This window comes from Chiroxiphia lanceolata, chromosome 3, assembly GCF_009829145.1.
Source record: "Chiroxiphia lanceolata isolate bChiLan1 chromosome 3, bChiLan1.pri, whole genome shotgun sequence".
Taxonomy (NCBI): Eukaryota; Metazoa; Chordata; class Aves; order Passeriformes; family Pipridae; genus Chiroxiphia; species Chiroxiphia lanceolata.
This window is the reverse complement of record NC_045639.1, coordinates 34,933,293-35,005,381: the sequence shown is the minus strand read 5'-3', so window position 1 is coordinate 35,005,381 and position 72,089 is coordinate 34,933,293. Positions and strand designations below refer to the sequence as shown.

The 72,089-nt window shown below is 38.0% G+C and overlaps 1 long non-coding RNA gene across 1 annotated transcript; it reads left to right on the top strand.

The window, feature by feature from the left end:
- The first annotated feature begins 22,753 nt into the window (after positions 1–22,753).
- On the top strand, positions 22,754–55,589 carry LOC116784462. The gene is made up of 3 exons (XR_004356080.1): positions 22,754–22,855; positions 54,940–55,024; positions 55,450–55,589. It is a non-coding gene; the product is annotated as an uncharacterized LOC116784462 (long non-coding RNA).
- The last annotated feature ends 16,500 nt before the right edge of the window (positions 55,590–72,089 follow it).

Sequence of the window (72,089 nt, the reverse complement as noted above, 5' to 3'; positions counted from 1 at the left end):
AAAGCAAGTTGGAAGCTAGAAAGTAGATTGATGTAGATAAGCTAGTGAAGAGATATGGAGATTGACAGCTGGAAGATGTGGCGCATGCATGCCTTGGCAAAAGGGCAGCTAAGAAAAATTCAAATAATACTAGAGAGTAAGAATGAACAGTTAAATGGTAGGCAGAGCTGTCCCATCCAGAGCAAATGTCATAGTAGTAAAACCGTGCAGCAAGGATGGAACATAAAGTGGAATCAGGACTTTGTCCCTGGTGGGATATTGCGTTCTGCTTTAGCTACTTGCTGTGCTTACCCTACAAGGTTGTAGTTTAAATCTCCTTAAAACTGTATGTTGTCTAAGCATTGGAATCCAGTGCTTGAACTCTAGCCTCTTTGGATTATTGGAATAGTTACTCAGCTGTAGGGACTTGGCATGTCATGCAGCATCTTGTGGACACAGAACTCAAGCAGCAGCTAGGGAGTTTTATCTCCTAATCATGCTTTCGTTCACAAGAAACCTGATTAAAGACACAATGATTATCATAGAATCATTAAGGTTGGGAAAGACCTCTACTATTGAGTCTAACCATTGCCCCAGCACCACTGTGTTCACTGCTAAACTGTATTGCCAAGTGCCACGCCTTTTGAAAACTTCCAGAGATGCAGATTCCACCAGCTACTGGAGAGCCTCTTCCACTGCCTGACCACCTTTTCAGTGAAGAAATTATTTCTAGCATTCAAGCTCAGTATCCCCTGACACAACATTAGGATATTTCCTCTGGTCCTATCACATGTTTCCTGAGAGAAAAGACTGACTCCCCTTCCTTTCAGGAAGTTGTGGAGAGCAATAAGTTCCCCTGAACCTCCTTCTTTCCAGGCTAAACAACCCCAGCTTCCTCAACTGCTCCTCATAATTCTTGTGCTCTAGACCCTTCACCAGCTTTGTTGCCCTTCTCTGGACTTGCTCCAGCATCTCAGTGTCCTGGTTCATTTCTCATGAGCAGGGAGACCTCATTCCTCCTGCTCCAGAACTTGAGGACAAAGTGAGTGAAAGTGTGTTCATAACTTGCTTTTTACAACAGAATTGCAGGTTAGGGTTTTTTTAAGGGCTTAAACTGAAATGATGATTCATATGTTCATGTAGTTTTGTCTTCTATTGGCAAAGGACAACTGAGAAAATTAGTTACCGGTTTACTGTGGAGGTAAGTGAAGTAAGTGAATTGTTAGCACTGGGATGTCGTCTGATGCCTGAATGGGTCTACTGCACTCTGCAGTAGAAGGTTTGGGTAGAGATTCATCATACTTGAACATCAGGCTTGAGTTCAATTGTCTGAAGCTGTGCATAGACATTGTTGTGCTACTCCATACCATTCTCTGAAGGCTGGTGCAAAATGCCTGCATGCTTATTGAATAGATGACTCAAAGTGAGGTTAAGGACAAAGAAAAGCCTGGTGAACATAAGGTATATTAATTCCTAAATATCTCCATCCAGACTTGTCTTTAAACCAAATCTGACTTTTTAACATTAAATTTGCACATTATTAAGCAATTTAGGTGAGGATAGTGGAATTCTGGTAGAAGTGACAAACTTCTAGAAAGTTTAATAATATGGCTTTCAAAAGAAGGTTTTTAAAAGCTTCAAAGGTACTTAAATATTTATGTCCCATTGAAAGTCAGTGATAGGCAGTCGCCTGTCATTAAAAGTACTATCCTGAGAAATTAACCTGACATAGCGTAGATACTTTAAAGTGAATTCAAACATTTCTGCATGATTATGGTTTCAAAATTAAAAGGTATGTCTCAGCTATTCACTGTATTTTTTCCATTGCTCTAAAGCTCCAAAGGAAAACAAAAATCCAAACAGTTTAATGAAATTAATTTCAGTTGCATCTGACTGGGTCTTCACTTCAATGTTATTTAATGACTTCTGGGGAAGGCATGAGAGGGGCTTATGTCAGCTGCATACACACTTTTAATGCGTGAACTTGTGCCCTGTGTCTGACAACTGTTCTGGAAAGAACAGACTTTCTTATGAGAGTTAATCTGAAGACGAGGAACCATTTAAGGAAGTGAAGTTAAATCTCTCTACTGTTTTTTTAAAAAAATTATAGTAATTTCAGAATTTATACTTCATAGATGCTAGTGGGAACTGCTGTACTTTCAAGCCAGTGACTTGACACTAGATATGGTCATAACCCTTGCATTTTCACAAATTATTTATTTGGTAGGGTTTTTTTTTAAACAAATCTATGTTGCTCTCTGTTTCCTGCATGCCAGTTTGATTTGCAGAGTGGTTTTAGTACTTGCTGGTCAAAGCAGTCACCCCAATGTTCCCCTCTGAGGGTACCCTATATGATCCCCTATGCTTAACTGAGAGCTTAGGTACTGAACCACTGCATAGGCTATGTTGCCCATGAGGCCCTCAAACAAGTATTGAAGAGGGGTCGTAGCACTGACTACTTTCATCTACTACTTTGTTTCTGTTGTGCTGAATTTCTCGGTAATACTGTAGACAATGAAGATTTGTATTCGGGTCCAGGTTTGCATCTCCTTCTTAGTCTAGAGCTTACACTTCAATTCTCAACCTTAATATATATAAAGCATATATCCAACAACAGGTTTATAAAGGTCCAGTATTTCAGTGCTAGATTCCAGACTGTTGGCTGAGTCTGCAGAAAATTTAGGAGACCTAGTCCAGGTCTAGGGTTTCTGCTTGTGGTGTCTATTTTTAAATGTAGGCCACTAGGGAAAACACTCACAAAAACTTAGGGATACTGAAAGTTGTCTGGTAATTGCCTTTTTAAGCTATATTCTGTTTCACTGGACTTTCTCTAACTCTGGTGCTGAGAGCTAGGCTTAGTCTTTCTAATAATTTTCTACTTCATGTAATCTACCTTTGGCATAAGATTTCCACTTGAGGGAGGTTTCTTGAGATTATATTTTGTTTGCTAGGGTGTACTACCCAGTTCCTCACCTAACTCTTGAAATCTGTGGTTCTAAGACTCATGTTAAGCAGATCAAGGAAGATCAGGAGGTTACAGCACTGTTGTCTTTAATCTTTCTGTTGATTCCTTAATTTCTTATTGACTGTTGTAATCTTTCACCTACAAAACAGACAGGAAATCCTATGATAAAAAGAGAATGTTAACATTTTGAAGTTCGTGGTCTGACTTATTGTAAGTTTGCTTTTTGAATTTTCCAGCTAATGGCGTGAAGAGGAAGAAAAAAAAACAACCCGCAAACGTTTTAGGTTTAAGTGAATAAAAGGCTGAATGATCTTTTCTATCAACTATGTAATACAAGGTATAAGATGCTGAGAAATGTCTTCATCTGATGCTTTTGTTAATTGGATGGGCGGTGCATGATTCGGTCAAGCTTGCCTTCCAGAACTAAAAAGAGCAATGCAATTCTTCAAATATCTAGGTCATTGCCGGAAGGTGTTCCAGCAAAAATATAATGGACTGTGAAACAGCCAGGGGAGCAGAGTGAAGCTTATCACAATGTCAAAAAAATGTATTATGAGAGGCCCTTATAATGAAGATGGAAGGAGATGAAGTTACAATCTTTGCTGTCTCTGCCTTCTGATACTATTTTAGAAAGGATGCCAACCCAGCTGGGAGTTTATAGTGGAACTGTAATCTGAAGTGGTGCGTGCCTCCCTTAATTTACCTAGTGCTACAGGCAATTCTGTCAGCTTGACACTTGCTCTTGAAGTGTCTGTGCCAATTAAAACAGCTCAACAGAACTCCTTGATTTGACGAATCTTCTTGCAATAAAGTCAGACTAAAATGGAGCAAAAATTAGCCCTTTTGCATTCTTGCAGTTTGGCATCAACATTTTGTAAAGGAGTGAAAAAGCAGCCCATCTGAAAGCTACATACAGCAATGGTAAAGCTGTTAGAAGCAGAAAGTCTATAGAAAACAGAAGTTTGATGGAAGTCACCTATTTAAGGTGCCTGCCCAAGTCAGGAAAAAAAAAATCTATTGTGTAGTAAAGGTGGAGACCTTTGCTGAAACTTGTCACTTCTCCCCAAAAATCATTAGTTGTTTTCGTGTATGGCTCAGTTTTTGCTTCTCTATTTACATGAACCACATAAATTGCTTGCAGGATGCATCACCTGCATCTTTCCTGTAGCTGGCCGCCTCAGCGTGGTGGGAGCTCCTGCTCTAAAAGCTTCAGTGGCACAGCATAGCATGAAGGACAGGAGGGTCTGGCTGCTTTTGAAGCAATTCAATGTCTCATCTGTCTGGAAAGATTGCCCAATGAATTTCAATTGCATTTTTAATTTAAAAAAAGGACAGATAAATGGCTGCTTGTCTTTAGAAGAAGGGAATGGATAGAAGTTGGGATGTAGGCTAATTGTGATTAAGGAGCTTCTCACCATAACTGGGGTTAGAGAGAGAGTTTGGATATTGAGCTAAATTTACTCAAGTAGAAAAGCACAATGTTTGAGTAGAGTCTATTGTAATTTCAAGACAAAATGAGATATTTTTGCTTCCTTTTCACTGCCCACCATTTGTTACATTTGTCATGTTGCACAAAATGGTATTTCAAGATACTTATAGTGGATAACATTTTTGAAAAGTGCTTACGACTCAAGCCATTTGGAAAATTACATTTTAACTACATAAATAGATGTATGGAACTTGTGTTAGGAAATTTGTTTTAATGTAATAGTATAATTCTGATATAAATGCCTAACAGAAACAAGTAAACATAATTTGCCTGATCTGAAGAACAGAACTTGCATAGTTAACACAAAAGAGTAGGAAAATGAAGAAAATAATTAAAAAAAAAATCACTGTATTGGATGTAAGTTGATACTACTTTCAGGCACATATTTATATTTGTCTTTACTCCTCAAAGAGGTCAGCAAGGTTTATAAAGGGAAATATCATAGAAATTTTTCCTGCTATTATGTGAGAAAATAAATGGAGTCTAGTTAGCTACACTAAATGTAGTTCCCTGAAAGGTGAGTATTCCATCAGATAAAAGGAAAGTTAGTAACAGCAGTGTCAAATAAGAAATGCTTATACTTCAGTAATGAAATTCTTGAAGTGAGAATATGGAATGGAAGATGCTTTTTTGTACAGTAGTATTTTTTATACTGATATTCTCTTAAAAGGGCAGATTCATCTATTTTTTTCTGAAAGAATGCAGTTAGTACCATTGGCTTGTATGTGGTATCAATACATTTATTATTTTTAGAATGACAGCTGTATTTGTCTTTCTCTCTAAATATACGAATCAGAACTAATTCAACATCTGGGATAAAAAAAAGTAGGCATAAATTGTGACTGAATGTAAAAATATTAGAAAAATTTTTAATGCAGTACAATTGTACAATGGGAAATTTGTGGCTGGCCTCAGTCAGTCCCATTGATGTCAAAGGTTGCTTGATAAGGGTTTGTTCAGCATAACTATGGGATTAGTCTTATTACATATCTAAAAGTGGCTGAAGGCCACACATCACACATCATGTATTCTGCATACGCTATTATGTGAAAAGCTGTGTTATTTTCAGTTGTGATCTGCTGTGGATTTTTAGCAGTTTTCCCATGGTGTCAGTGTAGTAGAGAGGGAAAGAATGGTAAAGAGTTTATGTGACAATGGAAATCTGGAAAATGTTAACATAGTGAGAAGAAGCATGGAGGATCCAGTGGTGAGTAGGTTACATGGTAGACTGGCTCACTGGTGATTTGAAGGACTTTAGAAAACCAGGAGTTCTCAGAAAAAAACCCGAGAATGTGGGATATTCTTCTTTGAGTTCTAGAGATAGAGTGGAATAGAAGCCTATACACTGAGGAGCTATGATTATGAAAAATATTGGCAAAAATTGTTATTAATACTAAATATTTCTTAATATTTCTTTAAAAGAAGACTTTCCAGGCAGAGAGGAAGAGAAACTCTTTTCAGTCTAGCTGTGTTCTTTGTAATTCTTCTGAAACACCAAATAAATTAATGAATCATGTTGGTAGCTACCCTGACTGACTTTCTAATGATTTAGTTTGATTCATCTCCCACAACTGCAAAATATGGAAAGGGCTAAAAATGGCTTAATTGCCTTCCTTGTCTGTGTTCACCAGGCAGAAATAGCTGCTTTAAAAAAAAAAAATCACAAAAGTGAGAAGACAGAACTGGAAACTTCTTGCAGATATGCAGTAAGAGGACAAGAAGCAACAGACTTTAGTTGCATTCCAGGAAAACCCACTTGGATACAAAGAGGTGTTTGTTGGCTTGGGATTTTTTGTATTACCGGGAGAGTGTTCAAAACAGTGGAACAAGTGCCTAAAGAAGTTGCGCAGTCTCTGTTCCTGGAAATTTTAAAACTTGCCTTGTCAAGACTGAGTGACTTGATCTCACTGGCCATTTGAATGAGGTGCTGGACCTCTAGAGGTCATATTCTGTGATAACATGCAGAAGTGCAAATCCTATCCTACCACTGCATACACTGACAGTGAGATTCACTGTCTTTCTCTAACTTAGGGCAATTTCATAAGCAAATCTGTTCTAGAGGCTAATGGAGCTACTACTGACTATCAGTGTCTCTTCACAAAAAGAACTAATATTGGCAGGCAAACTAGATTATACTCCTAGATAAAACAATGAAACAGAAAGTGAAGGGAACACGAAGATTGGTATATTGTAGCTATTAAAATATTTGGATTTTAGTGTATCACTTGATACAGTGTCTCATAAAGTGATATTTACTTGATTAATTTAAATTTGGGTGGATATCTGATGAAGATCTGAATATGCAGACCAAAATCTTCTTCAGAGACTGGAAATAAAGGTAAGGATTGATTTCTCCTCAGCTAGGCCTTTGTAATATGCATAAAGTTACTTCTGGTTTTATATAACTTCCCTATAAGGATAAAAAGAGATGACGTAATGGTCACAATTATTATCATTGTGACGAAACTTGGTCTTGGAGTGGACTTGGTCTTTTTCCTCCTCAATCACTGATATGTCTATTTTGTGTGTGTTCCTGGCGTCTTAATGTTTTCAGTAAATTATCTTTGATAATTACCTCAGAGTGGGTGTAAGCTCACACTAATGACATTAAGAGGCAATATCAAATTGAAGTGAATTGCATGCATCACTGAAAATAGGAGGAGAAGGACAAATTGAGTTAATAAAGACATAAATTAGCAATATGATATTCCACTTGGTAAAAAAAAATATGTTTGAGGAAATATAATCCAAAGCTCAGATAACCATAAGGGAGGTAAAGTGTGAGACGCTGAAAGTATTTCTGGTCTTAACAGAAAGGAAATAATTTTTGCTGTGTATTGGAGTTTTGCCTGAGACTACAAATGTGTGCTCAGGCACAAATGAATAGATGGCAGAAGGATATGCTTGTTCTGGACAGTGTGAACACTCCTGTGTTTCCAGAGAACACATGGTGTGGTTTCTGGGGTCCTGACCTCTCAATGATTTTTCTTCATCAAATGCTCGTGTTCTTAATTTTGCTTTTCCGCTTTAAATTCTTTCTTACATATTGATAATTCTGTAGCACTGAGCTGAACCTCTTATGTCTGTTACAGATGGATACCCATGATACAGACTAAAACTGGGTTTGAGAAGGGCATGTGAGAGTTTAATCAGGAATGTCCAGGCGTGCAAGTTACAAGTCAGTGTAAGAAGTGCTATGTGAAACACAGTAGACTTTGTCAGTTTAGAAGCTCTTAGGAGAGCATTGTGTTGATTTTGCTGAAGTATTAAGCAAGAGGGACATTTGAGGTGGAGACAGAGAAAAAGTGTTTGCTACATATCTTCATAGTCTAACACACCACCTGAATAGTCAGTATCTCAAACTAATTAAACAAATATTCTAATTTTGTTTTAATGAGCCCCAAGTTACTGCTCTCTGTCACAAAGCTTACTTTCTCACTGTGGTTTTGTGGGTAGACATCTTCTGACGAAGGGCTGATGTTAAGTTCTCAGAATGCCCTTGAATGCATCAGTGAAGGTCAGAGAAGAGACCTCCTTGCAAAGGATTGGCTTAGCTGTAAGTGCAGTTGTGAAAAAAATGAAGACGACATTTTCTGTGTTCATCTCATAAGAACCATTAAAAGTTCATGGAGGTTGTGATTCATGCTTCTGAGTTTCTCTGCTTGAATAGCTGGGAGACTGAAGATGTTCTCAGTGGTACTACCAATCCCTAAGACTAGGCAGCTTTGGAAAAAAGTTCATATGTGGCCTTGACTGCTGCTACCTTCCCTCTTTCTGAAGCAAATATGTTTTCTGTTTATTATGTGACAAGTTCTCTTTGGAGTTCTCAGACATGTCCAGTGAAAATGTTTGCTTTGGTAGTTAGGACGGTATGTCCCAACTTGTAGAGAAACAAGAATGTCAGTAATTACCAGAATTTTTTTTTTTTTTTAATGAAGATGGTATGCCTGATGATCAATGGATATCTGTCTTGGGGATTTCTTTCTTTCTTTTTCTCCCCCCTCTTTCCTCTTTTGTGGAGTTTTTTGGTCTTGGCTATTCAAAGAGAATTTCTTTTCTCTCTCTGTCTTAGAAACTGTTTCTATGCAGCTTGGGTGAAATACTGGCATTATTTTGCAATAAGGAACTCAAATGCTTTAGGAGAGATGGAAAAAAAAGAAACCATAAAGGTAAAAGGTGTTAGTTTCCCTTGTCAGATTACTGAGATTAAGAATGGCGAGTATTAATTGTGCTGTATTATTGAAGAGATGCTCCTTCACTCTGAAGAGATTAGTCAGCTCTGTGGTGTTTCTCCACAGAGAGCTCTTCAGTGCTTGAGAATCTTTACTCTCAGCCTTTTCAGCTTTTAGGATGATTAAACTTTGTACCTCTTGAAGAGGAAAATATGAAGTGCAATACAGAGCAAAAAAGAGCTTTTATTTTTAGGAGGCTAATTCTGTGGATATCAGCCTGACAAAGTATCATTCAGTCTGTATGTGTTTAGTGTCTATGAAGATAATATTTATCCCTCCTAATTTGTAATTTATCCCCTTAAGCCTCAGGGGCACAGCAGAATTTCTCAGAAAAGTGACATATGAAATCTCTTGTTAAGCATAGTCTCCACAGATGAGGCAGAGTTCTTAATTTTCTACATTGCAACAGAGAACATCAGCTTAACAGTTGTCAGGCTATGTGGTGATCTCCTGCCACCTGCATGCTTTTTCTCCTCTGCTAGGTGTGAGTATTCTTTATATAAAGCATCAAAAAGTTTGTGAAGTCATGAATTAGACTACCACTCTTTGGAACAGTTTGAATATGACCTGATTTTGTACCTCAAGCTCTTGTACTCTTAACATCATTAAAACTGCTGCAAGTAGCCATATTGATGACACCTGAGATAGCTGGGATATTCACCTAATAAATTCTCTGCTATTGCATGGGACTGGACTAGGGACACTAATGGTGCGTTTTTTTAATCTCTTGCCATGTTTTGCAGTTTTGGTTTTTTACTAAGAGTGAAGTTCTTCTTAGGAAGTTATGTGTTCATGGTCATTGGGATGCTCATACTCATAGGGAATGAACACTGTGTTCCCTTCAGTGCTGCAGAAGGAAATTTGGAAAATAAATTCACCATTCCTGACTGTACATTTTACCTAGGTAAATGAGTCTGCAGTTGACAATGCAACTTAATATCAGCCATTGGACTAGAATAAGGCTTGCTAAGAAGAACAGCCAATTAATATCTTTTTCCAAATTAGAATTACATCATTATGGTTATAGAACTGTAAATGGCACTGCAATCTGTGTTTATCTGGAGAGTCTAAATATCGTGAAGTGGCTTAAAGGAATACTTCAGAGTGAGAGGACAAATATTTAAGACCTGCCTGAAAAAGATTGCTTTGTGTCTCCTTGCTTTGGTGGGCTGTTCCAAGATTTTGCTAGGAAAATCAGCTAAAATGTTTTTAGAAACCATTTCAGAATGTACTTCACAGCAGACTGCATATGCAGTAGCATGAATTGCTACTGCTGAGAATTGGCTTACAATTGAATAAAAATACCTGTTTCAGTGCAGCTCTAATAAACCCTTCTTTCTTAAAAATAAATAATTAAAATGGAAGGAACTGTTAGATTCTTGCTCTGTAAATAGACTGTTGCTATGTAAATAACCTTCCTGCCTTGCCTCTGAGCTTTTAAACATACTTTTCAACACTTTCAGGAGAAACAACTATGGCTGTTCCTGCAGAGGCTGACATCTTTGCAAGACTTACCAGTCAAATGTACCGGTGTTTATCTACAGAGAGAGAGGCATTACTATTCTGCCTTTCAAAGAAGTGGGGAACATGCAGAAATTAGAAGTAATCAGCTAGCTGGAAATCTGGGTAATACCAGAATTCAGAGTGTAAATGGTATGGTGTTAAACTTACAGAAATTCAGAAATAACAGTGTAAGGAAAACTCTCTATTCAATGTACAGTAACAGAACTTGATTGTGGACTCCCCGCTAGAGATTCCCAGTGAACAACTCGGCTGCGTGGACCTCTTTAGGCAGGAGAAGAGAGAGACCAAGTTTCTTTCTCTCTGGGATCCAAGGTGAAAAGACCTTTATTTTGAAGCTCCGTGGTTTATATGGGCACAGGGGGAGGGCTAGAAGGAGGAACATGATTTGGCCAAGGTCTGGGAGAAAGGGAGTGGCTTGAGGGCTGTATTGACCAATGGGGGATACAGGAGGACCGCGTTCCAGTAACAGAACCAAGGATTGGGGAGAGGTGAGTGAGGCAGCCTATCCTGCTTGTGCAGGGGCGGAGTCCGCGATCGGGGAGGGAGACAACATGGTTCCGGATGGGACTGTGTGGGTTGGGGGAATTACGCAACTCAGGGAGGACCTGTACAAATAAAAACAGGTATACTCTTTTTTTTTTTTCTTTTTTTTTTTAAAATTACATAAGCATAGATGGAAATTAGGAGTGAGAGGGAGTACTGACACCAGAATTGTCATGAAAATCATGTGATAAGCTGTGCCTAACCTGGAAGGGAGAATTTTAAGAAGAGATGCCAAGGATATGTATCATGCAAAAAGACCAGCTGCTTCTACACATCCAGGAGTTGAGAAAAGCAAAATCAGTCTTTCTAACAGCAAATATTTTCCTGGGCCTGAGTGAAATCAATTTATTTTAAAAATATACTGCTTATTGTCAAAAGTTTCACACTTCTATTCAACTATAAAATATATCTGTCTCTCCAGGCAGTACATAGATGTCCGTATGTCCATACTAATAAAAAATTCTGTTCACTTGCAATTAAATCAGCATAGCTTTTAAAGATCTACTTTAATGTACCCTAACCACCTATTGAAAATGCTATGTAGTTTGATTTTGTTACTGTAATTATACCATATTCAAAATCAGCAATTGAATGACTTCATTTTATACTAATTAAAGCCTTAGACCTTTTTATTGTGAATTCAAATATAACAGAAAAGTACAATAATTAGTTCTTAGTTGTATAATTTTAAATTATGTAAAGTTTACAGCTACAAAACTATTTTAAGTGGAATATATGTCTAGTTTATTTTTAACTAACAGATAATGACTAGTTCATTCTGTATAAGGATATTTGAGATGTGTAATCTGGAATATCACTAAGCCTTAAAAACTCCTTTGCACTGGAATTTTCTGAATTTGAAAATAAAAGACAAATTGTTAATCTTTCAAGGAAAATCTTTTGGTACAACCGAAGTCTGACAAACAGTCCTGGGCTATCCTGTTGGTCTGCACAGCAGTCTGAAGTGGAGGAGGTTGGAGGAAGTCAGAGGAACTGGTTGTAACCCACTGAATCTTCATTGCCAGGACACCTCATGAGGGTACATTGCTGGCACGCAGATACATGAGGGCTCTCACTCTTGTTCTGCTCTGGACTTTTCTTTTGCAGACTGACTGCAGGGCAGAATGGCAGAAGTTACTCTCCCAACCTGGCACAGGAGACTTCCCACGACGTTGGGAATTCTTCACTGATCAACTTTGAACAGTTTCTCTTTTGTTCTCTTAGTAGTTCAGTTCTGATCTTATCCCAAAAGTGCTGCATATGGTATTAGCTGGTTATCATGTGTGCAGCATGACAGGACGCAAAACTGAGTATGCTCTGAAACAGCAATTTTGGAGAAAAGTCAGAAAGGTTTAAGATCTGGTTTTCTGCTCTTGTGAAATAAGTGAAACTAAGCCTTTTGTAGATCATCTTTGAGTAAACAATCTATACAACTGGACAGCTGAGCTATTGGTAGAGTAGGTAGGAGATCTAGGTTTTGGGGAAGAATTGTGAGGTTTCTTGCACTGATGGAAAATTCCATTCTGGATTCCTCAGGGTCTATCTGTGATAGAAAAGCACATGTTTGATGGAGAAAACTGCTGTTGCAGGGTTTTTGGCTAAAATTCAGCTTGCCCAAGATCATTGTAAATTCTGTGGGATATGGTCCTAATATTGTCTTTCCCAGATACATTAAGTCTGGATTAAGGGTATCTACTAAGCATCAAAACTGCAGAACCACATTATGAAAAGCACTTATGTTATTAACTTGCTCTGCCAATTCAGCTATTCAAAAATGGGGTAAGTCTGCAATATGTACCAGGACTTCTGGATTAGATATTGTCTGCGTGCATCACTTCAACTTTACTGAGTCTGTATTTTCAGCTTTTGGAAGCCCATAGTCTAATTAGTTCACCAAAACGTGGAGCTGTATGTCTTTGCTGAATCAGGATCTGCATCAAATCTGTAATGCCATCATACCAGTACATGGATTAATTCTTCTACGACTTGCAGTCTTAAACAGAGTACGTTAATTAGGAGATACATCTCTGAACCCTTCTTGCAGAGTCCTGGGTCTGCGAAGAGATGTGAGAACATGTCTCATAATGCTCAGTCCATGCACTTAGGATAATTTAGCTTCTTGTGTCAACAGACACATTTGCCAGAAAAAACATACTGCTGAGTTTCTGATTATTTAACTATTTTGCTAGGTAATAGGAAAAATGTGTTTCATTTATTCTGTGGGAAAAGTAAAAGGTCAAGTCAGCTTAAAAGTTTTAAGTAAATACAGAGGATGAAAAAGAGATAATTTTCTTTAACACCTGATTTGTCAGTAAATCTGAATTAAAACTTATACTTTAAAGTAGTGTCTGGAAAACAGGCAAAGCTTTGACTTTGACAACTTCTTCCTTATTATTCCTACTCTTTGTGTCTTTCATAATAAATTGATTTTGTTTGTATAAGTGGTGCTTTGCAATCATTTTTTTTCTGGTCATAAATTAATATTAGATTCAGGCTTACCTGTGACGTTGACATGTACAGTTTGTAACAACAAGAAAAAATACAAATATACTGGGGAATTAATAGTTCACTTTGCTTTGATCACTTGATATATAGGAAGACAATTAAATCACTGAATTTAGCCTGCAATTTTTTCTCTGTAGGGCTTATGTGCTGCAGAACAATTCAAGCTTCTCCAGCTTTGCTCTTTTCATGTCTTTCAATAGCTCGTTTTGGCATCCTTGATATCAGATACCATTGTATCAGCATTTTTATCTGTTTTTCTGTTTGTCTCTAAGAGTGAAGATTATATACATATATATATTTGGAAACTGTTTCCTGTGAAATGGCATATGATAGCTGATGAACTTTTTTATCACTGTGGTGACTAGGATTGTTTGATTAAAGCTCTGGTGACATTTTTATCATAAACCATAGTTTTTAGGAAGGAAAATTTTTCAGTAATGCTGGGACTTGTACTTCATTTAGAAGTTATCAAAAACAATTTTTCAAACTTGTGGAAATACGTTGAACTTTTAAATATTTTAAAACTTTTCAGTTTTAATTCTAAATACTTATAGTTTTAATTTATTTGCTAATATTCAGCTAGGCTTAGTCTTGAAGACCTTGAGTAGTTCTTCTTTACTATATAAACATTTTAGCTATGTTATATCTGAATTCTCTGTGAAGAGTTTTCTTTCAAAAATAAGCAAAATAATGATAGATTTTTTGATAGTGACAGGAACACAATTTTTAGTATTGTTCTTAGGTATTCTGCAGGGAAATTTTGATGCATTTTGGGGCACACAAGAAAGATTGTTTATTTAAGCATTTGCTGGAGAAAGAAAAGTGTGTGGGTCATTGCAACATTGATTATGTAAGGTTACTAGTGAATATAGTGAGCAATATCAGTTCCAAGACTGGGTCTGAGGAAAGTCCATTGCTAGTCCACTTCCAACCCTTTCCTTCTGCTTTTCAGAACAACTCTTCAAAGTCAGTCCCTGCTACACCACATTAATTTCTCTCTTCTGTATTTTAGCTGATCTTGTGTGGCACTAAATCAAATGCTTTGCTAAAGTACAGATAGGTTGAATGCACAATTTTCCCTTCTTCAAAAAATTTGTGCCAGCCAAAGGTATGTTATGCCAAATCCTGACACCTCTTCCTTGATTGCCTCCTGGACATTTTATTCTGATGTTCTGTCAGATAAGGCCAATTCCAACCCTGCAGCAGCTCAGCTTGAGCTGATTTCCGATGGTAGAGCTCCTCTAAGCAAGGGAAGGATATTTTTACCATATTTTTCTATTGCTGAGAGTCTCTAGTCTGCTTAAGGCTATCTTATGTAGTGACAAAAGCCCTTGAACTTGTCCTGTACCAGTATGTTATGACAGAGCTGATCCTGTTGTTGCAAAACCCAATTTGACCTCATCTGATGGGTAAGAGGCTGCCCCAAGGGTACTATCCCTGTTCTTCTTAGTTCTGTTTCTGCAATTCAGGTGGATGTTGATTCTAAATACATTCACCTACAGTCCTGAAGTCATACTGTTTTATCTCCTGCTGCTTGTACAAGATAGAACTTCTGGTTGAGCTTCTATGACCGTGAAAAATGGAGTCCTCAGTGCAAAGACTCTCCTTTGTGGTCATCCAGACTGCACCGTGCTCTTAGAGTAGTGTAGAGAGCTCTTTCTGCTGATGAAGAACCTCACTGGTCTCTAAGATTTTAAATCAGTATAGGGAATTAAAAAGTGGGTAGAGGGAGCAGATGAAAAGGGTCCCTTGTTCCTCTCTTTCATCATGAAATAGAAAAGTATGCCACTTCAAACCCCTGGGTAATAGCTGAAAGCTCTAATGCACTACCTTGTATATTGTTGAATCTAATAATTTTCTGGCAAGTGTCCTGTCTGAGAGTGTTGTGCAAAAATTTACTACTTTTGATACAAAATGAATCAACAGCACAGTTCTGTGACAGAGATGTCTGAACAAAACCTTTGGTCACGCTCAGTCTTGTACAGTTGCCGAGAAGAGAGACCTGGGATATTTACTAGGCTTGTCTCAGTAAGGGAGATAGGAACCTTCATCCTTCTCTCTCTGTTTGCACAATGGAGAGGAGGCATTGAAAAACATAGAGTCCCTCTAGAGTCTGGGTAATGGCTAATTACAAACTGTTTGAAAGACAAGTTGACAGGTTGCTTATTCTTCCCCATCAGCCAGTAGACTGAGTTGGGTGTGAGTGCAATTGCATGTACTGTGATCTCTCTGGTGTAAGCCTTCTATAGGTACTTTGGGATGCTTTTACTGCTAGAGGCATACTGGCTTTGTGGAAGCTGTATGGCTGAGTGCTTCTCCCCATGGAAAGACTGCTGGCTGAAGGAGATTAGTTCCTTGTGCTGTGAACTGTTTTTTTTTTTTTTTTTAGAAACTTGTCAGGATTATCCTTCAGCTGTTTCTGGGGATCTCTTTTTCTGTATGCAGTTTGTGTGTTGTACTGGGGAGAAAAAGAGGTGCATAAGGGCCAATTTGTTGCCTTTATTTACCTTGGGATGGGGTTTAGATGTGAATGAGACTTGAGCTGAGGTGCCAGATCTTCTACTACTTCTCTCCATGGCCCCAGAGTGTGATTACCTCAAACTGTTTGGGATGATGCCAGTGGCATGTGTTTCTGGTAAACAGCGTTATTGGAATAACATTTGTGCTATAATTTTAAATGCCAGCATAGTTTTGGGGTGGCAGACAATTAAGATAATTTGCTAACTTTTTGTAGGGATTGAGAGATTAGCAGTTTTTAGTGCTTTTCCAGTGTCTTGCTCACCATAAGCTGTCAACTTAGTTTAATTAGTATGTGGAAAAGAACATTCAAAGCCAGGTCAGTCCATGATGGATCAGTTTTTAAGAGCTGTGATTTAAGTGTGACTCTGGTTATTTAGCCTTCTGAATCTTGGCAAATATTTTCTATTAATTAAAAGTTCCAGAATTTTATAGCAAACTATCTGGTACCTATGTCTAGAATTCCTTTCTTGGTGTTATGTTAGATTGTTTTCAGTAAGGTTGATTGTGTGCATGTGACACACAACAGATAGGACTCAATGTAATAGTGTAGGTGTTAAAATCGTTAGTTCTTTTCTAGCTGTTAGGTGTCTCTGTAAGTCATTAGTCTCCATTATTTTAATTGGAAATGGAGTACTGTAATACATCAGGATCATAGGAAACAACCACCGAATAGGAGATTTTTTTAGATTTTGGAATCATCTTATGTATTTGCCCATGAGGAGACTAGAAGTTTGTCAACATATGATGCCCCAAACCTCGTAGTACCTCAGCTTAGATTTTACTTGCATGTATTTAGCCTGGTCTGCTTGTGTTTTCATTCTAGTTGTTTTCTGTGCAGGAAAAGCCATTGCAATACCTCTCACATGCTTACTCGTGCTTATGTTCTCATTGTTTTCATACCCGAGAAGAAATGTAAATGCTTTTGGCAAATCCACGCTGAACTTTGTAAGCAGGTATGATATAAATAAAAAGCTTGCTTTATTATTTGTTGCAATGTATTTTACAGATGAAGGAATGATACTGGGGTTTCCACACCTCTCTCACTCCAGTTCTCAAAACTTTAAACTTCATAGATCTTAGTCAACTTTTATGAATTGATGAAAATAATCTTCAGCATCTCTCAGATTACCCTACCAAGTTTCTGAAGTAATCAGGAGTAAATTTCTTCAAGAGCAGTTGATTAAACACTTAATCTTGTCTCTACCATATAGTCTTATTATAGGTGAATTATGGTAGCTCACAAAACATGTTGCAGTCAGACAGGTTCATTCTGAATGAAAATCTGGGTTTTCACTAAGGTCCTAACTCCAAATTGGTTTGTACAGAAAAGGCATCCTTACAAATTCATAAATGGAAAAGCAATGCATTGTGAAGAGATGTCCAATAGTACTATGGAGACAAATATTAAGTGCTTTTTCCTTAACATCTTTATTAATTATATGAAAAGTCAAGTAAACAGCATATTAGTTAAATATAGAGGCAATGCTAAATGCAGAAACTTTTGCAAATGTATGAGTTTGTAGTGGTTTGGACTTTGTTTTCCCCCAGAGGATAAGAAAAGTGGTAGACCCCAAGGGGTGGAAACCCCTGGAAGTTTTGAAATTCTGTCCAATGAGCGCTCCTGCAAAAATGTAAACATACCACAACCAAACGGAAGAGAAGAGTTGTAGTTTTAGGTTGGAAGGAAGCAGCCATGTTGTGAAAGGCCACGAGGAGAGGGCAGGAGCCCTCTGGGGGGGGCCTCTGCCCCCCCCCAGCCCCAGCTGGGGGCTACAGAGACTTGGAACAGTGTTAAGCTGGACTATGTGTCTGTAGCCGTGAGCTGGAGGATGTTTTCCATCGTGAGCGAGCAGAGACAGAGCAGAAGTGGTGGCAGCGTCCAGAGGTTATGGCTAAAAGCCAACTGATAAGACCTGAACCAGGGAAGCAGCAGAAACAGCATGCAGCCAAGGAAGACTCAGAGCTGCTCAAGCCGAGGTAGAGAACCGGCAGCAGAGAACAGAACTAAGTTTCTACAGAGAGAAAGCTTGGGGGTAAGGACTGCAAAACTCCCCTAAACCTCGTTGGAGATCCCTCCAAAAATGGAGGGGGTGGACTCTTACTGATTAGAAGTCCTAAATGGGTAAAGGAGCTAAGAAGCTCGGTCGTCCTGAGAGCTCAGCCAGGACGGAGTGTGGGAGGTTGGCCTTAGGGGCCCTCCCTTGCTGCAAGCTACAAAGAAGCTCGCAGCCTGAGACAGGGCACAGAGGCCCTGCAAGGAGCTTGAATCTCCTGGAGATACCAGACCGTCACGAAGACCCCCTGTGCTTCGTGATATGATGTGGTGAAACGACCTTGTCTGGGGTTACGAAGCCCACAGAAGACCCCTCGGTTGGTTGACGACGGGGCTGAGAGGAGCTTGGATACCTCCCTCGTGAGTGCTGGCAGAGATCCAGCAACAGCTGCATGCATGAGAGAGCCTGCTGCCTTAGAAGAAGCTGCTGCCCTGAGAGACTGGAAGGGATCTGTCCTTCTTTCCCTCCTGGACTTTTATTTGGAGGGGAGAAGAGATCTGATCCATTGTAAATACTTATGTCATAGTAGAGATAGCTAAGGTTGTATATAATGTATTGTAGTATTTATTTGTATAGTCATTGTAATATATTCCCTTTCCCCCATTCTGAGTCTGGTTGTGTTTTGTCTGGAAAAATCCATCTCACATTAGGTTGAGATGTGGGAGGGGGAATGGAGGTAGAGAATTGGATTTTGGGCTATCTCAAACCATGACAGTGTGGGAAAAATTCTAAGGTGTCTAGAAATCTTTGAAAATGCGTAAGAAACAAGAATTCCCCCTAATTTTCCAGATTTACTCTGCAAAAATTAGTATAGATAACATATTTGATGCAAAAAATAATTGCAAGTTTAATTATTTCATATGTCTTTTCGTACCTTCCTGAACTATTGTTGCTTACCTGGTGCTTGAGAACCATAAGCATTTTTGGTGCCTTAGTTCCAAAGCATTAGCAGTGACCACAAATCTGTGTAGACTTGAAGAAGGTTTGACATATTGATTCTGCCTGAAGGGAAAACCCTTAAAAGAATTTAGGGTTTAACTTTCTGAATTAGACTTAGAATTTGAAGATCTTGGCTTGTAATTGTAAAATATCTTGCCCTTGTGATGCTTCTTGATATCAAGCTACCTTAGATGGAACTTACACAGTATAGTCTGTTAGCAGACTAATAAATTCATGTGTCCTACATTGTTGTAATAGTGATGGCATGTTTTGTAACTTTAAACTGTTTATTTCAACCAATGTTGAATATACAATTTTTCTAAGGTTTTTGGAAGCTATTGACATCCCCCCATAATTTAGGACTGTTAATAAATACTTGCTCATATCACAGCGAGTCTAGAAGAAACAGTAACATACTAGAAACCTGATGTTCTTAGTGGAAATAAGACAAAAGTAATTCTGCTAAAGTAAATTAAACCTTTTTTAATGACAGTATTTTAAAACCCAAAGGGATGCAAATAGCTGATATGACAGATTGTGTATGTAATAGTCTAAACTAACCATGAATACACCATCCCTTTTAAGATGGAGCTGAAAAGAAGTAGTTAAAATAACAATACTTTCAAAGACCGAAAGAGAAATTTTAGTTTTTTGGTGATTATTATTCAATCACCTATTAAAACTGAATAAATATGTGGTAACGTTCCTTGAAAGTCAATAAACTTGCACAACCCCCTGAAATCTAATGTGGATTGATCTATCAGTTTGTGATCACTGTACATTATGAACTACGTGAAAATACACATGCACAGGGGCACAGTGAAAGTTTGGTTAACCTTAAATTTGGAATTCCCTTAACTCTCTGGGTTTCATCATGTAGTCTTCTTAATTTGTCAATAATTCTTTTTCTGTTTATTCACATGGGAGGAAGAAAGAGTGAAGGAAAACATGAAAGAAAGCTTCTGGAGCTTTCATGGGATGCTGGTATGCCAAAAAAAAATTAAAAAAAAAAATCAGAGGGTATCTGACAAATTCTTTAGTCTTAAAACTATTTGATTAGGCACTTCATCAATTTTACCACCAGTGTTTGTATTGGAATTTTCCTCAGACAGACTAATATTTACTCTACTTACAAATCTCAAGTATTTACCCCTTTGGAACCCAGGGTCAGGATTTCTGGACTGACACCATGGCCTTGGCCTTTGCAGCTCCAGCAAATGGAGTGGAATAATGGAGTATAGGTATTATATGGTCTGCATGAATGCCTTTTATTCCTGCAGTGTCTCTTTTGCTCTTCTGTACTGTATTACATGCCTGAAGTAATATTTCCCTATGATGGCACTGCCACTTGCCTAGAAAACTTGAGTAGCACGTAAGACCCTAGGGTTCAAAATGTAATTGCCAATTCACCTTTCTTGGCTTTCGTGTGGCCAACAGCCTGGATTTGTCCTTGGTGGAGGGGAACAAGAGTGTTCGAACTTTGGGAGAACTATGCTTACTTGATCTAGATGTGAATTTGCCCCAACTCTTCTCAATAGGTGAGTTGCTACAGAGTGTTCACAAACACAAAGTGCAGTGCCATGAGATTTGACTAGTCTAAATTTAGCCAAGCCATTAAAGCTACTAAAAAATACTGATATCATTTCTTCGTGTTTCTTGAAAGATTTTCAGTAGTTTGTATTTCTTTCATCTTTGTCATGTGTCTCTCAACTTCTGCTTTTCAATTCCTTAAGTTAACTTTGTGAAAAATTAAAATAATTTTAGAGGATTTTTTTAATTTTAAGTTTTATTCCCATGGGCCCTGTGCCAGTAAAATGCTGGCAATAGTATTTCTGATTAGGCTTTTGTTTTATTATCTAATTCTTTAATTCACCATAGTCATCTCTTGGTTGCTAAGAAGGATAGACTGCCTTCAGAGAACTTTCTGGGAGATGGTCCAGTTCCTTGCTTGCCTATTTGAATCTCAAGTTTGCTGTTAGAATTATGCAGTGTTATAGGATAACATAAGTCAGATGCAAAAACCCCGCTTCGTTGGTTGGAAGACAACTGAGCACACATGCTCTCTGCAGAATAATATCAAATAATATGCTCAGTGCTTTGTATCTCACTTGTGCTTCATTACGTGATCATGTGGATTTCTGTTTTGCTCACTAAGACAAAGCAGTATAATAGTGTTTTGCTATGCTGGGTGTTGTGTGAAGATGATTAATTTGTTAATCAGGTTATTGGATTTGATATAGGGGAGCTTGATGAGACTTACAGACTAAGTAAATAAAATGAAAATTTCAAGGGTATTCGCTGGATATATTTTGATTATAGCATAGCAGAGGTTGACTAGATACTGGATAAAATAATGGCATTTTGACTAATTTGTTTTAGGAAAAGTGAGACTAACAACTCTCATTAAACCAGCAGCATCAGAGACCCAAATGCATTTTGTTTGAATGCATCTGGACCTATTACAGAACACATGTGGCACTTGCTACAGCCCATTAGCTCAGGTAAAATATAATGTTGTGTAGTCTGGCCTGGGCTGTGCCTGGCTGCTTGTTTGTGTTTAAATTGGGAAGAAAACCACACCAATTCCCTCCCAGAACAACTGGGGCAACTAGGCTTTATAATGAACTGCAGATGTAATATTTTCTTGTTTTCAGCGTTACAAAGACTGTAGGGGGCAAGATCAGATGGTAGAAAGCAATAGGGATGATCTAGTTAGGAAAAAAGGAAGAAGAGACCAAACACTTTGGTGTAAAGCTTTACCCTTTTATCATGGTGTTGTTGAGAGGAATTCTGTGCATAAAACCTGCTCTTGGTATCAGTATCTTGCTTTGGAAATTGATGAATCTGAGGAAAAACTGGAAACAAGGTGCAGTCAAACACCTTTCTAAAATGGGGGTGAGTCAGAAGCACTTTCTGGCTCTGAACCCAGGACCTCCCAGTTCCAGCCATGAAGCTGTGTGCTGAAGCAGTAACTGCTGAACTAACAGTTTATGCTCAAGTGTTCACTCTTTTAATTATTAAGGAGACTTTCAGTTTTTTCATGTTTTTGTGACACCTGGATTTTCAGGAACCTTTGTTGTATTTATATCCACTTGGTTCTGAACTTGAAGCCTGAATTTTGATGCCACCTCTGAAGTGCTGTGGTTCCACACAACTGCTGAAGTTTTTGAGAAACTGTGAAATGTCTCCTTTTTCTGCTTTCAAGATAGAGTTGTATCAATACAGTTTTGTCTGTGTGCTAGGATCTGCACTATAAATCTGTAAGTGTATTACATGCAAGTGTGCGTACTGCTAATGCGTTTTAAACTAATTTTCCTCAATAATCACTTCTTCACACATCTTACCTTTGTAGAGTTTATTGTTTTGCATATTGAGTGATTTCACAAGTTCTCCCACCATCAAAAGTTCTCTGGAAATAAGTAAAATATAGAGCTCTTACTCTGGGGTCAAACCTAATTTTTTCTTACTGTTTAAAAATAATTTTTATTCCCATGAGAACTTTCACAACTTGCTTTATTTTGACCTAGTATTGAAGTAAAATGACATATTAGTGTCTTTAGTGTGTTACATAAGCTAAAACAATGCCAGAAGCTGAGAAATACAATGTTCTGGTCTTATCTTCCTTTTTTTGTGGAGGCTCTGCTAGCAAAAAAAGTTCTTGTGTTTTCAGAGCTCTAATCCTTTTTTCCACTGACTTTCTTCAATGTAGACTGGATATTAGAAGTTGAAGTTGTCCAGGCCCTGTGCACATAAGGATCTCAATTCAGATTAGTAGTTATTTTGAGCTTCATATACCTACTCCTTCAAAGCAGACAATTTGGAATGGGCTGCCCAGGGAAGTGGTGGATTCTCCATCCCTAGAGGTTTTTAAGAGGAGATTGGATGTGGCACTTAGTGCCATGGTCTAGTAACCATGGTGGTAGTGGATCAAGGGTTGGACTTGATGATCTCAGAGGTCCCTTCCAACCTGGCTGATTCTATGATTCTATGAATTGTGGTGCTCTAATCCACCGTGGTTCTTTCTCCAGATACTGCACTGCCTTAGTTTCATCAGACCTGAGGAGAACCTGGAATGTCAGTGTAGGATGAAAAGTAGTGGCTAAAGGTAGACAAGGAGGGAAAAGCGTGACAGAAAATGCTGAAACTTTGCAGATTTACTATTGGTAATGAGCACAAGTGAAAAAAAAGAGAAACCTGAAAAAGAAGTATTTTGAAATAGATATATCTAAATGTAAACTGGATAAATAGTGAAATATTTATACTTTTTCAGTTCTGGGTGAACTCTCTGTTGTAAGAATTATCTTCTGATTTGTAAAGTCAATGGTAGTACTGAGAATTTATCAGCCTATTAAGAGAAAATATATCATTAGCAAAAATCACAAGACACTTACTACGTCCATTGTTCCTGAAAAATTAATGATTTGGAGAGCAAGTTATATGGCTGGATGAGCTCCATGGTTTTCTATTTATTAATTCTGATGATCTCACATTAAAAGTTCATTTGGCAGCACTATAAATAGGGAGTTGGGTTGGGTTTTACCTTGTTTCTTTCTCTAGAAGATAGATTTATTGCTAATAAGCATCACCGAGGGAGGTGAATAATGTCTTTTGTTTCAATAGTCATTCAGCAACACAACTGCTTATTACTAGCTCAGTGAGTCAGTGTTTTCAGAAATTACTAACAATTTTATATGCCTCCATTTCTGGCTACCCAATTTGAGAGGCCATAAAAAGGCCTCTGTGGGGGGTGGTTTGTGGTTTAGTGATTTGGTTTTTTCCCCTCCTTGTTTGTTTGGCTTTTTTTGTTAGTGGTTTTTTTTTTCCTTTTTTTCTTCCCCTTCTAGAAATCTGGATGTCGAATACTTAGTGCATGTAAAATTCAAGAGAATCCATCTCCTTCAGTGCTGCAAAGGGGATAAGAGGCAGTTCTAAAATGTATTGATGACTTTTCCATGCTCTGAGATGATAGAGAAGGACACTTGATTCTTCAACTTTACAATAACTTCCATGAAATATTTAATGTTCATCTGATGATTTATTCTTCTCTGCATAATGCAATCTAATAAAATGGCTTGGTAAATTATTTACATTGTACTGCTGCTGATATTTCTCTCCAAGTGCTTTCCAGCAGTAGTTGTTTCTGCTTTTTACCAGGAGAGACTTTAAAAGGCACATCTTGTCAAGAAAACAGAATTATAACTTGTCTTATTTGTATCTGTGTGCTTTATAATGTGTGTGCTGGGTAGAAAATACTAATGAGGCAAGAAAAGAGGGACTTAAAATCACCTGGGAGACCCATGCTCAGGAATGAGAATAAAGCCCCAGACTTTGCTGGGGCTTGTGAGTGTGGCTCTGAGGGCTTCTGACGGCTATATTGGCAGGATGAATATATGAAAAGGGCATTTTAGAGAGGTTTTTGAAGCAGCATCAGCATAGAGTGAAGAACAGTAAAGGACCTAAGCGAGATGCCTGAGGGTGATGATCCAGCACCACTGCAGAACTCTGAACAGCTTGCAAGGTGGTTGTGGGTATGCTTTTACTCCTGTAATCTTGTTTTAATAGGATGTATGTCTGACAGCCAGTAGTGAACATGGCAGCAGTGACAACGGAGGGAGGGAGACTGCCAGTTCTTCCTAGGGAAAAGAAGGTCTTCAAGTCTTTAGGTCTCATGAGTTCTGCTGTTGGTGATCTCCCTGGCTGCCTGAAAACATGCTCAAGTAAACACAGGAAAAGGAGATCTGCTAATGCTGACCTTCCATCAAAGGTTCCACTTGCTGTCTCTGTTACTTCCTCTCAGAGCATGAGGTAGGAGAGCAGAACAGCCCTTCTGCCTCCTGCAGAAGCTGACTGGCTTCTCACTGTGACAGCTGAATTATTGTGCTACTCTTGTAGTGCAGTGGGGACCAGCATTTCCAAATTCATAGGAGGGAGAGGAGCAGGCTAATGTTTACATTTCTCTCTTGATCAGTCTTTGAAAAACTCTTCTAAAGGGGAAGAGTGATTCTCAGTTCCTAACCATTTGTCCAGCAAAGGTCAAAGGACATTCTTAAATGTGGCATGGCTTAGCTTCCTAGATAGGATTAACTGGGATAGCCAGGTGTTAAGGTGACCAATCGTAAATTATACTAACAAACAACCTGAAAATTTTATTTCAGGAGTGAAGTGCTATGGCCTGAGATAGGCCAGAACTGACTTACAGATGAATCCTGTACTGTCCCTATTTGATATAGAAAAATAGGCGAACTTTATACATAGATTAGCTAGACTGCTTATGCTAAGTATTATTATGTCAAACCATATGCTTAAGAAATCTTTTGCCAAATTTTGTTTGTTAAACCAGATGCTTGAGAAGTTGTGCTATACTATTGTGATTGTCTGCAAGATATTTTGGGGACCTTTAGAGGACCTTGCCCAACCGAGGCCTGGACTCTGGCCATGCCCTGGCCCTGGGTAGTCAGGAAGACTATCACCAGATGTTTCCGCATTACAAAATATGCAATGTGCTCTGACTTGCCAATTTGGCCCTATGAAAGGTGGATGGACCCCCTCACAGCAAAGATGGGGACCTCACCTACAAGTAGATGCACTGCGTAGGATTTCCCTGTCCCGTTGCTGTGACTCAGGGCTCCCCACCGAATGAAGCGGCCTGGATGATGGTAATGTATTAATGGGGTAACTGGTGATGTATCTTTTTAAATCACTATTCTTTGCTTGTATAGTAATGATTAGATGCATTACCTTGCTTTGTTTGTGGCCTAAACATTGCATGTGCTAAGCTTATTGCCATATTAAATGCATTATTTTGTTTTTGTGTTGTCTTAATACTGCTAGTAAAGTAAGACCATTCCCTCTGTTGGTGTCTGTGTCCTCTCTATTGCCCATCAATTGGCAAAACAAGGAGATAGATTTCCCACCTCCTCTTTTGGTAGGGGAAGAGGAAATAAAGTCCCTGTGTACAGTGGAGGACTTTTCTTGGGTTGCAAGGATGTGCTGTGCAGTCTAGAATCTAACTCAGGGCATCCCCTGAGAAGAACAAGATAGATTATTCTCTCAGAAACAGTGGCAAAAATTAGGAATAATCTCAGTCAGTTGACTTGCATTGGTATGAGAAAAGAACAAGGACCAACCAGTAAGGCTGATTAGGTAGTTTAACTGCTGAGTTGACTTTAATTTGCTTGCTGACAGGTCTCTAACTGCTGGTGCTCAAAGCTGTAGTAATATATTTTGGGACAAGATATACTCCACTTTGTGAGGTACAACTACTCCAAGGATAAAAATTGTGCAGTGGTTTGTAGGAGATAAGGTGTAACAATATCTGGCCCCTGTTACCTGTATGGGACCTGGATGCCTGTACATGCTTGTTGACTCAGTCCAACAGTCAGAATAATCCTGCCGACTTTCAGCACAGCAGACCATGCCCACAACTGAGAGAAATTCTCTTGGTTATTTTTATGCTTTATTATAAAGCAACAACAACATATTGCTGCAATTTTTTTAAAACTTTGCAAAGCCTGAGCGACATGTTAGGGTTCAACTGTGTTGCAGACCTTGGAAACTTTCAAACACGTAGCCCTTTTGGTCACCACTGGTAGTATTATGGGGCAGAAGCCTTCCCAGAGAGCAGCTTGGAGACTTCATCAATGGGCTTATTACTCAACTGGGGGCTTCAGATACATTCCTAACAATTTCTGTGCTAAGCCAGTTGCCCCTGGCTTAGTCATATCAGAGGCATACCGCATATCTGACAATCTCACATTAGACTCATTTAAATAAACAAATGTATAGGGCAGTGAGGGATAGGGAGAGCACTGCAATTTTTTTCAAAGGCTTTTGGCATGAGTTGAAGTGCTTCTTTATTCTTTCTAAGAGAATCCAGACTTGTTGCTTTAGGTCTCCCACGAGTTCTTTGTACAAGGCTCTTGTGAAATTCTGTTATGCATTTAGAAATATTCAGGCTTTCAAATTCTGTAAATCCATGGTACCCTTTCAGATCTCCGTGTGATGAAAAAAAGCTGACAATAGACTGATCTTTATCTCATGGTCTTTATATATAATGCAACCTTATATCTTAAATAGCTTGCAAGACAAGGAAAATTAATTGTTCTTGTACATCAGTGATCATTTCTCCTATCAGTGCCCACCCAAGTCAAACACTCTTGTAAACAGAAAACCAGTGTCGACAAACAACTGACCCATACCTGCATGTTGCTTGTATACAGGTCCTCTCTTCTGTGCAGCCACCCATCAAAAACTGAGTTGGCAGTGGTAAATGCTGACAGGTTCAAAGGGCTGTCACAGATATAATCTGCAGGAGGACATCTTTGAATTCACTTGTACATCTTACAGAGGTGATAATGAACATAATTGGCAGATGATAATAAATAAATAAATTTCTTAATAAATACAAACACATCCTATTCCAGCATTAACTACTGCAAGTCATAGAACTTACTATAGTATTGCTGCAGTACATAAAAATGCTGAAGTCTTGTGTGAGTAGAAACTAAGCAAGAACGTGAGTGAGATTTGAGGGCGTATGAAGTCCCAGGAGGAAAAAATGAAATACATTGAAATATGATTTCAAGTTATCTGGGTCTTCTAAGACTATTTCTATTACTTCTTAATTTCCTTTGCTCTTTGTTGGATATTGTTTCCTTATCTGGTATTCTCTCAATTATTAAAACCCAATTACTGTTTGTTTGGTTTTTAAAATTAATTATTTAAAATTCAGAATGAAGCATAAGAGATATCAAATAGCTGTGTCCATCACAAATTTTTTTGTACCTTATTAAAATTCCCATTAGTTTCTCATACAACTGCTAGCCATCTCATTTTCTTCAGAGGAATTAATTTCAAGATTTGTGCACTTGTATATGAGATGGAGAAAATCTATTTCTACAGTTCTGTGTGCTATGAGCACCATTAGACTTGTCCTTTGGTTGAGGGAACTTTGGCACAATTTTATTCTGGGTGGCTGTTCAGGTCACTGCGACATTCAGAAATGGGCCTGATTTGCATTAGAATATTTAATTTGCAGTGCTGTGTCATTACACTTGTCTGTGCCCAAGAGAAGAGAATTAAAACTTCAGCAGAACTCTTTTCTTGCATGTCTTCATGAATTATTTTGTTGTAAGAGTCAATGTGGCCATACTGTTATCCACTGGCTCAGGATATGCGCTGGATTTTTTGGGGGCTAGTGTCTTGGTGATACTTGGATTTTTTTGCCCTGGGGGCCCATGAGAAATAGTATTATAAATTTCTTCTGAAAGCATAAAAAAGTTAGACTTTCATATTCATATTATTATTGTTATATATTTCCTACTTAATGTTGGACCAATTTTAAAGGGTGTTTTGATTTCCAACGCTTCTCTAATGCGTGCTGACTGGGCTGACATCACACCATGCAGTGAACAGCAAGGTTCCCTATGTCTCCAGAGGGATGCCAAGTTATGCTCCTAAAATATAAGTTTCTTTCAAAACAAAATGAGACTGTAAACCTTCCTCAGGAAAGCAGTCTCATGTCTGGCAGGAAGGTGAGGTCAGATGCCAGCCATGGTAGTACAGGTGCTGCTGCAGGACTCTGACACATGCAGTACTGAGCTTAAGCACACATGTGCGTGTCCTGTTTCTGGCTGATGAGCACTGTCTGTGGAGCAAATTCCTAGATATAGAGGCAGGGCTAGAATGTGTCCTGTAATACTTTCCAAGTTTCTCAGTGTTGTTGCTGGAGCCGAATTTGTTTGTCCCGAGTGGGAGGTACCCAGGCTGCACATGCTGTAGAAGAGAGAGTTAGGGGGAAAGGGCAGTTGTTCGAGTGGACACTAAAAATAAGAGGCCTGTAGGTAGAATAAGGCTTGTTGGACCTACTTCTCTGTGTCAGGAAAATGAGGAAATAAGTGAACTTTGCTCTGGGAAAGGCCATTCCCTGATTCTCTGCACAAGAGCTGCTACTGTCCCATCTGCCACCCAGTGGCAGCTAGTATGACTTCCAAAAGTTCTTGGTGGAGAAGTCAGCATCCCTCTGGAGACACAGGGAACCATACTATGCACTGCATGGTGTAATGTCAGTCCACCAAGCAGGTATCACAGAAGCACTGGAAAACAGAATGCCCTTTAAAATTGGTCCACTATTAAACAGGAAAGAGAGGTGATGATAATATGGATATGCAAATCTAAACTTGAATGCATTTACGAATTGTTAGCTTCATTGCCTCTTGGGGCAGAAGGAGTCCCAGGGAATTCCTGTGCTGACTAGTTACTGACTAGTCTATTCTTTGTACTTTACAAGCTACTGGAGACCTCAAGATCGAAAGTTGAGAGCAGGAAAATAGGTTTTGTTGTTGAAGAGTCAAAGAATACTTTCAAAAATACATTGGCACCTAGTTATCTCTGGAAATTTGAAGTAGATGGCATTTGCATATTTATGTGCTTCTGAGTGTTAACCATTATGTAGAATTTTCAAAGAACACTTAATGTGCATCAGTAGGTTCTTCTGTTCTGTCATTACCAAACCAACTGATTTGAGATTCATAGCATGGATACTTAAGAACCTCAGAAACTGTAAAACTTACTTTTCTGGATCCCAGTCTAGTATCTTCTCTGTAAGAATATGCTTTCTCAATATTTTTCTTGATTGTGTCTGCAATAGCTTTTGATTTATTTGACTGATTTCTCAAGGTTGCTAATTCTTCAGTTCAAAAAGCCTCATTTTCCTTGATGCCATCATGCTGATATATTAGCAGAATAGAATGTGTTGACAGTCAGCTGTTGCATTCATTACTAACTTGCTTTAGCTGGTTGTCCATTTCTAAAACTTTCCTTTTGTAATATGTTACATTAATTTTTCTTATAAGCTAAAGCTTGTAATGATGAAGGTAGGCTGGAGTGGGAGCTGATGGTCTGCAAGAACTTACAAAGCATATGGGCAGCTGTTGGGAAAATGTGTAAAAGTGTGTCTTGTTCAATGGTTGACCTTAAGCATTTATTTATTTTTTTTTTAATTTAATGTATTTTTTTATTACTCAATTTAAACTTCTTAACGTACACATGAAAGAGGAATCACATTTGCTTGAGGGGACCACTGACAGTATGGATTGCTTTAAAATTGTTTTTCATTGGAGTATTATTAAAGGCAAAACCTAGCATAAAGAATTTGAATTAAGGACATTTAACAGCAGGAACATAGCAGAGACTCAGGGGGGAAAAGGCATTTATAATATAAATGATGATGGCCAGGGTATTTTGCATGTAGACAGTGCCACTAATTAACAACTGCGAGGTGGCCCAGGACCGGGACTGAGCTCAGAGGAAGACGAAAGTCCAGATGGCAGGCTGTGATCGGGAAGTGTGGAGCGTCAGACTGTGTTACAAGGTTATTGCAAGGTGAGAACAGGGATTTTTTTTTTCTTTTTTTTTGTTAGAGCAAATGCTCTAAGAGAAACTTCATGGGGTTGTGATGATCTGCTGCACAGATAGACCTAGCTTTAGAGCTAAGCATACCTTCCGCTTTTCTCCCAGGGTTTTGCGACAGAAATGTTGCCTGGGAGATATTTAACTGCTGGAAAAGAGAAGTGAAAGCTGTTACATGGAAGCAAATGTAAAAGCAAATATTTCATTTATCTTGTGTGCTAGGCATTTAGCTGAGCAGTTCATAGTCTAGGGGTGATATCATTAATCCCTTTGTGGATGTGCAAAGAAACGCGTCAGCCCAGGAGGCCTGGGAGAGCGTTAGAGAATGGAGGGTGATGCAGAGGCCAAGGTGCTCCCTCCCATGGGCATGGGAGCTGTGTCTTCTGCAACATCTGTTCTTTACTTCACCTCTGCAAAGCTTTTTCATCTTATTGTAGCATGTATCATGTATGCCTTGTTCGTCTCTCTGGGCCTAATGTATCTCAGTACTTTTCTTTCAAGCACTGCATTTCTTAGGTAAGTAATCCCACGTGTTTTGGCAGCATCATCGCTTTGAGAAGTATCTGGCACTACACGGAATACCTGCAGAATTGAGCCATAGAATAGGACATAATTAGGATGACACACATCATGTGCCAATACTCAGTGAAATGTTGAGGTCTCATAAGTCTAATTTTTCATGACATATATCAGTTTTTGACATAAGGTCAAAAAACTTTTGAGAAAAGGTGAAACATTACTGACTAGTGTGTGGGGCAGTCAAATTTCAATAACAAAATTCTTCTTCACACAATCTCTGTTTTGGATGCAAAATATGAATGCATAGCAACCAGAAAGAAAGACCAGAATATATCCTGTTGCTAATACCACTTGGCATGGTTTACAGGTAGATGTTTCATCCCTTAAACTGATCATAGAAGGGTGTCTGTTAATGGTTTTGTCCTATCTAATACTTGATTGGAGTCTCCAAATATGAAGTAAATCTTCTCAGGCCATATTGAATTTCAGATTAAAATCTGGTTTTAGTTTATCTTTTGTGATGCTGTAATAAGATGTGGCTTCCAGACTTAAGGCTGGAGATATTTTTTTTTTCTGATGTTTAGAGTCTATATTTACTGTTCAGCTTCAGTCTGTTAAGAGGAGAAACTTACACTGCAAATTCAGTCCTGGGCTACTAGTTGAGGACAAACTTTAATACCTGTATGTATATTACATGAGAATAATTCATAATGTATAGTATGAGACAAATGCTCTTGCTTACAATTAGAAGAATGCTTGTGAACAGTTTTTTGTTCTTGTTATATAAATATTTGTTATTTGAAACTATTTCACCATACGTAAAATGTTGAGCCAAATGTTTACTATGTGAAAACATTTGCTGTATAGAATCTCAGTTAATGTTCTCAGTAAGCATAACCAAAGATGCTGGAAATAACAACTGCAGGGAATTGATTGAAAATCCACTGAGTATAAAAAGTATAATATCTTTGTACTTTTAGTACAAATAAACTACGATGCTCAGTTGAGTTACTGACTGAAACTTCTGCCACTCAAAACAATTTTGTATATTTGTGGAAAGCACAAAATGACAGCACTGAATATGTCACTTTTTCTGTTTCATTTTTGCCTTGGCATGAGGCAAGAAAAGGGTTGTGGGGCACATTATGGCAGTCAGTAGAAAGAGCACTAAGTAAGATTCCAAAAGCTCTAGTATGATGTTCTAGTGATGATGAAAAATGTCCTTCTATGCAATTTTGGATTAAATTGACATTGAATCATTCACTTTCTATTTCAATATACTTTCTTACAGTAGTAATTTCCTGGATTTTACTGTATGAGAGGCAGCTGCCAGCTTTTCTGTTCTCTATGTGAAGACAGAAGTGTTGTAGTCTGACAGAGCTGACAATGACACTGCATAGACTAAAACTTTCTGTAAAATTTATAAAGCTCTGAGTTTAGAATTTAGGCTAGAGTTCAGCAAAAAACTAATACTAAAGATGATCAAGGGCAAATTTCAAATTGCTTGTGAAACACAAACTCTGAATAACTTTTTCTCAGGACTGTTCTGACAGATTTTAGTCTTCAAACTTCTAGTTTAATTTAATCAGACAAATTTTTTTTGGTTAAAAACTGTTTCATAATAGAAATAAATGCAGCAATATATGAGGTGTAGTGCTGCAAATTCAGGTATTATATAGGCAGCTTAATGGAGTCCTATGTTTATAAAATTTGCTCTTTTCCTCTTTTGTGGACTTGATCTCTTCATAATCCTTGGGCCTATATTTGTCCATCCTTACACTGATGTAAATTGGGAGTAATACACTAATATCAATGGAAAACTGATGTAAAGCCTCTCAGAGATCTGTATTCGAGCTTTTGCCTTTAATTTCAGCTTCCCTTGAATCTTTATAGTAGGTACATAAAGCTTTGTTGCACATGAATTGTGTGTACATGTATATTATATATTAAATGCTTTCAGGTAGTAGTGAAATGTTTTGTAATAATTCTTTGTCGATGATGTAATAAGAAAATACAAAACAGTAGGGAATTGGACCACCAAAGATTTAAATCTAGGGTTTTTCTACTCTTGCACAGTTGCTACTGTGACTGTGCACCAGGGCATACCTGAGTTAACTTTAAATTATCTGGCTTGGCCAAGAGCGCAGTAGTGTGAGGTACCTGCCAAGAGTTTCCCAAGCTTCCAGGAAAGGCATTTCAGCCTTGTGTTGAGCTTGTTGCTGTAGTTAGCTAAGTCTAGTCTGACCTAAATTTGAGACATTGACTGTGCTGCAGAGGTGGTTTTTGCATCACACGGATGCAAGCGTATAACTTACATGGTATTTTGTTATCTCTGTGTCTGATCTGCTGCTTCTGAGGGCTGATGTAAACCCTACTGAGGGGCACATTGAAGTCTAGAGCTGTCTGGGGAAAATAAATATTTATATGGAAAGGTAAGGGTAGTTCTATCTTAGACATTTTTACCCCATCTGACTTGCAGGTACAAGGGACGATGTAGAAAGAGGAGGAGGGAGCTGCTGAAATGTGAAGGTCAGGACATGTAATGACTGGCCTTCTCCATGCACTCTCTGGGCATGGCAAATTCACTTAAGGTAGTTCAGGGGCCAGGAGTGATGTCTAGCCTCATCTGTGGAGGTGGTCAGAGGGAGGTTCTGAAATACCCATTGGGGAAGTGAGAGTGCAGGGTTGGAGTATGCGAACAGAGACCTTTATTTCTGGTGATGAGAAGAGTAGCCATTTGGTAACTTTTCCTAATAGTGATATGGGAGCAGGAGGAGAGAGAAATACCAATTCTGTCTTTGCTTCTGCTAGAAGATATGTGAATTACTGCTTTATCTCTCCTGAATCAGTCTACTGCTTCCAACTGAAATTGGGTTGGAAATTTTAGACGTGTAGCATTCCTGAAGTGAAGGAGCATGTTGGTATGTGCTTCATGTGCAAACCCCTGATTTCTACAAATATATTTATTTCTTGTGCCTTGTAGAAGAGCCTCTTAGGTTAAATGTTCTGATATGAATAACAAAGCAGAGTGACCTTTTGCTGTCTGTGCATACCCAAAGGATACAAGACATGCAGTTTATACTGCTAAATATCTGTGAAGTTATATTGTTGCTGGGTTCATTATTAGTAGGTCTTTATCTTCTAAAATCAATGGTTCCCTCTGTGAGATTTAAATTTTCCATGCAATTGCTTCCCTGTGGTAAAAAAAGATGCCTGATTTAACAGCGACATTTGCTAGAGAGAGATTCACTGTCAGGTGATTCAGTGTGTCCATTATTAGTCTTTACTTTGCTCCCAGGGAGTACTTTTCAATTCAGTTTGCCTCATACTGTGTTTGGCTTGATTTCTTATTGAAAACGAAAATGTTTTACCCTTAGATTCATCAGAGGCTTTTAAAACCTGAATAGTGAGAAAAAAATCATTAAGGTTAAAGGCAAGAATAATGTGTTTGAGAAAATGGGAGCATTGGAATTTTTCACTCTTCGACTCATGCCAGCAGCTTTTCACTTCATTCTCAACAATATTGTTGTCCTTTGCTGTTTGTCTCTCCAATCAGTCATCTGTGGAGCAAGAGAACAAGATGACTGTCTATATATAAAATCATGAAGGTGTCAGATGCAGCTACAGAAGTGCTTGGTAAGATATTTTCAATACGAGTAGCGGAGTTGGTGTTGTAGCTGGTACTGGGCATTCATTCAAAAGGCTGCCTACACCCCACTTCTGTTAATGAAAGGCACTCCAACGTAAGCAACGACAGTCAGAAATGCAGCGCTGATGCGGAGGGTGGGCTTTTTACCAAAGGGATTGTAATTGCCTGGATGGCAGTGCCAGAAAGCCCAAAGTTACATTTCAAAGTACATAAATACTGACTCATGATACATCTATATTAGCAGTTTAGTTTGGACAGAGGACATGCTTTTAAACTGAGCCTCTTGGGTTTTTGCACTTACTGCTTTGGGTTCTCACTGAGGAACAGTCTTGGGCTGTGGAAACTGGTGGTAAAACTAAACTGTCAGGCCTAAACTCCTGTGTGCAGGAGCACACCTGAATACGCTCCAGCTGCTAATGGACTTCCAGCCTGTGGGGACAGACTACAGCAAGTCTGAAGTGCTGCTTCCCCTCTCTCCCTGAGGTATACCCAGTGTGGAAGTGTGCTGCTCAGGACCAAGTGTTCTGCTCTACAGTTGCACTCCAGTTTGCACCATGCTACCCGATGATGCAGATATAGCTGTAAAGTGTCAGCCAAGGGTTTCATCTTGTCTGGCCAGCTTCTTAAAAGTAGTTCTGCTAGTCAGGAGCAGAGATATAGAAGATATGAATCACCCTCTTCTTTAAGGGGGTTCTTGAGATAAGCTGAACCAACCTTAGCGGTCTTCTATTTTTTTTTTTCCCCATAGTCTGTAAAGGAAGGCTAACTTTTAGGCATCCTGTATCTAATTACTAGAGTTAAATGAAAAGAATAATGTGCAAAATGGGGAAGAATATATTCTGTAAGAGACTCAAAATTACAAGAGAATAGAGCAAAACCAGCCATGAGAAGATGACTAAGAAGCTCTTATTCTCATAACAATTACTTTAGAAGAATGTGCTATAATATTAACTAAAAAATATTTTTATTGGGTGGCATTAAACTGAGAAGTTAAAAGAAGACACTATATATTTGGCTGTGGAAATGATAAAAAAAGGAACAAATTTTTTGCATAAGTGGTACATCATTCAGCAGCTCATCAGGAAGTTATGATTATGGGAGGGTTTTGCTTCAAATCATAGACAATTTGCATGTTCTGTGAGAGGGGGAAAAATGGTAGTTAGATATTGTTTGTTTGGAAGGCATACATGAGGTAGTGAAACTCTTCACTAGAAAATGGATGTGCCACTTGACTTAAACCTTTCATTGTCAGTTGGCCAACACATCTGATTGAGTAGGGTATGGTGTACTTGCACCATACATGCCTGTGTTTTGCCTCACAGTAAAATAGAGAGGGAATAATTTCACAAGGTGCATCTCAAAGATTCTTAATTGCTGCTTTTTTAGCAGATATTTTGATTCAGTGATCAATTTAACTTATTTCCAGAAATGTTCTAAAAATGCATTTAGTTTAATCTGTTTTGAATGTTTTTGGTAAGTAGGACTATTAATGGACTCTGTTTGGGTCACATATTCTGATATTAAATTTTATCTTTTTTTTTGTTAGCTTGCAAATAACATCTGATAATGCATTACTTTTAACATTTTCAATAAATCTTTTTATTTTTTATGCAGTGGCATTAATGCTAGAAATGCTGAAAAGAATAGGTTCTTTAGTCAGGCATTTGCGGAGCTTTTAAAATTGATTCTTCGTATTTTTTTTCATTGTGTCTAGCTTGGTTTTTTCTTGTTACATGAGCAAAGATCAGCTCTTTTTAATTCTCAGTCATTTTAATGGGGAATTCAACGTCAATTATGGTTTTAGGTTATCTCTGATATTCTAACGACAACTTAAAGACTCCACTTTCCAGGATGGGTTAAGCAAACACAAAGAAAAACCTTGCAATCCTTCTTTGTGTTGTCTGAAAATGCACTGAGAAAAACTTATCTTTTGATTCCTTGGTTACCACCTGGGGCAACAACAATGTTCTCTCTACTGCACTTTCAGCTGCTTATGACAATTACTGCTTGAAACATAAACAGCTCTGGTGAGACAGTATATTTTTAGCTGGCATCTCCTTTTTCCTCACTGAACAGGAAAAATGTGGGTAGGAGTAAAAGTCAGCAGATACAGTCTTTGCTCTGTTTTGCTCGATATGGAACAGTAAGTCTTGTTTCCTATAGTTGTGTTTAGTGATGTGTTTGCTAATGGGCATGAACCATGATCAACTAATATTTGTTTTAGGCTCACTTGCCTTTTTCCACCCCTCTTTAGTCTAGCTGAGCCACCAAGCCTATTAAGCTGCTGGGCTCTTTCCAGAGTACCAGCAAAGCTGCTACCCACTTCAAACTGATCTGACCATTTTGGGTCACTGTAAATCTTACGTGACCCCAAGTTTGTTGGGTACTGGTTTTGTGTTGGGATTTGTTTATGCGGTTAGCTCTGGTACTCCCACTGAGTCATTCTAGAAAAGGTTAACCTTTTCAGGCAAAGACAAATATTAAGATGAAGATGAGCAGGCTTTATTGTTTCAAACTGTTCACAATGCTGGTTTAAATTTGCCCAGGAAAGAAAATTATCTTACATCTATATTAGAAAATAATGTGGCACAGTAGAAGCAGAACTGAAAAGTAAACCGATGATGAGGACTTAGCATCTGCACTATATGTTTCAGCAGGTTTTTCTTTGGTCTAGTCCTAATACGATACACGGACTGAATGTCCCTTAGTCACTGGAAGGCATCAGGTGAGGTCCTGGACAATGTCTTTCAGATTTTTTTTTTAATTTTTTTTCCCCCAAAAGATTTCCTGATTATGTGCCCTGAAACCTCTACCTAATGTGAAGCACAGCACAGTAAGCAGGGATACTTGGAAGATCTACTTCAAAACCACATTTGAATCAAATTAGGTGTATCCTATGACCTGGAAGGCTGTTGGAAGAAGATCCAGTAATTGTAAATGAAGGCATTCAGGATGTTGGTGCCAAGACCAAACATTTTCTCTTCTGAATTCCTCCTAAACCCTTGTCTTCAGGAAGACTATATTAAGAGTACCAGAGTGTTTGGGGGTGACTTTTTTCTGGTTTCTCCTATTCCTATTCCTATGCTTTGTTTGGGCAACTATTCGGTGAGGAATGGGATGGGAATGTGCTTTTGTATCGTGCAAATGTCCCAGCCATCAAGGACCAGCCATTCTCGCTAGTGACTCTCCCAGAATAAGTATTAGAGGTAAAATAAAGCAGTAGCAGCAAGATAGTCCTGTATGTGAATTTTATTGTCTCTCATGTCTTTGTCTGACGTGAACAGAATGTAGAGTTTTCTTGAGGGTTTGCTGTTGGGAGCAGCTCAGCATTGTGTGACATACTTATAGAAAAATAAAGAGCAACTCTTTACTCTAGGTAGCATTCCTATCTGTGAAGTACGCTGTGAATCCAAGTTCCTCATCTAAGAGGAAGAGGCATTGTGCATCCATCTGAGATACCTCTGCTCTTCTGGAAGGGTCATCTTTCTGTTCTTAGAAGAGAGTCTTGCTGTGAAGGTAGCGAATGAAATGAATATATGGAAATTTTGTTTGAGAATTAAGTAAGCAAAGATATATACTTAGTTAAGTGTAAAAAACTGTCAAGTTAATGAAATGTCTTACTAGTCTCCTAAATTTCTCATATTGACCTGATAGGTAAGAGGAATCCCTGTAATGGCACTGTTACTTTGTTACTTGAGGTAAATTTGGCTGAGGAGATCGGATTAGTAAGGGAGAAAAGGACTACCTAGTCCAAGTCATGCATTTCCAGTACCTTGATCCATTTAAATTTTTTTGCTCTCAGTATTATTTAAAGATTGCATCTTTGAAAATAGCCTCAAAGTATAACTGTTCTCCCAATAATGGGAAAAAATAAAGGTATTAAAATGTGCAATTTTCTGTTGGAAAAAATAAAATGATCCCACAGAGGAAATAAAATTACAAGATAAAACAGGAATAGTCTGTGTAGGTTATATGAAATTGTATGTGATGGTGTCCTCATAAAGTTGTTTGTCTTCTCTCTAAGGGTTCTTTTCTAACAATAAAGTAAGTTGACCCTTTGGGAGAGTAACAGTTAATACTTTGCTATCACAGGAGGGAATAGTTCTGTGGTCAGCTTCCCAAGACAAGGTGACTTGGACTGGCTTTGTTAATGCATGGCAACATCACGGTAATTTTGCGTTATTGTCTAGTGCTGCTGGAAGCTAACAGGGAGGATGGTATCTGGAAACAATAAAAGGTAGAAATAAAAGAACACTAAGAAAAGAATAAGTCTCACTTGAGGGAGTTCACATTTGTATCTGGTTTTACGGGCCTGTGAAATTATACTTCTTACTGAATATCATTTTGATTGTGACTGCACTAACTATTGCTGTTACCATGAAAGTTTATTTTAATGCTTTTTGGAAACTGGCACTGAACTTTCCAAAGTTTTAAGTGTTTTTTGTTCTAGGCTATCAAAATGCCTCTCATAAAAACAGAACAAGAAAGGCCAGAAGAAAGGAAATGAATGAGGCTTTAGTAAAGCTGGAAGTGATTGGTATTAGAAGAGAAAACTTGGATTTCAGGAAGCAGGTCCTGCAATTGTCTCATTTAAAGAACAGCAGATGTGTCATGGAGAACTTCTCGAACTGTTGTGATTTTGCCTATTTCTTGCCATTATTTTTGTTGTCTTTTCACCTGTTACTGCCGCACATAATTGCATAAGAGCAAAGCATATTGTTTAGGTTTCATTTAAGTTTATATTTCCCACAAGAAACAGCATTACTTTGAGTATCAGTAATTGTTCCCTTTAGTGGAGCATGAGGCCACCTGATAGTAGCAAGGGTAAGAAAAATACTGTAACTCAGGTGATAAGGTACCTGTGATGACTTACTGCTAGTTTTGTCACCTCAGGATCCCACTTTTGGTCAGTCTTGCTGGCAGCAGTGGTCAGTCAAGCTGCCAGTAAAAGAACTCCACTATCTCCTTCTGTTAAATGCAGTGAGATTAAGGTGAAAATCAATTTCTGCTGTCTGAATTAGATCCTCTATATGTGTGGATATCATGGGCTGCTGGGTTGAAATGCCAGGTGGTTTTTGGAAGAGAGAAAAGATTGGACTTTGTGGAGTAAATCAGAAAATAAGTTTTCATAAATAAAAATATAATTTTTTTCTAGGGAGATGCAGGTGCCTGGGTTTTTTTCTGACCTCCAGAGAAAGAAATGAAGAATGGAAAGAGGAGGCAGTGGTTTAATCTACTTCCAAGTTATGGAGATGGGGGGAAATGTCAGTGTGATGGGATAGTGCTTGAAAGGAGTCGCTCCTGAAGGTGGCTGTGGCCTCTGGGTACTGCAGGGCCCAGGTATGCAGGGTGACCCCAGGTGAAGCCGTGTGGCTGTGGGAGGTGACCTGCCTGATGCCTGGGGCTGAGGCTGCCCTGCCCTTGGCTTGGGCAATGAAGACAGGTCCTGGCTTCAGCACTGGGGCCCTGGGGAGCCAGCAGGCTCCATGGTGTCATGGCAGCTCTTCAGAGTGAGAAGAGCAGGTCTCAGTGGTGTCTGGAGGCTGGTGCTTGGTAGGTGGTCCTTGGTACTGTTAGCCTTCTTCACCAATTTGGTGAAGAAATATAACTGGTAAACGATTTACTATTTCTTCTCCTTGTTTGCATGCTTCCTTTTCTATTGTCTGGGCATCTACAGATTTATGCCTTTTTTCTTTCTGAATGTTTTCCTTTTTTGTTATCTCTTTGTTGCTTGGTATTGAAGCATTTATTCCTGTTCTCTGTTTCTCTAAGTTATCTTGTCGTCTCCTAAGAAATCACCAGAGCTCCCCTTTTTGTCCTCCCTTCCTCTCTCTCGTTAAACCTTTTTTTTTTTTTTATTTTGAGAAGTTAGCTTGCATGGGACATTTTCTTAAAAACACAAACCTTGCTGCATAGGGAATACACGTGTCTCCTTTGCTGTGCCTGCCTCTCAAGAGTTAAGTGATCCAAAGAACTAAGTCACTTTTGATGTCTGCTCGTTGTCAGTTCTTATTTGGTGCACAGTTTGTTCAGAGGAATTTAGATGGGAAAAGCCAGTGAACAAATGGATCACAACTGTGTTTGAAGGAGAAGTTGGATTAATATAAAAGGGAGTGTTTGCCAAAAGTTGCCCTTGAGGTGACAGTGGGTTTACCATTGTGATTTCTGTGATTTTGCTGTGCTGACTGTGCTCATGATAGCATGCAGACAGCTGGGGAGAGGCACTTCTCATCCAGCATGAAGTGGTTGTGAAAGTGATAAGCAGTGGTTTATACTGCATGCTGATAAATGGCCTTGGCTAGGAGGTTCAAAGCTGTTCTCATGATGCTGGCCATAGGCAAGCCTGTTGCTGTGGTACTGTTTTTACCTGTTTGTTACACTAGCCAGTATTTATAAAAAATAAAGTGTTTATGCTATTTCACTCCTTTGATAACCTGTAACTACCTCTGTCCTAGGGTACATGTTTATTCTTACACACTGGTGCAGTAGGCAGCAATTTTAACATCTTCAGGTTCACTCTGGAGTGAACTTGGCTGTTTGGAGAAGTTACTGGAAGTGTTGGGAGATCACCATTTGTGTGTGACAATTTGCAACCAAAAGTTGTTCTTTTTCAAGGAAGCATTGCAACATTATTTGTAAGGATTATTTTGAAAAGTGGGTTCTCTGCACTACCTGTTAGTGATGCTGCTTTGCTCCTGTAAATTTTTCTCTTCTAATAGGATATCCTCATCAGAGATGGAGACCCTTTGACTTTACCTTCTTGGTGAGGAACAGTCAGAGATGATAGAGACTGTTGCTAAACTTTGTTTTGTAAATGGTGTCTCAAAGATTAGCATTTAGATTTGAAAGCTGTTTTGTGTAAGATGCCTCAAAGAAAATAATTTTAGATTAATAATTTTTTGTTTTCAGCATTTTCTTTTATTTGGTATGTCTGAGAAATCACTGCCTTGCAAAGCTATAGTCCTCAGTAAAGTACACATTTTGGATGAACCTCCAGAAATTTTTCTCTCAAACTTTAACTCTCTCCATCTTGAGAGTGGAAGGACCTGGCTAAGGATGGGGTATATGCTTGCCCAGTCCTCTTTAAAGTGATCTTGACTTCATTGTTGTCTGTCATGAATTTAGTTCAGTCTGGGAGTAAAGAGTTCTAGGGAAGCAGAATTCTCTCTCTGTCTCCTGACCTCCAGTCAATAAAGATTTCTTGTAACTTTTTGTTAAGTATTTAGCCTTCTATCATTTAAGTCTTTTTCAAAATTGCTATTTCACTGTTAAGGCATTCTGTAATGCAAAGTTGTTCCAAATACCATGCTGACAGTTGTGAACTGTGGCTCACCTCACTTTCACAAGCTCTTACAGCATGCTGGAATGTACTTCCAAACGTGCCAGAGACAAAAGACCCTGTGAATTGAAACAAGTTATATGGGCTTAAATTTAGACCTTAATATAACATTAGGAGGACTCTGGACAACAGATATGATGATCTAGAGTATGCAAAAGTCATACAATCAGAGAATGACTTGTGTTGGAAGGGACCTTAAAGGTCCAACCTGGCCTTGAATGCTTCCAGGGATGGGACATCCACAGTCCTAATAACATAAAAAGTGCATAATTTGAAAAACTACATAGTTTTCCTATGGCTACCAAATATTGCATAACCGCCCATCCCCTAAACACAAATGGTTTTCCACATTCATGTTGTCTCTAAAAATAGAGCTGCTTTGTTTCTTTTTTCTTTTTAGAAAGATGTGTGTGCATAGTTCCAAAAGTCTTTCCACTTTCATCAGTGTTGTGTGTTTTACCTCTAATTTGATATACTGTCACTTTCTTCCTCTCCTATAAATATGAATGTTTATATGAAAATATGTTTCACCCATTTTCAGGCGGCATTTTCGCATTCTTGATGATTACAAGGTGACAAGCTGTGATATGTGTGTTCTTCTAGAGGCACAAAGAGTTTATAATGAGTCATTATTATAATTTGTGTGTGTGTCTTTGATGTTATTGTAGATTTCCAGGCAGATGTCCCACCCGCTGTGTGTTCCTAGTTTCAGTCTGATGAACTGCTAAAGCTACTGGACACTCAACAGTAGCTCTGGCATCCCACAATGCACTAGTAATAATTTTTCTTCAAGATGAAGAGGCTTTTACTACAACACACAATCAGTAGCCCACACTGAAAGAAACAAATCAGAAAACCGCTGTTCCATAAGCATAGAATTGAAAGAGGTGCATAAGTAAAATGATAGACTATCCATTCCAGTTTGGAAAGCATGAATAGGATTTTTGATGAAGCTTAATTTCCTTCAAGCTCTTCAGCCGTGGCTAAACCATTTAAAATAAAAATAGATGTGTTAGGGAGCAGTGTGCTCATCACTGTTTATTATTTTGAAAAGGCACGGGTCCTCCTCTATCTGTTTGCTAACGACAAATGAGTTGAATTCTTCTCTCAATTTCAGCAGCACAGAAGTAGGCTAATTCCCCTAGTTGCTGTGACTTTGCTTCATATTTATGGCAGAAAATGGAAGGAAACATCTGGACCAGTGACTTTTAATGACTTGCAAATAAGAGAGCATATATTCTCTGACACATCACTGAGCTGTAGACTTTTAAATTGCTTGGTGTAACTTAAATAAGCCTCCAGTAGATAAAATGTTAATTGAAAAAGATGTATTTTACTGACCAGTGTCATGCATTACTATTGTTGTCAAATGAGCCTCCCAAGCATCCTATACCTTTTGCAGTGACTTCGATCTGTTTCACCTTTTAACAGAATGCATCCTTGAATGATTGTGTGCACTTCATCTAAATCCACTAAATCTTAGAGAATTTGCCCATTTCAAGAGACTTAAAAACAATGAAAAGAACCAACTCACAAAACCCAATGCTTTCAAAGAGAACTTTCAGTCCAAGAATACACTCACATCCCAGTAAGCCGAATTGTCTGGGGAAGTTCTTGACCAAAGGTCATGTTTTAATGCTGGATATTGTCTGCCTCAACTCTTAGTGGGTCACTGTCTTGCTGTACAAATAGTCATGCTCACTTCAGTGAGCTTTCTTAAGGGGCACTGCCTTGCATTGACATTGCAAGAATCTCACCTTTTATTATGACAAGCTCCTTGAGGAACATGCAAATCTGTGATGGATGTGCTAAAGAGCTGGAGCAGAAGAGGGATATGAACAGAAAAACACAGCCTTCCCTCTTCCTCCTGATTCTTTCTTTTCTTACTCAATTATTCTTTGTGGTAATCAAAAGGATGGATGAGATCCTAAGTCAGCATCTTTTGAAAAAGCCTTAATGAGCTATAAGATTACCTACTTTCTTCTGTACTTCTAGCCATTTTGAGTGTAACACATATAGAGCAGAAGAGGTCATATAAGTCTCTGCTGCAGTACACACGTGTTTTCAGCTAAGGCCTCTGCCTTTTCTTTTACTGTGTTTTTTGAAGTGTGAGATCATAGGTAGCTGGAAGAAGTGCTTTTGAACGTATTTTCTAAAGAGCTGATCAAGTGGCCAGGCTGTCACTGAACGTTTTTGGAAACTGCTTTGTCTTTACAGTGGTACTTGGGGAATTACAATATATCACTTGTTAACCACTGTTATGGAAGTATCTGTATGAGAGAGCAAAGGGATATTATGTTACCCCAGTGTGGTCAGCCGAAACCAAGGGAGAATGTAGGATCAACATGAAAATATTTTGCCAACAAGTACCTTTATAGCCTCACACAGCCAAAGCACAGGTGCAACGAACAAATATGTTAAAAGAGCTGAAGAAGGCAAACGGAAAAAAAAAAGTTACATGTCCAGGCTGCTGATTTATTTGGGGCAATAATTTTGCCAGCTCTAGCTTAGGTGGCAATCACTGGAATAAACACTTAATTTGTAAGCAGGATTCTGTTTTAAAGGAAAATGCAGAATTTTTTGGAGGCTTGGAGATGTATTTATTTGTTTTTCATGCCAGTGTGCTAGACGAAAGGTAAGGTAAGTGGCACTGGTTAATGCTAAAAGAAAATAAAAATGCCAACTAAATAAAGATTTGCAAAACTCACAGCAGTAATACACCTCATTCAGCTACAGACTTGAATATTGTTGAGGTAACAGTTGTTTCTGTCTGTACTGACATATTTTGGACCTAATTTTGATTCTGATGAGTTGTACTTAACCATATGAAGCTGTGGCCAGAACTGAAGTCTCTTATTGTCAGCGAAAAGAATTCTGAGAAAGAGCCAGTAGGTTTTAGATCAGCCTTCTTTAAGACAGTTTATTTCAGTGGCAGCACTTAGCAGAACAAGCTCTCAATTCATGTCTGCAAGCACACAAAACTAAAGCTGTCTGTTCTCTTCACTTGTTTCAGTAGACACAGAGCTTGAATGGGACTTCCCATCAAGTTATACTCTGAAGCATCAGCCATCTGAGCATTCCTTTTTCAAGTGAGTAATTCCTTTTGATCCTGAGGTCAGCTGTAAAGTTGCTCAAAGTGTAGTTAGTATTTTCAGAGCATTATGAATGCTGGAGTTACTAAATAGATTCCTGTGGATCATGGGCAAGGGGTTTTATTGTACCTCTCTTTATGATTAGTCTGCCCACAATCCTAGTGTTTTCACCATAGACATAACTTTTGTGCAATGTCCTAAATGAAATTGTCTGGGACACCAAAATAGCAAACTTTATTTGAAGGGAATTTTTACCACTTAAGTGCTGACAGTACTAAAGTGAAGTTATAGCATCACTAATTAGCCATGACTGAATAGTATCAATCAGATTCAAATGGTAATATATTTTGTCCTCCTCTCCTCAGTGAAGCTTGACAATTCCTGTGAACTGGTGTAATAATATTTTTATTCTGTCTTTAGTATATAATAGTATAAGTGAGAAATGAACAGTTTAGGGACTGTCCACTATCTCTCCAGAGATTGTATTGGAGATTTTAAATTTTTCACCTGGGGCAGAAGAGTTTACGTGCTTTCAGAGTGACCATAGCAAATATAGAGGAAGAGCAGTATTGCACACATTTTCCTTGTGCTTCTTCTAGGGTGAGTGAAATGCAAAAGCTCAGCTGGTCTTGTAAACAGAAGTCCCTCAGAATGAATAATCAGACCTCAGGAGTTTATGCTTTCTTTTGTTGCCTGTGTCAACCCAACAGTGTTGTATTATTTGCTTTTGCATTCAAAAAAGAGTTTTTATTAAAGAGGAGCAATGCGTTTAGTAAATTTGCAAGACATCTTGCCACTCCATCTTTTGCCTGTTTTGTTTGTTTGTTTGTTTGTGGGTTTTTATTGTTGTTATTGTGGGTGGGTTTTGTTGTTTTGTTTTCCAGAAAATTTTACAGAAGGGTGAAAACAGGGCCTTGACTAGCTTCTCTAAAAGCTTCTTGTTCTGTATTAGAATCAGTCCTAACATCTGTGTGTTAAATGTTAGACTAATATTTGTATAAGGTGACTCTCAACAGCAGATATGATTCTATATTGATATCTATAATTTGCCTTACTGTGTTTTGATATGATTAAATAGGAGTCAGAAACTGGAGGAGTTTTTTAAATAATTGAAAACTTCACAGAAAAAAATATTCAATGGTCAGACTCTGGAATAGATCTTTGAGTTCATTAGCTCTGAACCAGCTTATGTACCTGCAAATATTTTTGGAGGACCAAAAACTGTTCCATTTCTTAATTTTCTCCTTTTCACAGAGATTACAAATCAAATTGTAATTCTTCCAATTCTCATGGTTTAGGTGTAATTTTTTATTCTGCTTGCAGTGTTACCTAGCAAGTTCAAGTAAATGCAATATAGTGCTTGTGTCTAGGGTATGGATGTGCTTTTACAGAGGTATCTGTTGTCTGCCTGGCCCAGGACACTGAGGTCCTCTCTCACTTGGCACAACACTTTGCCAGTGCTATGATCCTGCTGGTTCACTGGAGGGAACAGATATTTTTATACTTCAAATTTACTTCCTCTGAATTTAGAAAAAAGAAAATAGAAATAGTAGTGAATGTTTAAACTGTTTAAAGTATAAAGGGTTCAGGTAAGTGTGGAAAAACCCCTTTCTAAATAGAAAGTATAAATTCACATATTGATTGTTTTTAGGTGTGTTGCAGAAAGGATGGGTCTGGAATTTCCCTAAAGATCTTATACATGAACGAAGTTACAAAAAAACCCCAAATCAATCAACCAAAAAAAAAACCAACCACAAAAAAATCCAAATCAAGACCAAAAAAAACCCCAAACCAAGCCAAAGACTGAAACAACTAAACCAACAGCAGAAATCAGTAAAACTCATTATTCTGAGATCAAAATTTTTTTAGCTTTTGAAAAAATTCTGCATATATATTACTATGTAAGTTTTATTAAAATTTCAGCATCCTTTCAATTCGACTTAATGCCAAAATAAATTCCGAACAGAATACTCCCTGTTAATTGCTGTGTGGTCTTTGATCAGCAAGATTATATTCATTTCCCCATTACTCTTGCAGTGTTTTACAGTAAAACATGCCAGGGGCTGGATGTATAAGTGGGGATAGGTTTTTCATTTTCTAACAGAGATGATACTGATAGTACTCATTCTAGCTTCTCCCCTCATACCTGCTCAGAGGTAAAAAGTGAAGGCTTCAAGATGTCCAAAGGGCATGTGACCTGCTAGACTACATAATGTTTTGATAAGTAATCACAGTACTGTTTGCACTTCAATTAGATTAACAGCTGAACTTGCAAATCATGTCTCTGGAGGGTGTTTTTTGATAGCTAACTAATTGGTAGTTGTCTGAAGTAAATTGCTTGATATTGGTCAATGGTAAATTGTGATCATGTTAATTTAATTGCAGCTCTGCCAATGCTATAATTAACGCTGCTATCAAAGCAGTCAATCAGTTCATTGGAAAAAGAAGGCAACACTACGATATTAAATTCCCAGGTGCCATGACACAGAATGTGATTCTGCATAATAATAATAATGTTGACTCTGTTCACTGTGAGCTAAAGCCATTGTTTTCAGTGGAAATGGATGCAATGGTGTTGTGCATTATTACAAATATTGCCAGCAAATTGCCCCAGAAAGACTTCTGTCACTAAGAAAATAAGTTATTTTCCTAGCTGTCTGGGAAAAGATGTGACCAGGAGCTGTGTTTTATGATCAGTTATGATTGAGTGAGATACTGCTGTGGACATTGCCTGGAAATGACTGGGTTTTGCTGCATAACACATAGAGAAGCAGATCACAGAATCACAGAATGGCTAAGGTTGGAAGGGACCTCCCGGAATCACCTAGTCCAACCTTTCTGCTTAAGCTGTGTTCCCTATAGCACATTACTCAGGGTTGCTGGGACAGGACTCAGAAAATCCCATTATCAACCCTTTCCCATATTTATATTTTCTGTTCTCACTTTTGGGAGTCATTTACAGGGGCTAATAACATGGACTCTGTCCCACACGCACCTTCTTTTCTTCGGGTGTGTTCCTCAGGCATAAAGTGGCCCTCTTCTTTCCTCTTATGCCCAGCACATGCTAATGCCTGCCTCCATTTTTCAAAAGTATGTCTTGCCATCACTGGAACCCAGGGCCTTTGAAGTCATTGTTTTGGTTTTGTTTTGGTTGAGTAGGAGTAGGACTGTGTACCTTTTTGTCTCCGGCAGTTTGGTTCAGCAGTTGTCAAGCAGTGTTACAAAGAAACTACCTTAAGTGAATCTCTGGCACTCCTGGGTTCATTGTATGCCTCTACAGCAGCAAAATTCTGCAATAAAGATTGTCTAAGCAGGTAACTTATAATTTTTTTCTGTATTTGAGGTATACTTTAGTGAGTTGTAGGTGTCAAGAAGAGTTGGAAAGCAAAGGGTTATTGCATTCTGGCAATCTCCACTTGACAAATTGTTGTGCTGGACCTTATTGTGGCTGACACAATTTAGAACAGCCCAGAAAATACGTAGGCAGCTCCTTAGGACTTGTTGAGTACCTAAGTTACTTTCTAGAGCCTCTTTGCCCCACTTCTTACTTGTGATATGCTTCATGTCCAAAGAGGGAAATTTTAGAGGAAGATCATAGCGTGGTATGGAAGACCATATTGTCTTGACTATAGAGACAAGCTATGCTGCTGAGTGATTACAACTGTTTGTTATAGAGAACTCACCTACTCATTGCGTGCTCCCCTCCCCAATTGCTTTGCATTGTTTCTGATAATAAACACTTTAAAGTGAACTAGGGTGTGCAGGAGGCAGGACAAGTTAGCCTCTTATTCTTAGGCATGATGTCCTGTCTGTTCTTTCCACATACAGAAAGTACCCACGTGCACAAACATATGTAAGTGCTTATGGATAATTAAGATTTTCTAAATTTGGATATTTAAAAAAAAATCTAGGTTTTTTTTCCAGTTCTGTTTTTTATGTGATGAAATAAAATGAGATCTATAAATTACCCTCTCCAACATCTAGTATGCTGCAGTCAACAGGCTGATATTGGGTATTTATAAAAAAGCAGTTTCAGAGCTGGCTACTCTAAGAGGCCAGGCTCTGCAAACCTACTTGAAACAGGATTCTAATACCTCTGGGTGCAAAATACTAGTAGATATTCCAGATTTTCTTCTAGTTACTAAATACCATCAAAGTATATAAACTTTGTAGCTGCAACTTGAATTTCAGCTTTATTTCATAAGAATATTTTGTGAAGAAAATAGGAAAGACTTTTCTTTCTTATTTTTCCTTTTTTTTTTTTTTGTGATTTTTTTTTGACTCATTGAAACTGGTAACCAGATTTACTATGGCAAGAGATGAAAAATGGTCACACAAAAATCTCATATTTGAAATGTAAATATATAAAAATAAGACATATAATATTTTCTGTCATCTTATGCCACGAATTTATTTGCAGAAGTGATGACTAAACTTAGTTTGTACCCTTATAAACTAAAAAGGTAGTAATTCGTATTTGAAACACTAAATGGAAGCCTGAGCAGATAGTGATCATTTGAAAGGAAACTGACTTTGGGAAATATTGTTATCACCTAGAGTAAAGGAGTAACACAGAAACTGTGGTTTTTTCATTGGTAAGAGTGCTGATACTTGAAAAATAAGGTAATACAAATGTGTTTTAGGAGAAGGGGAGTGCATTTGTACTGGTACTTGTTCTTGTCAATTACCTTTTATTCCAATATAAAGTTCAGAATAATATGAACATTTATGTTTCCTTTAAGAGAAAATTAGAGCAACAGCATTTCTTGATGAGAAGCATTCATGTTATCTCTTTCCTAAATAAATTCTCAATTCACACAAAAGAAACACAAAGCAAGTTGTTTTGTAGTGTTTTAACACAAATGGTAACAGATAAGAGCATTTTGAAAGATAAAGGTAAGGTGAAGATTAAAAAATCAGCCAAGATGCTGCATGTAGTAGCTTTATAATTGTAAGCAGCAAGATTTAAATAACCAGATTTCTCTTCTCTATAAAGACTCACTTTCACCTTCTCTTAATCTCACTCTTTCCCTTCCAAACAGTTAGATGTTAATTTAGTTTCTCTTTAAATTGTCTCTAAAATGCATGTTGTACACTAGTACAAAGCACACTGCTTTCTATCACTATTACCATGATTTTTATGTATCTCTGTGTATAAGCTGGTAAATATCCATGGGAATTTCTACCAGTAGGAAATTTCCAATCTCACATGGTTTGCAGTTAACAAATGAGCATAAGGACTTATAATTCTTTTATTGCATCTTGCTTCGGTAATTGCAGCTGTTTCTTTAGCCAAATTCATAATTTTTAGTCTACTAAGTTCACTGATAATAAGTGACAAAAAATTCTGTGTTTTAACTTTTGGTCTTTTTGCTTAGCTCTTGTGCTAAGAAAAAGATTGTTACTTGATCTTTTCATTACTTCCCATTCCTTCTCCTTTTACTCTGTGTTCTAGTCTTGTCTGCATTTTTCTTGCAAATAAATTATTTCTCCATATTTCTGAAAATCAGACTATCCCCTTCTTTTCTATATTTTTGCTTTTGCTTTGTACTTTTGAAGTAGAATGTTTAGAGAGAAATGTCAGATCTAGAGTAGGATGCCCAGATAATACGATTTAGTAGCTCTGAAGAAAATGTTAAAGAGGGATTTAAGCTGCACGTGCATACAGCACATATGATACCAATCCACAGAAACAATAAAATGGAAATTAAGATTCATGTCTCTAAAATTCATAACCTCTATCTCCCTCACTACACATGTGCTTCACCATTCCTATCATTATAGCTACTGCAGCCTAGAAACCACATGTTGCACTTTGGATGACTCTGAATTTCACATTTTGGGAAAAGAAGCTTGAAATATTCAGGGAAAGCTAAAACGTTTCCTGCAGTTGAGAAAACATTTGTAAGAACTGCAGATACATAAAACATATTCTGATGTGTAGTAGGAAGTGGTTGGAAATCTTTTTGGGCTGATCTTAAGTTTTCACAGCTCGTAAATATTATGTAAATATTACTCTGAATTTTACAATTCAGACAGCTGAAAAAAGTAGAGCACTTCAAGTGATAAGGTAGTAACACTCTTTTCAGAAGGAGACAAGTAGGTTCCAGGTAACAGAGTTTGTATTGCTGTCAATGGAAGAGACAAGAACTTGTTCAGTCTTTGGCCTGATATCTCTATGAACAGTTATTTCCAGGGTGAACTTCATGATCTGTCTATTCTATAAAAGCGATGTGAATTTACTACTCATGATACTGTAAGTTTCAAATCTCAGTTTATAATTTGTAAATTCTGATATTCAACAGAAAAAGGGGCACTGACTTGGAAGCTTTTTTACATTAGCTCGCTATTTCATGACAATCATCTCACCAAAAAAAAAAAAAAAGAAGTAAATCTCCACTACTGCATATAGTTTAGAGTGGTATAAGATTGCCACAATATTTTATTCTTTTTCCCACTGAAGCTTAGAATGATTCTCAATTGATGTTATATTTGAGTGAAAAATAACAATATTTTTAGATAGTTTTGCTAACACTCTGATGTAACATAAATATCTGACCTAGCTGTAGGGCAGGAGAGGTTGAAGACAATATTTCACTATAAGCTACAAATTGAAAGAATACCTAGCTTAGTTTAAACAATTCCATTATCTTATTTTTGTTTAATCGATAACTATTGCTTATTTTTAGACAGAATGTTGGACGTTTATATAACTCCATTCTATGCATTCAGCTCTCAAACACAGTATTTGCACTGAGCTTTTTGTTAAAGTAAACATGCCTACATCAGGAAAAGACATAGTTATGTGTTATACAACAGCGTGAGAACATTTTTCCAAAAAGATGATTCTTTTCTAGGCACTTCATCAAATTTCTTTTTGGTCTTTTTAGTGGAGACTGAGTCTGATTTCATTCAAAGCAACCAAAACACATGAAAGAATGTGGGGAGGTAGGTCTGAAATAAAATCCATGTTGTTGTCATGACAACTAAAATGCTAAAAAGGATGCAGAGAATTATTATTAAATAAGGTATTGCATCAAGTTGTTATGGCAACTATATAGTAATAGGAAAAAAAATGAGGTTTCAGAATAACATTGTATGAAAAGTTTCCTCTTTATCAAAACATGTAATTGTAAAAATATCATAATGAGGAAAAAGAGGAGTGGAGGACTTGGTACAAAAAGAGGTCAGGATTCAGCTATCTGCCTCAGTGTATTTACCTTAAGTGCTGTAATGTTCCATGGAGAGTATCTCTGCTTGGTTTCCAGTCCTGTCACAGAGGGATTAGAACACAGAAGACACTAGAATATATTCCAGTGCTCTTTCCCAGCATTATAGCAATAAAGTTCAATGCCACATTTCACAAATAAGCCTTCATGGCCCCCATTTACCCGCAGTGGGGTAGATGAAGCTTCAGTGGCATATAAGAATGGACCGTGAAACCCTAACTCAAAAAAATGGGATAGGGGAAGGGTTGATGGTGAGGAGTAGTATCAAGAGGCTTCAATTCTGTGAAAGAATTATTTTTCATCACACTGGATTACTTCCTTGTTTGTTTAGCTTCGGACTTCCTAATAAATGAGTATTTGCTAATAGAAATCATTAAAAGAATTGTATAAACCTATTTTTGAAGCCAGGAAACCTCTTAAGCAGCAACAGCAGTAGAAATTACTGTCTGGGCTCTGCGCCACAACCTGTGGTATAAGCAGCACTAGAGGCTGCTTTGCCTGGTGCAAAAGAAATGAGATATCATGCTCAGGGAAGCCAAAATATCTCCGGTACTATTTTCCCTTGTGTGTGGTGCCCAGCTGGCTCCATCCTGCAGGTCACTGTGGTTTGTTCTTCCCAGTTATAAGCTCTCTTCTGGGGAACTCTAGCAGGGAGTCAGAAGCTTTTTCTCCCAGCAGTGCTCCCTTTCTGGAGGCAGGAGTGAGTGCAGGAAAGAGGAATGACCAGGGAGTGTATGGAAAGTTCAAAGTCAGAGATATATAAGAGAACAAACAGGCTTTGAGTGTTAAGAGCTGGCCACTTTCTTGGCCCCTTAAGTTCTCCCGCAGCAGGAGGTGAGGCAAGCTGATTGGTATTTTTATCCGGTTTCTGTCAATGAGCAAGTGTTTTTCCAGTTAAATAATTTTTTATTATATCATTTTCATGAAAAATAATTGCTGTGTGTGGAGATACCTTTTTAATAAATATATATTTTTTTTAAAGTAACACAAAGCTAAAATATTGCAACACTAAAGAATGTTGGCATGGGTGTTCTGTTGCAGTGTCTTCTGAAGTTTGCTTATCTGATGTCTGGCTTTGTCTTTAAGGGCTGAGCTCCCCAGCTGGACTTGATTTTGTAAATAGTTTCAACTCCAGTTCTATCCTATAACATTAATCCTCTTGCTATCAGTTGAAATGATGTAATCCATGCAGAGGTAAAGGAGATTTTGAGCTTGAGGGACTGTGAAAACTATGAGTAGGGGAAGATACTAGGTCTTGAATCAGAGTAATTTTTCAGAGTTATTACTAAAAGTATGAGACTTGTGGGAGATGGAGAACATGTTTGGAAGCCTAGACATAGGCCTGCATAAAACATTGTGATTTTGCAGATTTGAAAGTAGTTGCATATTTGCATTGAAAATATGTGTGAACCACAGCCTGAGGTCAGATTTTAGCTACTTTTCTCTGGGATTGTGATGGCAGACAACCAGTCTAGCTGTCATGATTTATGCCTTGGAAACTTTTTTATATTTTACTTTATAAATTCAGAGAACAGTGAGTTTTAGTAGAAACTGTAACTGTAGGCATACATTTCTTAATCTTCATGGTATTTTCTATTGTGTTTGTAGCAGAGGTATGGACTGATTTGACTTTACTGATATGGTTGGAAAAAAGGGTTCTGGAAAAAGTTGGCTTCCAACTAAGTGGGATGGTGGTGATGAAGTAGGACAGAGGAAATGAACTCACGTGTAAATAAATTAAAGCTTCTTTTTCTTTCACATTGGGATGGCAAAATCCAAGCCAGCAGAACTCTTTCAAGCAGACTCTTGTTAAAGAGCCCTGACTCCTTTGCCCAGCTTCCGCAGCTTCAGATGTTTTTGTCACTACAAGTTCTTGTTTTATCTCCTGGGACTAAATTAAATGGCCTTGCTAGCCCAGAGAAAATTAATTTGAATCACTTCCCTACCTCTAATACTTTATGCCACTGTCCCACTGGCATAAACAGACGTCCTGAAAGCATGAAGAGATGTCCAAGCCACCTGTGCACAGCAGGCCCTTTCCCCTCATGGCTAGTAATAGCTAATGAAAAGAATTTGGGTTAAACACTAATCAAATTAAGATATTTCCCTGAGGGAAGCACCAATTACATACTTCTGTGTAGTATCTATAGCTTGGCTAATTCTCAAGATTCATCTTAATGACACCAACAAGATTTGCCAGTTACTGCTATTCTTCATGGATCAAACCAGGTGGTAAGGGTTGCATGCAACACCACTTGCCCTGAATGTGTGTGTCATCAGCCAATGGTGCTATTTCACCACTCTCTCTGTTTTCAGTGGGACATAGAGACTACTGACATCCTACTGATTTCCAGGGCAGTTTTGAAATACAAACATAAGTGTAGAGCGCCTTGAAGACTTAACAACATAAAATCTGTTTAAGTAAATATGGAAAAGGAAGGTGAGGGAAAGATTATGAGAAGAAGAAATAATAAATACGCTTTAGAAGAGGCTAGACAGAAATTGGTGTCTTAATTACTTGGCTCACTTTCACTAAGTGGTTAAACAAAGCTGCCAAGTAATCTGATTAAGAGAAAGCATCTAGATTGTATTCTGAATATTGTTGTGCTCTTTTTTCCTCTGACTGAAAAGAGAGTCCTGGAGGACTACTGTGCTCAGACTACCTGTTAGCTTTGGTCTTCACTGCCCTTTGCAAAGTATGATCTGTTTAAACCTTTGCTAGTTGTACCTCCGTTCCTTAGTGCTTGCTCTCATGCAAGACTTTGTACAGTGATGAGGGGTGTGTGTAAAGCTTCCTCTGTTATGGTACCATGGCAAGATTTTCTCCAGGAACGTCCAACTTGGCTCTTCTGTAATACTTTGCACAGTGCCTTTCTTCGGATCAGAATGCACCTGAGAAGTGTGACTGGGTGTTTAATATCTTCCTAAATTTAAATGTTTCCAATCCTGTAGGAACACACTTGGTGCCATTCCTGGCTTTGATAAAAGCCATACAGCCAGCTCCAGACTCTTGATGAGCTACAAGTCACTATTCCAGGTAAAAACACAAGGCATCTCTACTCTGGACTGATCCTGCTTTGTCATTCTTGGAAAGAAACACCAAATAGATTTTTGGAATACTGAAATTTCAAAACATTCTAATACACAATATGCACAATTTTCTTATCTTTTTTTTTTAATAAAGAGCAGTCTATAAAATGTAGTGCTTATATTCTAGTCTGAGGGAAAGGAGCAAGGATGTGGTGAGGAAAACAACTGAAGCTGAGAGAGGCAGCTCAAGGTCTTCCTCCTGCAGTGACTGTAGCTTCATCATGTCTCTTAACTCCTGCAATCAGATGATCATATACTGATTTCTGCAAGCACCTGAGAAAGTGGATATAAAGAAAAGTGGAGGAGAAAAGAAAAATTGTTTTTCCACTTTGATTTGAAAGTTTTCTTCATGTTCATTTTATTCTGATGCAGAAAGGTGCAGCTGGTGAAGTGTTCACTGAAGCACAGCAGAAAAATGAGTACTGCAGGAATCTGACAGGATAATGCAGAGTTTTGGTGCAGTGATTTGCAAAATAGATGGGACACTGGAAATAAATTTTTGGTCTATCTGGAATTCTGAAATCTCCATGGTATGGTAATGTGGTTTGTTCATAGACTTATAAAAAAGACCATTTCAAAAATGTGGATTTATTTATCATGAGTCATCTAGACACATGAATCAAGGGGACAGCAATGGGGAAGTGTCAGCTGTTCTCATTCTTCTAAATAGCTTCACTTTCAGATTGCTGAAAAGGTGTATCATTGCAGCTGCAAACTTTTCCTCTTGGAATGTATAATGATATTGTTTTTGCTTTAATTGGGATTGCAACAATAGTCCTTTAAAAGTGTTTTCCATTTTTCTCTGTTTCTTACTGTATAGGTCTTGATAAATCAGCTCACAGTAGGGATAGGGATCAGGTTCTTTTTGGGTTTTATTTTTTTGTTATTTTGAAAATGTCTGTATTCCATGGACAGTTCTTCCATTGCACTGTATTTTCCTGAAGGCTTTATTTTATCTCTGCTCACAGGAATAATGAGAAAGAAGCCCAATCTTGCAATAATCAGTGGCAATGGTTTAAAACAACCAATAAAAAATACAAAAGTTGATTATTTTTCTCTTGTTAAAAATTCATCCATTGAATCTTGACCTGTATTTCTATAAAGACCAGGTAGGTTACATCTCTGCTTCCTTTCTGGGTTCTTCTGTATCCTAATAAAGGGTCTGTTATTGTATTTCATTTAAAACAACTGTACTTTTGTGTATTCTGATGTGGCCACCATAACAGGGCCTGAGGCTAAACAAGGAAAGATGACTTGGGTATGTCTGCAGTGTGTCAATATAACTGCAGACCAAACCAGATAGCTTTGACCCAACTGACCAAAAGTAGTCCAGCAGTGACATCTAATAGCTCATCATGGGATGACTTATGCCCTCTTCTGAAATTGGGTGCTACCTGTGAACTTCCTTTCTGTGATTGCTTTGACTTTCAAAGCAGAGTAGAGAGAGAAAAAATGTGTTGGCAATGCTTGTTGCTAAATGTGGCAATATTGGGCAATTGATTTAAATGCCCTGCAACTGATTTAAAATAGGTCTGACTTCGAAACAAGATGTGTTATGGTCTATGCACTGAACAGCAAATGTGAGCATAATAATTCACTTTATCTTGTGTAATATGAAATTATCATTACCATTCTGGTTCTTCCCATTTTTTTAAAGCTGAGAAACAAGAATAATTCAGCATTTAACTGTCAGCATAAATTGTCATCCCATTTGGAGACCTTGTGCTAATTAGGTTGTCTCTTAAAGGAATCTTAGAATAATGCAAGGAAGAAAAGTCTTAATTGACAAATTTCCAGTATGAGAAGACTAAATATGAAGCTAGACAGTTCTCTCCGGCTTTTGTCTGAGAAGCAGTCTTGAGTAATAATTAGTGTATTGCTCTTTCTGCTCTCAAAAAAAAAAAATAATCTCTTTCAATTTCACATTAATGTTACTTATGCTTTCATAAAATGCATTTAAAGTAGGTATTTTAAACTGGGATACTAGAAATGACAATGGTAAATATTGAAATCACTCAAAAGTGGCAAGACAGCTCACTGAATATCACACTAGTCAAAATAAGGAGAGAAAGTTTTCTTCCCATTTTGGTATTGATCTATTTGGAGCAATTGTACAGGTCATGGTTATCTGAGGCTTGAATATATGATCTGTACAATGGGCATAACTGTGCTTTTCTGTTTTTTAAACCACTGGAAGGATTGAACTTTTATTAAAAAACTACTTTTGACAAATACTAAAACGAATGGAAGTCCAGAACTGACCAGCTTCTGGTGAATTAATGTTATATCCAAACAGGCTTTGCAAGGTTCTGGAGATGTTGCAGCAGACTGTCTTGCAGTCTGGGCTTTCACATATCAGCATGTGTAGCAAATGTAGTTGAACAACCAACACATAGTGTAACTTGGAAGCAATTAACACTTCTTTCACTGACATTGGTTAAATCTTGAATGTGAACTTGCTATTACAGGACTTCAAGTACCAAAAATATTGTGGCTCAGAAAAAAGGTAAGAAAGATAGAGGTGTCGCGAAGAAAGGCTGTGCACTTTCATGCATACACAACCTTTATTTTGAGTTAGTATAATTCTAAGTAACTCCAAATATCAAATGACTGATTTTTAAATGTCAGGTCTTCTGCAGATCCCTAGGGCAGCACCTCTGAAAATGTTCTTAAGGATAATAGAGGACAAACGTTATCATAACCAGAAGTTTTACTGCAAATACTAAGTGACAAATTCTGACAGGACTAGTTTGATTATATGAAAAGGGACTAAGAGGCATAAGCTGCCATAAAAGAAGACTTCTGCAATTTATATTCTCTTGCTGATTTTTTTCATTTTTAGCTAACTTAACAATAGTATCTATATTAAACCAAACTGAATGGTCAAGTAAATTTTAAAAGGGTTAATGAGATGATATGGTGTCCCTTTGCAGTATCCCAAACCTGTACTGTCTCCACAGAGTATTGGTCTTTTGCATTATTAACTTATCTGTAACCTTTGACTGCAGTAAAAATCTTTGCTACTACAATGTCTGATTTTGGCTCAGAGAGCAGTGATGAGGAGATTCATTAGACCTTCACAGGATACTCTTGAGACTGCACATACAAAGCATAGGGTAGGCTGCTGTGCTCAGGAAGCTTGGTACAGGTCCAGGACACAGTCATGATTTCTGAAATGGCATAAGAAATTCTGACTGTAAAGGAAGAATATTGAATAAATCTTTATGGATTCAGTGACTGATCTATGCATAACAAGCTTTTGCTGTATGTGTGGCATGCTGATTCTTGTAGTCCTTTGAATAAAGGCTGCAGATTTTATTCTTTTTTGTCTGAGTCTCAACCCCAGGACTGCAGTGCTCCTGCGGGCAGAGATACCTGGCTGAAGGTTATCTGACTAATTCTGAAGTGTTAGACAGAGAATGCCAGCACTGTCTCTGTTCTCAAGCCCTGTAATGCTATTATAAATATGTAATTGACATACTATAATTACACTAAAAATCCAGTAATTCAACATGAAACTTTTATAGGTGCACAGTAAAGTTTCAGAAACATGACTCTTCTACTGAAACCCTATATTTAAGTATATGGTGACATCAACATGTCCAGGAATGGTGTAATTAACTGGAGCAGTATTGTTAGGAGATTTTATTGAAAGCTATCTATAATATTAAAAAAATCATTCACCTTATTTATAATGTTTCCTGGATGCAGTAAATGCTCACTTTACTGAGGCACTGTAGGTTATTCCTTTGAGAAAATGACCTGGAAACTACAAGCATCTACCTATAGGGTTTTTTTGTATGGGAGCCTGAAGGCTTTTTTAACATTTTAGTACTTTCTAAGATTTAAAAGGAATGTTCTACCTATTACAGTTGGAGTACCTTCAGAAAACTTCTACTAAACAGCTGTTATGCACACATATGTTTTCTGGGTATTTTACCTAAAGATATCCCAGATTTGTTCCCAATTTTTGTGGCACTGGTTGACACTTTCAGTATGTGTTAGAATGTTGTGGAGTCTGTGTTTGTATAAAAAGCAGGAATAGATTCCTTGCTACCACTTTCTTCTAGCTAGAAAATAGCATGGCTAAACTACTACTCAATGAAAATATGGCTTATAAAGGTACTACTTTGGCCTAGGTAGCTATCATTTTTCAGTTCAGGACATAGATGATCATGTCCAGCTCTGGAGGAGCTTGCTGTATGGGCTTCTTGTCTCTCTGTTTTAGCTGGTCAGCAGGATGTACCTTAAAGGGTCTCAACCACAAGCAGTTTACAGTCTGTAAGATTTTAGCACTTACTTGTAAGGTTCCAAGCCCATGGAAATTGGATGAAGGCTTTGGTTGCTTATCTAAATATTGAGAAAAAATAGAGAAAGGCCCTGTTTCTGTTGAAGGGAAATAGGCAGATCAGCCGAGCTCTTGAGGAAAGACTATGGAGTTCCCATCTAGGCCTTCTCTGCCTAAGTGGCTTGAGGGATCTGTAGCTGGGGTCTCCCATGAGTCATCATATCCTTTGATTTCTTGGTGTGGATGCGACAACTAGCTACTAAAGATAACCAATTGCATATGGGAATGTAGGTTTTCCCACTTTCACTGAAGAAAACGAGATCTGGTCCTCTGGTCTAGTATGGGCAACCTTCCCACAGAGTCAAGTAACATCTCATGAGGTTCTACTCTAAAACTGTAGTAAATCAGATACAGTAACACCTGCTTACAGGTACAGAAATAATTGGTCTGATATTCCCAATACTTTTCTTAAACTAAAGACTTGTGCATCCTATTCAACCATGCGTCTATTTTGGAAGAATGTTTATGAGCAAACAGGTGGCATTAACCTCTCTGCCTTATTTCCTAGAAAGTTTCTGGAAAGTCTAGTTCAAAGAGTCAACAAAGGTGGACAAGAACGGCTTCATGGATTAAGGGAATCTGGGTGGTCTTAAAGCTCCTGTCTTGTTCACATTTTCTTATTTTTCCTTCCCTCCCGTATCTTCATGGGCTCTTTAGCCTCTGTTTGAGAAGTGTCACATTTGACATAAATATTTGATAGAAGGACTGCCTAGTAAATTGTTTGAAGAACATAATTGGGCTTTCAACCTGTCTGTCCACACTAAGCAACTAAGGCTTCAAAAATGCAGAGGATCTCTGGAAAGGTCACCTGGTGTACTGGTGAAATGAAGTCAAGCAACAAAAGTTCCTTCAAAAGGACCCAACCTCTCTAAATTTTGTCAACTGTGAGGCATCAGAGAAAGTGTAAAAAGCATTCGGATGTTTTAAAATATTTTTTTTCCACAAATATATGTGTATCTTCGACTGTACTATTCCCTTTTTAGTTTCTTTATTTTGTACTAATAATCAGGTTCATTTCAGTAGGGATAGCTCTCTATGACTCAACAAAAGATGAAAACCCTCTAAGTGCCCTTTTTTTTTTTTTTTTGTCTTTTATGCTATGTTTCTGTGATAAACACAGCTATGGGAAAATAAACACTAGTCATCTCTGAGCAAATGTCAAACTGACTGAGAAGAGGTCAGGGTATACATGAAGTGACACATTTTTTAAAATCATTGACCAATAGTCTGCTGTCATGCATGTTTATTATTTCTATATCTATGATGACAGGAAACTAGTGCTCCATTTTTTCTCTCAATTAGTGTTTTATGAGCCTAGTAAGAATTCAACAGTAGGAAAATATATTAAAATTATATGGAATTGCTGAAAATTAGTTTTTTTTGTTTGGGATCTTTTTTTTTTCTTTTTTAAAGGTTGTTAAAACTTTTGCTCTTCTGTGTGAAAGAGCTGTGTTTTGTGTGTTTGTGGATTTGGTAATACAACAAAAGAGGAGAGTTCTGATACTGAAGTGTAATAAGGGTAAAATGGGATTAGAACAGACAAAAGTGAGCTTAATTTTCTCATTTACAGAGTTGGACCATTTCATATGGCAGCATCATGCAGTACATAATGTGAAATATAATTAATGTTGAATTACAATGGAAGTGCTATAAATGTACAATGCACATATGACATCCACCAACCCATCAAATAACTTTTTTTTCTGAGAATAGGCTAGCAATTAGAATGGATGCAAAATGGATTTGTAATGAAGGGGGACATAAAATACAGTCTTACTCTGCTTACTGTCACATCAATTACCTAGGCTTGTTTTTTTATTCTAATGGTGGTACTGCATTATAAACAGTAACATTTTGGTCTGAATTTTGGCTGAAAGAACTTTTTTTAATAGAGATCAGTGCCTTCGTTCCTGCTCTTAACATGATACAGAACATGGTAAACATACATTGCGTGAGACTGATGCATTAATATTATTGACATTATTAGTGTCATTCTCAATGTATTGAGAAAAAGAGGAAGGACAACATCAGAAGGTGTAGGGATATTGTATTTTATAATTGCAGTCAAGCTTTTAGAGTGATTACTTAAACATCTTTCTAACATTACCATTTTTTGGAACTCGGGTAGTGGTACTGTAAAGCTCAAACCACATAGCACCTATCCCTCAAAACATTTTAGGGTGTTTTTCCATTTTTCCTGGACAAAAATGCTTTCAAACTAATTCTCTGTGTGTGTATGTGTATGTATACACACACACACACACACATATATAGGTGTAAAGATTCCTATGAGAATACCTTTTACTTTGTAAAAGAACTCTATCTGATTTTTATTTGAAGGCTAAGGGAAACTTTTGAAAAATAGTCAAAGTGGGGAAGCTAAGAGTTTTGAGAGATGGAAACATTGTTCATAAGCCTTGCCAAAGATATGGTACAGTAGGAGACAGAGATGATGATTTGAAGTTAGTATCCTGAGAGTTTTGTATTCTTGTGTATAATATGAACTCATTGGCAAAGTTTTATATTTTTTTGTGGCCATCTCCCTGTTTCAATTTTTATAAGCCAGTAAAATTGTCTTTGCTACCTATAACACTCATTGGTATTATACAAATCTGGTTTTTCTTTCTCCAATTATAAAATGTATTACTTTGTGAGGAGCCATACAAGATAAAGAACACCACCACATGAACACTCAAATGACTTTACTGTCCAATCTCAATGTAAACAGAAGCAAAATGTTTCTACTTAGGGTAAGTTTATATGAGAGATGACCTTAGATATTATTGCTGTCAAATGAAATGCCAAGAAAAATAACTGGATTTTATTACATCTTTTCTGTTTCCTTTTCCTATTTACCAAAGTATAGATTTATTTGAATCATTTTTGCAGAACGCTGAGCCATGTCCTTTTCTCATTCTTCTGTCAAGTATCTGGGTTTTTTACAGCTTTCTTTATTTTTTTGTTCTAATCTTTCCACACATTCCACTCTGTCCTTTGTAAAGCATAATGGCATTGCAGTTTGCTGTTGATTATTACTTATCCAGAAAGCTATTTATTTCCTCTTGGTGCATTTTCAGCAAAAACCCTGTTCTTTTTCTCTTTGACCGTGACATTGCTTACTGTGTTTATTAAACAACTTGAGTACTTGGATTTTCCTTTAATTAATTTTAGAATGAAAAGTGAGACTTTAGTTACTTCAAATAAGTTACTTAAGAGAATCATATATGTGTATATATATATGCACAAACATTTCTCTGCATTAATTTTTGTTATGACTATGGAGTCTAATTTTTGTAAGGAATATTTTCCCAAATACATGAATACACGACTGAATTAAGGCTTAATTTTTTTTGAGCTTCCTTTGGGCATTTTTTATTTTTAACTAGATATATACAAGCTGTTTCACATGTAATTAGACTCGTGAGTAATTTTTTGGTGCTTATATGTTGAGACAGCATCCACAGTTCTTGGTTATATATTTAGGGCATTCCTTATGGCTTTCAAGCTGACCATTATTAAAGTTTATTTACTGGAGTGTGGTTTGTTTTTTTTTTTTTCCTCCTAGCTTTTTTGGCATTGCATATTTGGGACTATTTAACCAATCCACACAATGCACACCTTGTTTGTACATATGGACATGGCGTTGTCCAACCTTTTTGACATGGCAAAATGGGTAATAGATCAGTTAGGAGGCTCCTTCATCCAAAAATGTAATTGACCATTGGCCAGCAGCATTGCTCCTTTGATCAGAACAGTCCTCTCTTCCTCCATAGAATTGACTGGGAAAGCTTGAGAGGTTCAGTGTTGACAATTGCAGGAAGCCTTGAAAAGCTGTGAAGATTTACATGCGCTGCCAGAAAAGCTGTTCTCCCTCTGTCCCTATGAGGCAGAGGACAGCAGGTCATTGGAATTTCAGTTGCAGTGCTCCATCTTAGCTCCCAGCTCCCAGCTAAGCAAGTCTTTCACGGGCAGATGACCAGTTTGAGTTTTGTCCAGTTCAAAACTGCTTTAATCTAATGATTGGCCAGCCCTGAAGGTGCCTGTGTGACTTGGGGACTCTTGCTGTGCATAGGTGCTGTCTTCATTATTGACATAGACGAAGGGATCAAGTGCACTCTCAGCAAATTTGCAGATGACACAAACCTGAGTGCTGTGGTTGACACACCTGAAGGATGAAATGCCATCCAGAGGGAGCTGGACAAGCTCAACAACTGAGGCCATGGTTGAAAGGTGTCCCTGCCCATGGTAGGGAGGTTGTAGCTGGTTGATCTTTAAGGTCTCTTCTAACCCAGGCCATTCTATTATTCTGTGATCAAACCCAAAGGGGTTTGATTTCCCCCTTGGGGAATTCTGCTCAGTAGCCAAGATTTCTGTGCTCACTAAAAGGCATGAGAATTTCAGTGCCGTAAGGACCTTGCACACATATTCAGAGCAAGAAGAAAACATCCCCAAACTACACCAGTTATTTTTAAGTTATTGTGTAGTTGTTGTTTCATGGTATTTTAGAGTCTGATTCATCCTTTGTGAATTTTGGTGCTAACCATCTGAGAGTGGTCAATAGAAAGAAATGCAGGAAAGATTTAAGAGGTTTAATGTGGTCTCTGAAGGACACTGCAAATAGCTGTTCTGGAGGGGAAGAAGTGAAAGAGAGAGGATTTTCAGAAAAGGGATGGTTAAGTTGGGGAGGAAAAAATCCACCTACCTCTTAGGAGCTGACCTCAGAGTATAAGGAGGCTGGCAAAGGAGAATCCCAGTAAAAACCGCCTTGACACTGGCAGCTGAGTGTTGAGGAGAGCCTACTTAAAGACAAGCATTGATTTTTCAGTTGCCACAAGCAAGAGGGATGTTGCAGAGACACGATGATTTGTATGATACATCTAGCTGAGATGACTGTATATGTGAACGGATTTTTTTTCCCCTACATCTGTGTGTGGCTTCATGTAATCAATAGCAGTTAAATAATTCTCATAGAAAAGTTGTTCTGCTGATTTATATGGTGTTCCATACCTATACTAGTCTGGTATTTAAAATAGAATGTCGCTAAGGTTATTAAAGTTATAAGATAATGCAATATGCACATATATAAGTTAAACAGAGAGAAAATGTGGTCAATTTTATTGTTGCAATCCCACATTTAGTATAGATTTGGGTGTGGCCAGAATTTGGTCCTTTTTTTTGTTTCCCCCACACAAATCATCTGTATTCATAGGTGTGTCAGAAAATGACAAACATTCTTGCTTATGTTGAGGTCTACTTGTGAGATCCTTATGGTTTTATTTCTGAACGCTATGAATGCGTTTTCATTTTACCATGGAATTTAAAGTGTTAAAACTGACAGATGATAGGGAATATGCTCTTCTATTATGTAAGGTAGAAATGAGGAACAAAACGTTTGTATGCCACAGAAAAGATTTCTGTATGACCTGTATCTAAGTTTTTGTGGAAGAACATGATTTGAACAGCCTGGAGGACAGGCTGTAGGCAGGGATGGGTTTAAACGCTATGGGCTTTGAACAAATTGGTGTTCTGTAATTAAGCTCTTGTCCTTTGGCTTAGCTCATTGTCACACGAGTGTCTGAGACATCTTGACCCTCTCTAAGAGGAAGTGTTGCTTTGGGAACTGGCAGGCATGCCTGCAGCCCTCTTTCTTCAGGAGCAACAGGGAAAGAGACTCCAGAGTTACTGGGGTGATACCAGAGAGGTGCCCTGAGGCAGTCACTGAGCTGGGATACGTCTGCCTGGGGACTTCTTCCAATTAGAAAGGCAAATTTTGATTCATAAGTAACGAAAACTCCAAGACCTGAGATAAAACAGTCCCTGTGAAACAGACCTGGGTTTGTGGTACAGCACAGTCTGTGATCTTGGGTATTAGTAGTATTTTAGCCCTTGTTTTGCATATAGTGATGATCAGGTTGATGGTCAGGTACACAGTAGCATAGTTTTCATCCTCAGAGCATGGGTGTGGTACAGGAGGCTCCTTTCCCAGAAGCTCCTCACCTACCTTCTGCCAGATGGCTCAACAGTTCTTTGGAAAGATAAACTCCAGTGGTACCTGATAATGCCTGTATTATGTATAATAATGAGTTTGAGATCTCTTTTTCTTCCTGATAACTACTTAAAGCTTACCTCAAAGGGATTTTGGTAAGTGTAGTTGCTGCAACCATGTGCTTCTTACCTGAACTGAAAAAGTATTGTGGGTTTTGTGATTTTAAATTTTAGGAAAATTAGAAGACTACAGAGCTTGTCCAGAATTTACTGTAATGACGCTTTTCTTATTTTATAGGGATTGACTCAGGTCTATTGTTTGTAATCAAAAATCACTATCTTCCAAAGAAAGATCCAAGCAAAACACTCCTCTGCCTCTTTCATTTCAAAGAACTAAGCAAACCTCATTTCTGGTAGCCGAACAAAGTGTGGGATGTCATATAATTGCAGCTTATGGCTGGAGTGTTTTGTAAGCTTCCTGTATGTCAGATGTACAAAAGAGATAGGGCATGCATTCAGTGTATGTATAAGTGTGTATGTACGTGGGAGTCGGTGCAATGCAGGAGAGGGCCTCTAGAGCTCTCTCTTGCTGCATTTTTCTCTGTCAGGGTTTTGAATAGGACAATAGAAATGTGTTGGTTTTTTTGTTTGTTTTGTGGTGGTGGTGGTTGTGGGGTTTCTTTGGTGGTGTTTTTTTTCTTTTTTTTAACCCCAAATGGTTTGTACACTATATACCCAGAGGGACAGGGAGACGTGAAGGTAATGTTGACATTAAAAACTACCTCTGTAATGCAGCCGAATAAATATGAACTTTTGTTAGTTAACATTATGACAAATCCTACAAATAATAAAAGGACTAACTAGAGTCTACTTCAAAAGGGAAACTATTCAAAGTTCAGAACTAAATTAAGTAAAAAATCATAGCAAGTAAAAAGAAGGAAATAGGGGCAATGCAATAGCACAGCCTTTTGGGGGAAAAAAAGTGAAAGATAAGTGCTAACATATCAGTAAAGAATGTGGATCAACAGAGTCGCTGTGATATCACTCCCCTTCTCCCCCAAAAATTATAGAAAGGAAGGACTACTAGGAAGAGAAATAGTTCAGCCATCTTAGACAAAAGTTTAAACATATTAAAACAAGAAATTGGAAACTGTGTAGAACAAACATAGAAGAAAAGTATATTATATTTGCTACAGAAAAAATCTGAAGTTCCTATCATAATTGTTCATTATTCTGAATAATGCACAGTTATTGAAATGATGCAAAGAGGCAACAATTGGTATCCAGTTCCAGGAGAGATGTTTGTAATCCATTCAAGCAATGGCTAGTTGTCATAAAACCTAATACAGGGAGACATTTTTATACCATATAATAAGCAAAGTCTGACCCAGTAGCGTGCAGATGTCATTGCAATTTTCGTTCTGAACATATTGAGAACATTTTTTCCTTGCATGGATGCAGACTGTCTCTTTGGGAAACTTCGGCCTTCCTCATGCTGTCTAATCACCATGGGAGTCAAAAGTCTTGATTAAGCTACAGCACCTTTCATATGGCACAATGATCAAGCATTTGCTGGGAAAGCCTTGTTCAAATGTAGGAAGTATTCTTCACTACATCTTGCATAGCCAGTAAAGTATTGGCCTAATGAGAAAACTGCAGGACACTTTTCACTGTTAGCAAAGAGGTGATGGGTTGAGTTGTAAGGGGCAAGTTTGTGATAGAATTTGTTTGCTTTTACATTTTAGTTCAAAATGGCTGAAATACCTTAAGAGAGCACAAGCTGCCAGTAGGGATTAGGCATTTCTGCAGGGTTTTACCAAGTGGCAGCTGGAACATATTCCTTGTGTCCCTGGAGCTCCTGGCTACCTTTCTGGCCATCAGGTGGCAACTCAGGCTGACCTGCTGTAGCTGGCTACCAGCCTCCCAGACTCGGAGATAGAGGCCATGACACTGGGCTGCAGATATGTGATGAACAGCCTGTGTGCAGAGGACCAGGATTGGGCTGAGACTGTCTTTTGAGCCTTACAATCAGAATGTGATCTTTGTCAAGTCTGAAATCCAAATACATATTATGTCAGCAAAGCTGTTAGTCTAGGAGAAAATCTCAGTAGTCTCTCTTAAAAGCACCATGTTTCCTCAATTTTCTTTTAAATCTAAACACTGAGGGAAAACATGAAAAGAGGCTTCTAACACCTTTACTTCCAACCCTACAAAATGGAGCATTAATCTTTTTCAGGTCTTATAACTGCAGCTATATAAGAATGGTATCATTTTTTGCCCCCACAAATATATTTTCTGTGTTACCATATGATTTCTGTCTAGGCCATAGAGAATTTTAGTATTTTTATTCCAGTTCACACTCCAAAATATTTGTGCATGAAAGCCTCTGTTTGGAATCTTAGGTGGGTTTGTGGTTCTGAAAATGAGCAGAAAAGATTATACCACTCATAAAAGATAAAAACTGGGAGCTTGTCAGGGCCTAGCCTAGAATTGACTACCATTTAAAAATCTTATTAAATCCCTCTAAAACCACATTACTTTTCCTGATCAGAACTTCAAGTACTGTAGCTGCCAAGTTTTGTATAGATAGGAGATACTCCTTGTCAATGAGAATGCTGTCAGTCAGAATCCTTAGGGCTTGGCCAAGGAATGAGTGGGTGTCTGTGGGGTGTCTTTCATGTCCCACACATAGGGCATCAGAAAGAAGGAAAAATTTTCTAGCTAGCTTTTGGGAACAGCGGCTCTTAGTCTTCCTGGCACCTGTGTGCTAGGTGAGGAATAGTGTGATGTCATGGCAACCCTGACTGGGCAGCCCTTTTTTTTGCTGTGCCACCCTTGCTAAGGATGGACAGCAGAGAAGATTGATCTCCTCTTATGTCTGGAGTCATCCCATCCAGCTTCAGGCATGCAGCTGAGTTAACTTCTGGCAGTTTAGCTGTAGGAGTGGGACAAACCCAAGGGGTAACTCAACCCACCAGACCTCACCTAGAGACACCTTCCTTTCCCTGTTTGACTGAGCAGAAAACCGAGGCAAACTTTGCTCCCTGGCTTAGGTGAGTCAGCAGTATGCCTAAAGTAGGATGCAACCAATCTGGGAGTTAGCTGGGACACCACAGTGGTCACAGGTGACTGAGAAGAGTACGTGGAGAGGTGATCTTATGGGCATTCCCATCAAGCAGGCAGCAGGTGAACTCAGCAGTGTTTGGTAATGTCAAGAGGTGACGGGTGCTGAACTGTCAGGCTTGCTGGCAGCTCTCAGGTGGTATCATGGCCATGTCCAGCTGGTTGAAAGTGTCTGTTGTTTTTGGTGTGGCCATGACATACCATGCCTCCTTGCCAGCAGAAGTAACAGTCTGTTACAAAATAAGTCATGTCCAGCGCTGCAGATTGAGCAACAAACTGAAATGTGAGGTGACGTCTAGCTTTTAGATACATCCATTCTTGTAAGGCCACAGTTTCTGTGTAATACTGAAGGTGAATGACAGAAAACTGGCAATCTGGAGACACTGCATACAGAAATTTGTGAGACAAATTATGTTTATCTCTTGAGTACTGTCTGTTAGTACTGTCACCAGACTTTCTGCTCTCTTTTCCATCTGATTTTCAGTTACATGTTTGAAGGAACTGTGTGCTTTGGCTCAAATCTTTTCCTCTTCAGACCAAGATTATAATATTTAAGAACCAGTTAGAGGTTCAGATGAATCCATGGTTGCACTGCTCTTCTGGACCTGGATATCCTCTGTTAGAGGAGAGGTTTTTATCTAAGGCTTTTCAACTATATTATTACATACTACTGTTTTAAAGTCTCATTCAGTAAGCATAGTATTGTATTCAAACGTGATTGAGTATCTTTATTGTGGCCATGAACTAAATGCTCTTTTTTTGGGAAGTAATGACTGTTCAGCTGGAACCAATTGAGGATGCTACTTTTTCTTTTTGCACAGAATACCTTGATCATTCCCAAGCAGCCTGTATTTAAAGTGTGGCTGTTATGTCCCCATGAAGATTTTTTTTCTAAAGTTGCTAATTATGTGCCCATCAGAATAATGGAAAGAGTAATTACCCCTATAGTGCTTAGTGACATTGAAACCTCCATTATTCTCTGATTGGAGTTGCATAATTACAGATAATTGCTGCAACTATATTGTCTGTTCAAATATAGCTGTACAATAATTACCCTATTTTAATTAAATATGTTTGGGATTTAAGTGGTTCTCTCTTCGTTTACTCTCTTAAAAAGAAACTTCATTTAGGTATAAAAATGCTGTATGTTACAAACTAACCACTCATTCAACACATCACCAATTGATTTCACCTAACGTGAATTTACTTGTTCTGTTTAAAAATCATCCAAATCCAGTTAATTAAACATTAAAAAAATAAGCATCTCTGTGTCCCAAGGCTGGAGTTCAGAATGAAAATCTCAAAAATATGCCTTATTGCAGAGCTGTAAGATGCTGTTTTAAAACTTCAGCTTTCTGAAAAAGACAAGTTCATTTTCCACATGTAACCAAAAAGCTTTGTGAACCTCAGCACTTTAATTTTTGAAAAATCCCCTTTAACCAAAGACATACATCTTTAAGAAGCCAGATGCTTTGTTTCAGAAAGTAAAATTGGTCCAGATTTAGCATCCATTGAATGTATGCTCCATGCTTTTTGATCTCAGGCTGCTGCTGACCCGATTGCTAGGGAGGGTTTGTGTGCTGATGGCCCTTCTTCATCCGCTCATGTGGGGGAACTCCTTTTATCAGCTTTTGCATGCTTGGTCTGAGAAACTGTTGGGACTGCTTGCTTGTGCAGGGAACATCTGAGGCTCATGGCCCCTCTCCCCACCTTTTCATAGAAAGGCTTTTCACAGACAAAATTTACTTTGTACTATATACAGCTGTGGCAAGTGGAAAAGTGTACATAGTGAATTTAAATGGAGCTAATGAGATGTATGAAGGACTTGAGTATCCTGAAAGACCTTTTCCTTTAAGATGTGAGATCAACGCAGGATTCATGTAAAATACAGGACATGGAAATTTTAGCAAAAAGAGAGCAGGAAGTTGCAGGGAACAAAATCAAAAGTGATAAACCTTCCACTTAAGTACTGATGTATGACCTTGTCTAATTTACTTTGGATTAATGACAACTTGAACACACTGCATTGCGAGTGGACTGTTCAATCTCATTCTACAGCGCATTGAAGCAATAGTGTTACATATACTCAGGCTGAATATTTAGATATATCGAGTGGTCTTACACTAAGCCACAGAAGGTCTTCAGTTTAAAATAATCATATGGTCAAAGAGAGGAACATTGAGTGCTATGACGATATGTTTCTCTTTTGGGTATTGATGTCTTATATATAGGTAACACTCATTAGGTTCTAGTTGCACACATAATGGTGTAAACTTTTAATTAGTGTGTTTACCACACAGATCTATGTATGTGAGCTATGAAAATTATAAAGAAGCAATCTGAGAATTAAGGATTTTATTTCAAAATTTTGTGTGTGAACAGAATCATCATGCATCTAAGCAAAATACTTGGAAAATAGCATCAGTGATGTTTCTTTAAGTAATTTCACATGAATTGTATTTCTATTCAGGCTTAATTTGCCAATACAGATGGAAGGAGTATTTAAAAGAGAGAAGATAATTGCAATAACTATATTTTCTTCTTAAGGATCTTTTCTTTGGTGTTTGGATGTTATTGGGGAAGATCATGGTCATAATTATGTTTCATTCCTGTGTTTGTTGTATTTTATAAGTTAATTACATTCAGTTGAATACTATTTTATTGTAAGCTTCCTCATTATTACTCCAATCTGAAAAGGAGTGCTTAGCCTTATATGTGTAATTGTATAAATGATTAGGCTAAACTTTAATAAGGACAATTCTCCAAGTTTTTTGTTTGTTTGTTTGTTTGTTTTGTTTTTGTTGGGGTTTTGTTTGTTGTTTTTGGGTTTGTTTGGGTTTTTTTTGTTTTGTTTTCTTTTGTGTATGTGTGTTTTGGTGAGGATTTTTTAATATTTCCATTCTTGCAAAAGTTTAAGCCGACATTTACCTTTAAGAAACACTGATGTTGATGAGAATTGCACACAGCTGCTTTTAAAAAAAATCCCACTAAGCTCTTCCCTTCACCTTTAGGCATTGAATCATCTGTGATGACCTGGTCTTGTTTAGATCCTCTTCAGAAGGATTGTCACATAGAAGGGCAATATGATATGTATTTCAGAAAAATGAAACAGGACATCTCAGTCCCTGTAATTTCTTGTAATCTGTTTTACTTACACAGAGACCATTTCTGATGATGCCATTTTTGCTGTGAATAGGAATTTTTCTGGGAGTTGGAGGTGAGAAAAGATTGGTTCCAAGGAGAGTTTCTCTTCAGATTTCATCCAGTGATGAATGACCTCATAATGACATGTTCTTAGAATCCACTATTGACTCAAGTCAGTCATGAATAATTTGGAGGGAAATGTCACTTTTTAATTTCTTAGAGCAAGAAAATGTGGATTGACTTCAAGATGGCGCTATTGGGAATTGCTCAGTCCCAGACAATGTCTGACATGTAGAATTTTCCTGGATTTTCCTTATCTTGGGTAGGGGCTTCCTCTTGTAAATAATGAAATCAATAGGCTACGTGCTGATAGCTAGTAAGAAAGTCTGTGATGCTTTGTGACAAATTACTG